The sequence below is a fragment of the Monodon monoceros genome, unplaced genomic scaffold (assembly GCF_005190385.1).
Source record: "Monodon monoceros isolate NGI ecotype Baffin Bay Population unplaced genomic scaffold, NGI_Narwhal_1 Super_Scaffold_4, whole genome shotgun sequence".
Lineage (NCBI taxonomy): Eukaryota > Metazoa > Chordata > Mammalia > Artiodactyla > Monodontidae > Monodon > Monodon monoceros.
The window spans coordinates 66271650-66343738 of record NW_021703781.1 but is presented as its reverse complement, the minus strand read 5'-3'; the positions used below and the strand labels follow the sequence as shown (position 1 = coordinate 66343738).

Here is a 72089-nt window from a genome sequence, read left to right as displayed (position 1 = left end):
ACACATGGCTTATGTCGCTGTCCCTTTCAGCAGTTACTATTTTAACCAGGTCAGTGCCTGATCTCTGCCTGCTGGGAAAGTCAGCTGTGTCCTTCCTCCAGCCTCCCTCCCACCCCAGTGGTAACAAAGGCATCTCTAGCCGTTTCAGCAGGGGGAGGGCTCTGCGCAGAATACAGCTTGGCTCCTGGGCCACCTGTTCCAGAGCTGTCTTTGGGACTGAGGGGCCTTCTCTCTGCTTCAAGAAGGCAGACCCTAGGCGTCAGGCCCACTTGGGACTTAGTGAGCGTCCCTGGGGAAGCAGAGAGGAAAAGGGGAAATGGGTTCACAATGCAAATCATTGCTCATGCCCCCAAGTTTCAGTTCTGCCTCGGAATGCAAATGAGCTCTGCCGCCTGCCGCCACCTCCCAGACAGTAAACTGGCAGGGAAAGCCTAGACTTAGAAGTAAAGTGGTGACCCCTTCGCAGCGCCTGGTCACTTTTGGCCTGAGCGGGGGAGCAGTGCACTTCAGTTTTCCCCAAAGGAGACAAGTCAGGATCCAAGGGCTGTTTTAATTGCAATTATGTCTGCCTGAAGAAGTCTAATTTTTCTCAGGATCTTTGTCATTCTCTGCGTGTTGCTCAAATAAGAAATGTGAGTATTAGACAAATAAGGGCAGATAAGAAGGGCCGTTTTAGCTTTTCTTTGGGGAAATAGGGGGTGTGGACCCTGAATTATTTTCCAGCGCTGCCCTGCCTAGGATCAAATGAACATTTTGCTCTAAGTACTAATTGAACTAAGTCACCTGAAATGAAAGGAACGTTGGAATTTGTGTTTGTGTGTGTATAGCCCTAGGGCAATTAAACAGCGAGGAAGCAGTAAGTAAATCAGAGATCCATTACAGGTTAACAGCCACAAAGCAGGGCGTTTTCGCCTAAGTCAATTGTTTTATTTGATAAAGAAGTTTCAAATTGGGGCATGTGGTCTAAAGTTCACTCTATTTCTTACAGGGTGTTAACATCTTTGAGCCTGTGCTAGGCTCTTAGGGCCGCCATAGCAAAAGACCACCACAGACTGGGTGGCTTAAACAACAGACATTTATTTTCTCACATTTCTGGAGGCTAGAAGTCAGAGATCAAGGTGTTGGTAGGGTTTTTGTTTTGTTTTGTTTTGCTTTTTTCCTGAGGCCTCTCTCCTTGGCTTGCAGAGGGCTGCCTCCTTGCTGTGTTCTCCCTTGGTCATCTCTCTGCTCCCACAGATGATGTTCTGATGTCCTCTCTGTGTCCTAATATCCTTTTCTTATAAGGACACCAATCACATTGGATTAGGGCCACCCTAATGACCCCATTTTAGCCTAATTACCTCTTTAATGACACTATCTCCAATAGAGTCACATTCTGAGGAGCTGGGGGGGTAAGGCTTCCACACATGAGTTTGGGGGGATGCAGTTCAGCCCATAACACAGCCCCAGTTTCCTCACTGGGAAAACTGGAATAAAACTTCCTGTCCTTTCTTATGTTTAGGCTCAAATGAGATAGGGGTGGGATAGGCAGCTGAGGACAATGTGTCTTATGGGCCAATGTGAAAGTTGCATCCTCAGTGTACACCCAAGGTTTGGAGGCCAAGTTTGCCATGAAAAGATGAATTTGCAAAGGTGCTACTAAATATCACGCTTTCTTAGTTATTTGAGCTTAAATGCAAATCATGTTTTCATTTATTTATTCATCACCATTGATTTCAGACCTACTCTGCTGGGCACTGGGTCAGTGTAATCCATTATCTACAGATGATGCAGAATGGCGAGTTGGCTGGATGCATTTTGTAGGAAATTTCATTAAGCAGGAGAAGACTTCTAATTTGTCTTCCTGTGCAGCTTATGGGGAGCTTCACAGAAAATATCTCTTGCCTTCAACAACTTCCCCTGACTCTTCCTTCGTCAATCACAGGAGGCTACTCAGGATCTAGAGATTCAGAAGAGCTTGGAGGTCACCCTGGGTTGGGGGCTGGAATCACACAGGTTAAATTCAGGGTGGAAAAATTCAGATTCTGTCACTCTTAGAGACTGAATATCTGATATACTGAGGCAAAGCTGGGTTCTAGGAAGAACAAGGGTCAGTTACACACACATACACACACACACACACACACACACACGGAGGAGTGTACAGAGGCCAGAAGAGTTTGCACTTGTCCTTGAGTAAAGTACGTAGCACTGGTATTTTTAACTGTTAGGGAGTCCCAAGCTGTGCTGAAGTGTGCCCCAAGTTCACAGAGGGTAAAATGACATCATCATGCACCCTCGATCTCTCTCTCAAATTTTGAAACTTCAAAGCTGAATGAGGAGCATAAAATCCAAGCTCTGATGTCAGCTATGGGAACTCCTTCTCTGTTGGGTTCTAGTCATATGACAGGGTGCGGGCAAGACGGGAAATTTAGCCACACTGTCCTTGGGAATCCAAGGGCAAAGTGGTGACACCTTGATTTCTTTCTGGTGCCCAGTCCTGAGCCTGAAGTCTCGCTCTCCAGGAGGAGTCCCAAGAAGAGATAAGAAGTCCACAGCCCCGAAATAGATTCTGTGATAAACGGAGACAGAAAGGAGCCTGCAGTAAGTACTAAGGAGGAAGGAACTAAAGAGTATTGGAAAGTCCACTTGCTACATGACAAAAGCAACCTGGAAAAAATGGGAAGAGGGACCTCAGGAATTTAACTTTTTACCTTGGGCCAACAGACCATTTTGTAGTTCTGAAACTCCTTTGGACTTCAATATTGCTTTATTTCCAAAACGGGACTGGAAATGGGAATGACAAAGCCAAAAATATCAAACAGCCTTGGATCCTTGGTAAAAAAAAACACTAGCAGCAACACATGGCAGAGCTCACCTCCCCCATGCTTCACATTTCATTGTAGGAGGAAAACCACAAGCTGAACCCTGCAAAGGCTATTGTAATTAACTCACAAGTCCTCCTGTGCTTCCTAGTGGTTTCTGAGTCTCTGAGGTGCTGAAGTAATGTGAGATGGGGTTACTTAATATGTGTTATGGGAGGAGGAAACAAAAATGCATTTTTAGTCTTGTTTGCTGAAAGAGTCCGTTATGTCCATTTAATTTACTGTTTCCAGGTTCAAGGGAATCATCTCCACGTGACATTTATCTACGTTAATTTGGGATAAGAGGAGTTAACATGTGTCAATCAAGGTTTTAATGGCAAATAACAGAGACCAAGTCTGGCCCCTTGGAGCAGAAAAAACATTTATTTAAGTGTATTAGTTGCTGTCCTAGAACCCAGGAGGGTGGAGAATAAAGCTTGGAGGCTGTATAATCAGCCACAATCCCTGACATCAATTCTGAGGCTGTCCTGAGTGACACTCCACTGCCTTTGCTTCGGGCAAGAGACCACAGCTTGTCCTGGACCACGTCTCACATTGAACAAACTTCTGTCCTCTATAAACTGGCTGTAGTGGCCACCATCCCAGCACACCCCCAAATCCTAAGCAAGGTCCTCCTGGTCCTTGCTCTCCAATGATCTTTATGAGGCTCTCCCCCTGCCTCTTTTGGGAAACCCAACCTGAGCTGATGGAAGGGGGCTCATGCTCTGGAATTATGCCTCCCCCTTGCGGTACCCCCATTGCTTTTGCTCAGGTTGGAGTTGTTCTGTCTGGAGTGACACTTGGGGCTTCAGCTTGATGGTCAGTGATGTTTGAAGAGGTGGTCCAGACCCCTTGGTAACTGAGCCCTCTAGGCTGGGTCCCCTTGTTCTGCTATGGGCATGGGAGGCACTCCTGATTCTTTGAGTGCTTGGTCTGTTAGAGCAGGCTCATGCATGTCTGAAGGAGGGACAAGTACGAAGCCTCAAGGGGCAGTGTAATCTAGACTCATATCAGGAAAGAAAATTCTCACATACACTGCAAGGCTCTTTTTCTGCAGGGACAGCGGATTTATTTTTTATGCAGAGTGGTCACCTTGGAGGCCAACCAGATAGTAAAGGACCCCCATACTACCCTCTAGTGGCTACTCCTGTTGACAACTCTCCACAAATGCTCCTGGCACTCTTCCATCCTTTCGTTTTTCTCCGTCTCCCTCTGGGGGGTGGAGGGTGGTACAGGGCCTGGTGCTACTTCTTCTCATGACTGGGTCATGTGTCACCCTCTACAGGTTGGTGGTACGAGGCCATATGTTGAACTTTTTTTTTTTTTTTTTTTTTTTTTGCGGTATGCGGGCCTCTCACTGTTGTGGCCTCTCCCGCTGCGGAGCACAGGCTCCGGACGTGCAGGCCCAGCAGCCATGGCTCACGGGCCCAGCCGCTCTGCGGCATGTGGGATCTTCCCGGACCGGGGCACGAACCCGTGTCCCCTGCATTGGCAGGCGGACTCTCAACCACTGCACCACCAGGGAAGCCCCATATGTTGAACATTTAACATGGTGAAATAACCAGCTTGAGAATTAACTATGCCTATTTTTTTCTCAGCTGTAAGCTCATCAGGAAAGAATGAGAGGTATTTTTTCCTTCTTCTTCCAAAAGATGAGCCAGGTTCCGTGTCCTGGATGTCTGGACTTCTCCTGTCTCAGGCGAGCTTTAGATGCCTGTGTTTTCAACAGTCTAGGTTCCTGCAGGAGATAGGATTTAACCCACTGCAAGGACGAGGGCTCTGTGGGTTGAAGGGGAGGGTGCAAGGGGTGGAGCCCCAAGGCTGGCCAGATGCAAGGAGTGAGGTTCTGAATGAAGACCCACCTTAGCTTGCAGGCAATACCTTGTGAAAGGGGACACCTTGGACAAGGGCTGGTTACCTGCAGGCCAGTGAAGGATCAGGTGCTGATCCCTGAGGCTCTAACAGCCAAGGCAAGTGTCCCCAGGTACCCAGCCTGGCAGGTGAAGAGTAGAGCACTCACCATTAACTGCCTGCCAGCACCTGTACCAGGCTGGCCTGGGCTCACGGAGCTAGTGAGGCTGGCATCCCATGGATCCACAGCACCGAACAGGTGGCCGTGGGCTGCACCCATAAGGGGATGTAAGGTGAACCAGCTGAGCACTGACCCCACGCTTAGAGGGGCCCTACTATGGCCCTACTAAGTTCCCAGGGCTCCTTATAGCCCAAGACTGGAGGTGGGAGCCCCAAAGAATAAAATGGGTACTGGACTTCTCCCTGACCCTTAAGAAACCTTATTTTGGAAGAATTTAAATTTACAGAAATGTTACAGAGATAGTACAGTGAGTTCATGTCTACTGCTCACTCAATTTGCCCCAAACTGAGGCAAATTGAGTGAGGGGTAGACATTGGGAACAAGTTACTTTTCCATGGTATGTTGTGAAAAGTCAGAACCATCATTGGTGCTCTATATTAACTAAACCCCAACTTTATTTTGATGTAACTAGTTTTTCCACTAATGTCCTCTTTCTGTTCTAGGGTCTAATCCAGGGTACCGTGTTGTATTTAATCACCATGTCTCCTCAGTCTCCTCTGATCTGTGACAGTTTCTCAGTCTTCTCCTGTTTTTCATGACCTTGACAGTCTTAAGGAGGGCTGGCCAGCTATCCTATAGAATGTCTCCCAGATTGGGTTTGTCAGATATTTTTATCATATTAGACTGGAGCTATGGGACCTGGGGACTTGCCCTTCTCATCACATCACGTCACATCAGAGGGTACGTGCATGACACCCACATGACATCACTGATCAGGTCAGCCCTTGTCACTCGGTGAAGGAGGTATCTGCAATTCGCTGCTGTTAAGTCACTATTTCCAATTCCCTATTCCTATTCTTTATAAGCCATCCGGCCCTGTTTTATTTGCAATAGAAAAATAAAGAAATGAGATGCTCCATGCAACTGAGTGTTGTGGAACAAGTCTTGCCTGGTATATGTATATTTGAACAAGGGTTTTCTTGAAGCCCTCTGCCTCAACCAAAAGTAGCAACTCTAATGGTAGGAATTTCAGGCTCTGTGACAGTTGGGTGTGGGCGTGTGGGCTTGGGCGATAAATGTAAGCGGCGTTCTCAATCCTACCACTCAGGCAGTACCCTGCTCCTCTGCCTATATATAGGGCCAGAGCATGGAGTATTCTGTTCATAAAATCTTAGTACAGATTTGAAAACTTAACACGCCTACATACATATCAGGGACTATCCTTCCACTTATTTTCTAACACAGGGTGTGAGTGCAGATTTCGAAGGGGTGATGATTGTTTACCCAGGACAAATGAAGCATCTTTGGTTGAGGATGTAATTAGAGAGGAACATGGCTCCCCTTCTATTTCTAGCCCAAAGTGTTCCCAATGAGACAGTCATTCCATTTCAAAAGCAAGACCTTCCCTACATCTTTGAAATTGGAAGCTACATAAGGATGAAAACAGGTATACCACCGTCACCTGTGTTCCCGTTCATCAAGTAGAAAGGTGCTGCTTTCAAAGTCTTGTTGTGGCCGCTTTCAGCTCCAGGTATCACTTTCAGCACCTCTTATTTTCCCAACTGTTCCAATGAACCTGAGAGTTATGGATTTTCAGGTTTAATGGCTTTAGACAGAAAGTACTTCTGTGCTTGGAATCAGCAGGAAGACTCTATGAATCATTCAGAATATCCGAAACGACAGTCAAGGTAGTTATTGGAACATTGCAGAAGTTGTTTATTGGGCTTCTGACTCGTAGAGAAGCAAGGAATTTAGCAACAGATTTAGAGCAATAAAGCATGGTAATGTTTATTCACACTTTGTGCTGCCAACATTAAAATTCAGCTCCATAAGTCTCTGACTTAGGTCCTGAGCCGAAATCATCTCATAATACCCCTCCGACGTGGGCTGTGTGACAGCAGTTTCACAGAAGGTTGGAGTGAGGCATAGATTGCAGAGAAGTCTTTTGAAGAGACTGGAGATCAGGAAGGGGCCTGGAGGGGGTTCTGAGATCAGGAAGACCCAGCTGAGCATCCTGAGGCCGCCTCAAGATCGAGGCTGAAGCTCACCTCACGCATTCACCTCTACCCGGGTCTTATTTCGAGCTTTCCTTTTATTTAACACCTTTTGCCGGTAGCTGGACTGCTGGGCAGAGGAAGAGCAAGATTCTGCCTCGGCTGCTAAGCGGCTCACAGTTTAGTGGGGGTGGAGACAGGGGGAGTGTGACATGAGACAGACAGATGAACAACTGGGCAGTTAAACCAGCGGCCAGAGTTACCCAGGTGACGAGGTGGGGTGGGGGATGGGGAAGGGGTTCTCGGCAAAGACAGCAAGGCTGCGAGAGCTGCGCGTAACTAACCCAGCCAACCTCAATGGAAACAACAACATGTTGCTGCTCTTTAAAAAAATGACATGGTGGGCTTCCCTGGTGGTGCAGTGGTTAAGAATCCGCCTGCCAACGCAGGGGACACGGTTCGAGCCCTGGTCCGGGAAGATCCCACATGCTGCGGAGCAACTAAGCCCATGCGCCACAACTACTGAGCCTCCGCTCTAGAGCCCGCGAGCCACAACTACTGAGCCCGAACACCACAGCTACTGAAACCCGCGTGCCTAGAGCCTGTGCTCCGCAACAAGAGAAGCCACTGCAATGAGAAGCCAGCGCACCGCAACCAAGAGTAACTCCCACTTGCTGAAACTAGAGAAAGCCTGCGTGCAGCAACGAAGACCCAACACAGCCAAAAATAAATAAATAAATAAATTTATTTAAAAAATAATCACATGGTGATTAAACTTCGTTTGGAAAAATAAACATACCAGCAGAGTTAAGAAAGTTTGGGGAAAGCATAATGAGGAGAGGAGGAGCCTTAAATATTAAAGGAGATCTGAAAGCTACTTTGAAACACTATGCTCTAGGCATAAGAATTGATAAGTGGCTAGACAGACAGAACAGTCAACCTAAGAGAGACCCCAAACATTTTAATACTTAGTAGTTCATAAAGGAACCAACGGAGGAAGATTTGGATTATTCAAAAAATGATGGAAAATTTAGTTACTTGTAAAAGATGAAAATTACAGCCTCACCCGATAGATTAAAATATATTACAGTGGATTAGCATAAAAGTAAAACATGAAGCCTTTTAAAATCAGAAGAAAATATCAAAATTGAGCACTTTCTAAGGGCCACATCAATACAATTAATTATTATGAAAAAGAATGAGATTTTCCAACAAAATAAAAGAAGTTCTTAAGTGTCTAAAGAAGCAATAAGCACCCAAAAATGCAAATGAAAAACTGGCAAAAGTATTTTAACACTGTGATAAAGGGTTAATATCCTTATTTTACAAGCAAACCTTACAAAATATTAAGAAAAAAACTGCACCAGAAAAATAGACAAAAAGGATATGAACAGAAGTGCAGACACCCAATAAACATGAAAGAATGTTGAATCTTAGAGATAAAGAAAGAATGCACAATAAAATTAAAAGATAGCATATTTTCACCTATCAAAATAGCAAAGAGTTTAAAATAAGGGACTTAGGCAATAGGTACCATGAGCCTCGAGAATATGTTTATTACCTTTGACCCTAAATTCCACCTTTAGGAATCTGTCTGAAAACTTGAAAATAACAGCCCCGTTTTTTAACTTAATTATTTTATTTTTAAAATTTATATATTTTAGTCATATTAATAATGTAAATTCACATGTATATTTTCTTTGTTTTATTAAGTCCTATTTGTCAAGATAGAAAGCTATAATATATTTTAGTTTTAGGTTAACAGTTTGATTTATAACTTTAAGTAGCTGGACATTACTAATTAGCTATGTTATTTATGAAATAGCCTTTCAATATTATCACATTAAATATTATATTTGCTATGCAAAGGAAGCACAAGGTGATCCCTTTGGAAAATTTTTAACTCATCAAGTATTGTAGAAATAACCCCATTTTTAAAAAAGCAAACTCTCCTTCCATAAATTTATGCTAACTGTGGCCAAAACCCACAAAATTATATCTGATTAGTCTCCTCTTTTACGTCATTTTACAATATTGTAAAGAGAAAGGGTTTGCAGTCAACTTGTTGAGTTGCTAGTACTGTGACAACAGGCAAGTTATTTAACCTCTGTGAACCTCAGTTTCTTAAACTTAAAAAATTTTTTAAAGTTTTAATTTCTTAATTTTAATTGAAAAATTTTTAATTTTATATTGGACTATAGTTGATTAACAATGTTGTGTTAATTTCAGGTGTATAGCAGAGTGATAAGTTATACATATACATGTATCTATTCTTTTTCAAATTCTTCTCCCATTTAGGTTATTACAGAGTATGGAGTAGAGTTTCCTGTGCTATGCAGTAGAACCTCAGTTTCTTAATCTTTAAAATGGGATTTTGCTGTTAGATTAATTCCCTAAAGTATCAGAGGGCAAATAATAATTGCTCAGTAAATGGTAGTGTCATGGTTTCCATGTTTCCATGAGATCATTCTCTTCCAACTCCTCAACATGTGTTTGCTGATTTGATTGGAATTAACAGGCAAACCACCATTCCGTGTTTAGGAATCTGGTAGAGAATAGGAATCTGGTAGAGAGAAGGAAAGCATTTTAGAAACTTCTAAGGATCTTGGCGTTTGCAGATGAAAAGCCGGTGGGCACCATACAGAATAAACTAGTCCAAGCGCTCAGATGGAAGAAGGAAGCAGGGGCTCATGGAAAATGGTGAAGTGTCGATCAGCCTAGACAAAAAATTAAAAAAAAAAAAAAAAAAGCAAGCAGTTGGCCACACCAGTTTTCAGGACATATCTATCCTGAAGGAAGTCACCAAAAATATTGCTCCACTTGAGCTTGAAAAAAACTGTCCTGAGGTTTTAGGATGTACCTGTCATAGATACATGCCTTCCTGTGAGAGACACTCATCATTTGTATCAAGATAAACTTGCCCACTGGTGCTTCTGCGTGATGCAGGAGACTTAAAACTGGTGCGGAGACTCGGTTAACAGGACAGCTTCTGGGTGAGATGACCTCTAGCTGGCTTCCAGATTCCCACTAAAGAAAGTGGAACAGCCCGTCTTAGAGCTGGAAACTAAGGGTGACTGACTGACACGTGACAGGAACAGGGAGGGATTTCTGTCATCTACAGCTTAGACCCGACCTGATTCAAGGAAGGTGTGATCTAATCTGGGACTGACTCCGTAATGCAGACATCAGGCAAACTCCCTGCCCCCAGAGACCACAGCTCGTAAAACTTCAAAGCCCGACCCACCATATCTGTGAATTCCTGGGGCTTATATTCTCATGATCCCTTCTGCCTCTGGCCTCTCTGTTCCTCATGCAGCCCCTGCTTGGCCCTCTATCAGCCTGGCCAGGAACTCAAACCCTTCAACACTTTCCACAAAGAATTCACTCAGTCCAGGCACTTCATGAGTTTAGTTGTCTTAACTCAGTTGTTCTCCACTGGGGGCAATTTTGCCCCTCTAGGTGACATTTGGTAGTGTCCAGAGACATCTCTGGCTGTCAACTCTGGAGGATGTGTGCTAGTGGCATCTACTGGGTAGAGGTCAAGGATGCTACAGGGCATAGGAACGCCCCCATGACAAAGAATTATCAAGCCTCCAATGCCAATAATGGTGACATTGAGAAACTCTACCTTAACTGAAGGTGTGAAGGTCATGGGGCTGGTGGCCTCACGCAGTGCATGGGTTTCTGCCATCTCTATGACTTCCTTTTCTCCTTTTCCTCTCTCTCCCTCCCTTTTTCTCTCTCTCTCTCTCTGTTGCTTCTCAGGAGCAAAACAAATTCCTCTCCCTGTCTCATGGTCTGCAATCATCTTTAGTAGTAAAAATATGCCTTTGGAGTCTCATCCCCTCTACCAAGTAGCTGGTCAAGTTATTTCTTCCAAATACCGCACTCTCCTTAAGAGGAATTCTGGTAAATACGATTCTACTATCTCATTAAATACACATGTAAAGGGACTACTTACCTGGGAAGTGGAAGAGGCTTAGACCCTCACCAATATCCACCAAATTTGAGGGTGAGGGCTGGAGAGTGTGTGTGGGACAGCGGGGGCAGGGAAGGGAGGGAGAGAAACACCAAGCTTCAGCCAGCCCTTTAGAATCTTTGGGGAGCAGTCAAGTCCAGCTCCAGCTCTTGGAATGGACAGCGGTCTCAGGCAGAGTCAGGGAACGCGGTGCTGCTGGCTCAGAGCACAGCTGCATCAGACAGAGCGTGTATGTCACTGTGAATGCGAGCAGGGGTCTCTGGCATGTAGGTGAAACCCACTGCCCAAGGACCTATGGAGCTGCCTTTCTTCCTTCTTCTCTCCCAGCCCCCTCCATGCTCTCTGACGAAGCTCCTGGACCTTCGACCTAGCAAGGTGAAACTAGAGTCAATCTCTTTACTTGCGTAAAAAATTCAAACAGGTGACCCAATCATTTTGAATGATTGCACCTCAGCTCCCAAGCCTCCCCTCTCTGTGGAAGGCTCAACTCAGACAGAATGCGTGAAACACAGTGGGACTCCACACTTCTAAAGAAGGGGACCCATCCCAGGAATCAAGCAAATATGCAAAATAAACTATGAAATCAACTCAGTGCAAAAAAAAAAAAAAAAAAAAAGCTAATTTGCGTTCTCAGTAAGATCCAAGAGGACATGGCTGCTGGGAAAACATTAAAAACAAATTCGAGGAGGAGATATCTGAGAGCAGAAGAGGCAGCCTGGAGATGAAAACTGTGATTTTGCCGTATTACAAACCCCAGTGGAGGCACTGGGTACCATAGAAATGTAAACCAGGACAGGAGAAGATAAGGTTAGGACAGTCTCCCAGAACCCAGAGGAAAAATAAAAAAGAGATTATGGGGCAAGTTTAAAAGCAATAAATGTTATTTCAAAAAATGATTGGGGAATAGAAGAAGGTGGAATGGAATCAAAAGGGGGGGAATGATACTCTGAAAAGAGGGGACCAGAGAGAATGAAGATCTTAGAAAGAGTGAATACAGATCTTACGAGGAAATACGACGTATCCCGAGAACAGGCAGAGGTAAGCCTTATAAAAGCAAGATTCAGTGAAGAGTGAGGCTTGTCTGGGCCCTGCCCACTCTGGCCACCAGCATCTTGACAGCAATATTTAGACAGTGTCTGCACAGCCCACACATTCTCCTCTAACCTACAAGATTTCTCTAATCTGGAGCTTTAGGTAGACAATAAAAAAGATCTGATAAGAATAACTAGAAACCACTGTTATTAAATGAGAATTGCAGTTTACTGCAATTAACTGAAGAATAATTTATATTGTGCATAAGCATTTCATGGACATATGTAACCTGCTCTTCTGATGTAGAAGATTAGTGTATTAACTCCCTGGGCGTGGGGGTTTGGTAAAAACCCTGGGAAGGGGTGGCTGAGAAAACAGTGCTTATTTTTCTCTGGTCTGGGTTCCTCTTCTGCCTGTGTCCAGGCACTGCTGGGCCTCTTCTGCAGGTTCCGTGCTGGTCTGAGAACCAGGGTTGTCATTATTAGTCTCGTTTCGCCGATGCTTTTGTTCACAATTTTTTTCTGTTTTTTAAGTGCAGTCTTCTCACCAAGGCTGGTGCTGAGTCTGCTTGCCTGTTCTTGCTGCCTCTCGCCTGTGTGTGATCTCGGTGTTCTGTCCCTTGTCTGCCTGCTATAAGGTGCAATGTTTAGCTCTTTAGAGTGTGCGTACGCTATGACAGTGGAAGGGGTTAACTGCTTTATTTGATGGGTAAAATCAATTCGTAATTGGAATGTGAGATGAAGACGTACCCACAGAGAGCTGGACTCTGTGACACACCCCATGTAACACCTTAAAACACCCTCCAGGCTGCTGCTCAGGCTTTCCCACCAGGTAACTCGTGCCTGCTCTCATCTGGGCACAGAAGCATCGCTCAGTGCTGTACCAGCATCCAAGGCTTGTCACCAGCCCCTGGAGAATAAGCTCCAGGGTAGTGGAGGTGACCCCTAGCTCAACAGCTCTGAAGTTAACAAAGGTGAACTTAACAGCCAATCGGGAGAAATTGACCAGGAGATTGCATATCCTCTGCGGAGGCTGGGAAACCCACTCAATTCCGGCCCACTTTGGCAGACCCAGAAAATTCCTGTGGCTTTGAAGTCCTGAGTGGGAAATGGGAGTCAGATAGTGCAGGAATGCCTTCAGAAGAACCATCGAGTAGAATAGATTATGGAGATAGGGTTGAAGGACTCCTACTTTTCATTTTTATTCTTATGTACTATTTAGTTTATTTTACCAGGTATGTATTTTGTTTTACTATATATTTAAGCTAGTTAAAACAAAACAAAATAAAACAAAGAGGAATTGCTGGCCAGGATGGAAGTGGTGGCAGGCTCAAAGCCTAGGAGGCGAGGTCTCTAAGTCATGTAGATTCCTGAGTCCACCAAAGCCTGACATAAATGGTACATTAACCAGGAAGTAGGAGATAGCCTGGAGCCTTGAGAAGCCCAAGAAGCCTTGACTATGGTTTTGATGTCAACGCGTACAGCCCATGTCCTTACAAGACCAAGTGTGGTAGATTATCATGGCAGTTGTCCTTAGTGAATTCCACCTCCACACCCTTGGGAGACTCCTCCCACAGTGACTCTGGCTTTGGCCAAATGACTTGCTTTGGCCAATGGGATATCTGCAAACATGGTATGGGATGCTTAAAAAGTTTGTATTGAGGTTTGCCTTATCAGAACGTTGCCTGCCTGTTAGAGACACGTGACCCAGTTGACAGCCAACACCAACCTCTAGACGTGTGTGAGGCCATATTAGACCACCCAGCCCCAGGTAAGTTGCCAGATAGATGACTTCAACTGCAGAAGGGCCTCTAGGCAAGACCAGCACAAGAACCACTAGCTAAGACCAGCCCAAACTGCTGACCCACAGAATAAATAGAACGGTTGTTGTTTTAAGCCCCTAAGTTGTGGGTGGTTTGTTATGCGTTAATATTTGACGGATATACCTGTCAAATGACTCCGTACGTTTGCACCTAGTACCTTGCTCTACACATACTATATGATCAATAAATGAATCCTCCTACAGCTTTTGTTTAAGGGGGTACAGAATGAGAGAATGAAAAATAGTATAGAATAGTGAGGGTTGGGCCTCTCATCTCCTGGTGACTCCAGTTTATCTCTAGATTAGAGATCTTGTCTTATATCACCAGGTTTAGGTAAAAATAGATGATATTGATGAGTTCTGTTTTTCCTCTAATTGTATTAAGAGGTTAGAAATGTGTTTTCACCAATCGAAGGAGAGAAGTTTACCTGTTCCCTACCTGCATTCTCCCCTCCAATAAGATAGTCTGAGGGCTTTGGGGAGAAGCCTGGGTAAAGGGTCCATGTCACAGGATCCCGCAGGCTACTGGGCTGAGTCCTTCCTTGGGAACACAGCAGGCAGTGCTGGTATGAGGCACTGAGCAGAGCACATGCCTAGATGCCACCGACAAACTCGCAGTGCTTTCCTCCCTTCCCGAGGAGAGGAAAGGAGGAAAATCATGCTTACTGCGTGGCACTGCAACTGAATTTCATGAGGAGAAACATGGCTTTGTAATTTCAAAGTAGAGTCTTTGGTACTCCCAAACAAGTAGTTTGTCTTTTGGCCCCGTGTTTGCATGGCCAATTATTTAAATAATTTGTTAATGATTACGTTCATAATGATTGATAAGTATAATTGAAAAATGAAACAAGCAGACTCTATGTTAACTAGAGCCCTTTTTATCAGAATGATTTATTTAATGAATCATATCTTTCTTATCTCTTCTCTATGGAGAGGCCAACCTGGCTGCAATTCAGCTTTCTCAAATATGGTTGCCCTATTTGCACCCAAAGAAATGCAATGCATGCACAGATCTGTCTTAACCTCTGAGGAAGGTTAACCTTTTCTTCTTTCCTGCCTTGCCCACAGCAGAAGAGGCAGCAGTCACGTGAGGAAATTTACTGTGTAGGTGCTACTTCTAAAAATCTTTCAATAGCCACTACGACATCAGGGACAAACCCCAGGACAGTTTTTGCCCAAGTTACCATTGAATGGCATCCCAGATGGAGTACTTTCCTTTGGGGCATCCTAGGGCTGCCATCTGGGTTTATGTCCTTGGTTAGCTTGAGACTTTTGGGGCACATCAGACTTTGCTGTGATGGGACATCAAAGACTTGAGCTTACAGCACCTTTGGATGTTCAGCTGAAAACCTCCTTAATAATGGGTATCTCGGATTGTTACACACAATTTCCAACCTTTTACTTATTCAGTAATGAATCAATCAAAAAACAACTGCCCATTTTGAATGATCCAGTTTACTAGGTGTAGTAAGCTACCAAAGAAAAGTAAAGTTTCTGGTCAAGCCCATGAGTGTTCTACATATTAGAAAAATAAAGTCGAATCAAGAAAGGTAAAAGGAAAAAAACCCAAACTGAATGCAAATAGAAACAAATGAGCCCCAATGTATTGCAAAGGAATAACACAACCATGCTGAATAGGCGTGGGAGAGGGGAGAACAAATCCGGGTGATTTTGAACATAGTGACTGTGTACCCTCAGTCCGGGAGGAACAAAACCTGCCAATAGATCTTGAACTCTTTTCAGAAGGTTTGTTTTGTGAAGTGACATGGGTGTGGCAACAAGTGTCATAGAATTGAGCAAATGAGTAAATGTGCCAATATTGGGGGATCTGGAGTCCTTACTGTGGAGGGAGGGGTGTGCAAATATCAAATGGAGGAAAGCAAGGAAGCACCCTATGAGACTGGTCTGGAATCAGGTGCCAGTGAAACTCATGATTTCTACTCTTCACTTCTGAGCTTGTTTTGAGTCCTTGATCTCTTGCCTCTGTATCTCGGTCGATCCCATTCCCATCACAGAGAACTTCCTTCCTATCACTGCAATGTATTCAAACCATTCCTCTTCTCCACCATGTCTTCTATCTTCTCTCTCCCTGGATGGGAGCGATTTCTTCTTCTCTGAACTTCCATGGTTCCATAACTGAAATTCCATAACTGAAATTCATGAAAAAGCACATTCATGTCTGTCTACCTTAGAATAAATTATTTGTGGGTGTATAATCTTACCTACTATAAGCACTTTTTGATGAAGGACCAATGTCTGGTTCTTTTTTGCTTCTCACAGGTGCCAAGGAATTCAATAATGACTTAATGACAGAAGAAAGGAATTATTTTAAGGAAAATAAATGTAACATTCTGCAAAAATCTGAAAATCTAATTGCATTTGGACTAGAGAGGGAAGATGTGCCCTGATGACAAATCCTGTTTTTAACGAGCTCATCGTGGGTCCACAGTGTGATACAGCATTCAGAAAGCTAGTGAGGTTGCAGGACACAATGGCAGAGCTGTAGTTTTAGAACAAGGGGGGTGATTGGGCCATTAGCAGACTATTTTCTGATGTTGGATTTTGTGGTGTTGTGTTCAAATATTTTTTAATCATAATTTAAGAGCACTGTGAACAGCATGGTCAAAGCCATGTCATGGGCAGAATAGGATGAATAAATTGTCTGGACTGGAAGTGAGACTCCTGGGGAAGGGAGGGGGCCAAGGAAAGGGAAGATGCACGAAAATTGTCTTTAAATATCTAAAAAGAAGCTATATGGCAGAGGGATTCAATTTATTTTGGGTCATCCCGGGGAACAGCTATAAGGTCAATTTTGGTGGAGATTGGTGGGAGGGAGAGTTTTGTATTGGCCAAAGGAAGGACTTTCTGACAAATAGGAATGGGCAGGTTGGGTCAGGTATTAATGTTCCCCCTCTTGGCAGTGGTTTGGGAGAGCTAGACACAATGGGGTACAGGTTGGGGTCAAACTGGATGACTTGTAGATACCTTCCACCTCTAATTTCCTATGACTCTATGATGCTAATGAAGAAGAAACCCAAGAAACACTGAATGAACAAGACAGTATGTGACTGAATGCTCAAACACGATGTATAGCCAATGAGTAGGAGAGGAACCAGGAAAGGAGCAGTAGGGTCCTCGGGCTGGGTGTCATGGAGAAATTTGGTGGAATGAGTACAGGGAAGGAGGGATGGGACCTTCTGGCTGAAGGTCTGGCAGAAACAAAGGGGAAGGGCTGTGCACAGTGGTGAGGTGGAGCTGGGGACTTGGGGCCAAGAAATGATGTTCTATTAGAATATGGGGTCGAACTGTGCTTTGAAAGTTTATCAGAGGAATTAAGGCAAAAAAAAAAAAAAAAAAGAAAAAGAAAAAATACAACCATGCCTTGGATTTGGAGCTCTAGCTTCTTATTTCTGTCAATTACTAGCTGAGCAACCATGAGTCAGTCACCTTTTCTGGACCCTCACTTCACCACTTTGCAAATAAGGCGTCCAGATGAAATGGCTGAGATTCCTTCTGCTCCACAAGGTAGTGACTCTGAGATACATTATTGGCTGCCATTGTAGATTCATGACTAAAGGAGGGAAATGAGGGGAGTATTTTAGGAAGATTAATGTAATATGCAGGGAAGATTGAAGGCGGAAGAGACTGAGGTGGAAATAACAGCTGAGAGGCAATTCCAGTCACTGTTTCTCAAAATAATATCATTCAACTTTAATATTGTTTACTCAGTTTTATGTCAAAGTGCCAGGAAGCACGAAGTTTGGTTCCTCTATACGACCTGACAACTTGGTTTCTGGGTCAAATTAATTTCCTGTCCTCCTGAGTAATTAAAAAAAAAAATGCAATGCTGGTACGATGACTCTAAACACTGCATCAGGGACCTGAAAATTCTGCGAGTGTCTCTTTTTCCTATTCTTTCAAGAGCACGGTTTCAACAATGGCTCACTTAGCAGAATGTTTCTCTGTTACCACATCCTGCAAAATATTCAGCACCATCCACAAAAGTATTGAGGCAGACAGAGGAATTTTAGCACGTCATTTTTTCTCAGCAGTTCAGCAGAGATGGCCTAATCCAAACCTGGCTGGCCATCAAGCTAAGAATACTGAATTCTTCTCCCTGTCCTTTTTCCAGCAGGCACTTTGGGGATGAAGCTTCATCCTGAGTTAGTGAAGAGTTATGGTCATGACACTTCACTCTGGTTCTTAAAATAAAATGCTTTCCACAGGGAGCTGAATGCCTGGGGCTGCTCACTGGAAACGGAGACTCCTCTCAGGGTCACTGGCTTGCAGTTGGACAGACTGAGAGGGAAGGAAAGCCACGGCCACCTTACAGTGACTGTGGCTGGCAGGGGGCGTGGGTGGGAAAGAAGGGGAGGAGAAGAGTCTTTGATTGCCGTGACTGGACGCTTCAGTGAACTAGAAACACTAATGAGAGAGCCATTAGGTTGTAGGTCAGTGGCTGGAATGTCTTCAGAGCGGGGCCTGACCATGATGTTACGTGATGGGTGCCGCCCAAGGACTAACCAGGGAGGTGTGGGAAGCCCAAGGTGACCTAATGAGCTGAAGAGGAGAGCCTGGGAGGGCCGCTGGGAGCACCCTCTGTCAACCACTCTGGATGGGGAGCAGCCACTCCAGTCTCACATCTGCCTTTCTTCCTTTTCTGTCTTGGTTTCTTCCCCCATCCAATGCTTGAACGGAGAACAGATTTGGGAGAAGGAGGATTTGGGAAACAGTCAAGTTCAGGTGGGGTTTGAGGTCTTTCTGATGGTTTCAATTTCTTACTTGCATCAAGCCCCAGACTTGGTGGGTGAAATCAGAGTGAATTGTGGGTTCATGCACTCTTATCATTTTAGGCACAAGGTATCCTCTTTTTTTTTTTTTTTTTTCGGTATGCGGGCCTCTCATTGCTGTGGCCTCTCCAGTTGCGGAGCACAGGCTCCGGACGCGCAGGCTCAGCGGCCATGGCTCACGGGCCCAGCCGCTCCGCGGCATGTGGGATCTTCCTGGACCAGGGCACGAACCCACGTCCCCTGCATCGGCAGGTGGACTCTCAACCACTGTGCCACCAGGGAAGCCTCAGTATCCTCTTTTTAATTTTTCTCTTATTGACAAAGTGTGGTCCATGGACCAGTGCTGATCTGTGGGTGTTTTTGTTTTTTGTTTGTTATGTTACTACCCTACAATGAGATAACCACAGAACTTAGGATAAAGCTTCTAGAAATGTATACAACAATTTGGCATTGTTATGACATCTACACACACTTTTATTGTGTTCTACCAATGCATTGGCCCCCAATGGATTGGAAACTTTAAAAAAGGTCCTCTACAGCAGATAATGTGAGGAGCACTGCTCGATGCTCTATGACTTCATCTATAAAATGTTTCCTTAGGGCCTATTACCTGCAAGTGTCAGTTCTAGGGGCACAAACCCCCGAGAAGTTCACAGTCCTGGCTTCGTATGGCTGGCTAATGATTTGAGGGTGATGGTCTAGTCCTTCCCTGCGTCAAGGTACATTCTGGAAGGAAATGTGCCATATCTTGATCGTCTTTGGTGTGTACCTAAGTCTCTGGCACAGTGCTGAGAACAGAGTAGACACACACATGTACTTGTTGAATGAAGTTATTGCTCTGCATTCGTGGGAAGAAAAATGAGATAAAAATTTCAGAGCAGTATTTGGCTACAGCAGGTAGGTGATCTCTTGCCTTTCTGCCTCCCTGCTCTTTCTTTTTTTTTCTTTTATTAAAAAAAATTTTTTTGGCTGCTCTGCACACCTTGCGTGGCTTGCACGATCTTCGTCCCCAGACCAGGGATCGAACCCAGGGCCCAGGCAGTGAGAGCGCTCAGTCCTAATCACTGGACCGCCAGGGAATTCTCACCTCCCTGTTCTTCCTACACACCCATTCTGAGATAAACTTCAGGGCACACAAACAAACATGGACTGGAAGTGGCTCTACTGCTGACCTGAAATAAAAACCCACATCTAAAAATGACTGGAATCTATAACGAGTTATCAAAGGAAGTTAAACTCTTGCTAGGCAAATCATATGGTCTTGTTTACCTGTTAATTATTTTAAAAAATTCTGGGGGGTGACTGGAGGCAAGGGTTCCTAAATAGATATGTACACCTTTGGTGCCAAGAAATGGTACATGAATGATTTCATTGTGCTGCTGAATGTCAAGAGCACCCAACAGTCCCGATAGGAATCAAAGCACAGGAGAGCCTTAAAGAGGCCTTGGCAGTCAGCTGCCCCTCTGATTCTCTTATTTCATAGAAGAGGAACTGAGATGCTGAGAGAGTAAGTGGCTTGCCTTTTGGCAATAAATTGTTACAATTTTCAAGGATTTATGATGCAAACGTAACTTACTCTGAGCTAAAGTTTGATAATACAGAGTCTCACCATTAAAAGGAACTCAGATGCAAAGGAAAACCTCAACGATTTGACATTTATTTAGGTCAGAAGAAGGCCAAATACGTAAGTTAGCAAGAGTGTGCGTCTAAACTTGAGAGAGAACTTATCATGGGAAGTATCAAGCTGAGAGCACGAAGCTATGAACCCTAGGGCAGACTGAAAAAAAAGGGTTTAAGATCTACTGGAAATTGTTTCCTAAGTCCATTTTTATTAGTGTAAATGTAATATAGCATGAAGAGCTCCCCTAATCTTCAGGGTGGCCCGTGTTTGAATCTTTCTGACAACACTCTAGTGCAGAGTTTCTCAACCTTGGCACCGTTGACGTTTTGGGATGGATGACTCTCTGTTGTGGGCACTGTCTTGTGCATTGAAGGATGTCTAGCAGCATCCCTGGCCTCTACCCAGTAAATGCTACTAGCGCTCCCCCGTTGGGACAACTGAAAACGTCTCCAGACGTTGCCAAATGTCCCCTGGGTGACAAAATTGCCCCCGGTTGAGAACCACTGCCTAGTGGTGTGGTTACTTATAGTTGTGGTAGAATTAAAATCTTTCCAGCTTAGCATCATTAGTCATTAGGGAAATGCAAACTAAAGCTACAGTGAGGTATCACCCCACACCTATAAGAATGGCTACGTTTAACAAAAAAGACAATACCAAGTACTGGCAGGGGTGCAGGAAAACTGGAAGTCTTATACACTGCCATTGGGAATGCAAAATAGTGCAACCACTCTGGAAACCAGTTTGGCTGTTTCTTATAAAACTAAATATACTAAAAACTAATAAAACTAAAAAAAAAAACAAACCTAGAGAAGACCTAAAGAGAAACATTGAGAAGTAAATGCTGAGCTGTTGTTATCACTTATTGTGTAACTTTACTGGCAAGAGCAAAAGAGCTCTTTAGCTATTTCCACCCCCCCAACAATGTTAAATTATATAAAAATATATGTGAAAAGGTCAAGGGAACATAAGTTTGTGAACCTGTACTTTTCAGATTTTTTTACCTACACACTCAATGTTCCTATGAGGCTTTGCTTAATGACAACAAGAAAAAAACCTAAACATACACTTATTATGTGAGCCAGAGGTCCCACTCTGAGGTATTTATGCAAGTAAAGTGAAAACTTACATTCACACAAAAACCTGTATGTAAATGTTGATAGCAGCTTTATTTGTAATTGTCAAAAAAATAGAAACAACTTGAATGTCCTTCAACTTCTGTATGGATAAGCACTTTGGAACATCTATACAGTGGAATACTACACAGCAACAAAAAATAACAAACTACTGATATATACAACAACGTGGGTGAATCACAAATACATTATGTTAAATGAAAGAAGCTACAGAATGTGTGATTCCATTTATAGACATCCTGGGAAAGGCAAAACTGTAGGGACAGAAAATAGATCGTGGTCACCGGAAGCTGGAGGTGAGGGAGAGGGTTGCCTACCAAGGGCCCAGGGAAATTTTTTTGGGTGATGGAACTCTTTGATATCTTGGTTGTCGTGGTTACCTGGCTGCATGTGTTTGTCAAAACTCGCAGGACTATCTACTAGAAATTACATGGAGGACTATCAACTTCCTCCATGTAATTCATACATTCTACTCTATGTGTTAATTTTAAAGCATGAAAAAGTGTGCCAGGGTTAAGAGAACTAAGTAAGCTAAAACAAATACAGTTCTCAATCTTTTCTAAGCTGAAAACTCATACTGTTCTTAGTAAATTAAGTAGAACACAAATAGCAAAATGTTGTTTCCATAGCAAAGGCCCAGACATTGTGCTGTCACATTCCCCAGGTACACCAAATGGCCTGGACAGTACGTGGCACACACAGGAAAGAGGCAGTCCCTGTCCTACAGGTAAAACAAACCTACCGTACCAAGCTCTGGCCCATTAACTGGCCTCAGGCAGGTCTGGCTCCTTTCTGGTTTTGTTTTATGTCTTTGTTCACACATTTCTCCTTGGAAGAAAAGAATGCCCTTCTCTCTCATAATCTCAATACTGTATTTCCCAAGTCCCACCTCTTTACTGAGATCATTTTTTAAAATATCATAGGCTGTATCTTCTCTCCCTTTCCTAAACTCCTGCAGTATTTATTGCCTGCATGGTTGAGCAGACACTTCCCGTATCATTTTCCTTAAACCTATTTATTTTTCTGTTCTGTGCAAATATATGCACGTCCTGTATTCACATGTTGTTAGAGGGGGTCCTGAGCAAGTGTCTAGTAGGTGTTTCACGATGACGATGACGACAATGATGATGGTATCAAAGCAGTGGACGGCCTGGTTCCTTTCCGGCTTAAGGATATACTTCTGCTTACATTGGGGTTTTTTAAAAGGCCAGATTTGGCTGCGAGAAGCAGTGGAAAGTGGATCTAGAGGGACAGAAGGGGAATATCCAGCACTCCTCTTAATTACCTCAGTGTGAGAAAGGTATGCACATGAGGAATCAAGTATCTTAACTGGTAAATGTACTCATCTTGAGATAAGGGTGTATGTTTCCAGCCCCGCTAAGCTAAATTTAGGGCTGGGGTTACGGTTCCCCAGACACAATATTTTCTCCTGTACCCACGCTGAGCTGCCAAGAATAATGATCTTAGGTGTAAGACTAAAAAGTTCTCCCGGCAAGCTGTCTTCAAGGTCAAGGGGACCATCTGGAGCTGAAATGAGAGATGAACTGACAGGCAGGGAAGGGCTGAGTGAGGCAGAGCTCACTGTGGGGATAATTGGCGTCTGGCCCCCCATGTTTGAAACTCTTCCCCTTATCCTTACTGTTCTCCATTTATTTTCTTAAAGATTAAAATGCAAAGAAAATATCAGTAAAACAAACTGCAATAAGAGAGGCTATAATAAAAGATAATGTACTAAAAAATAATTTCAATACAGTAAAAACTGAAAGTCCACAAAGGTCAAGACTTCTGTCGTACTGGAAAGTCTAGAAGATACAAACCAGTGACCTAGGTTGTTGAAGCAAAAAGTCCAAAAAAGGGCTTCCCTGGTGGCGCAGTGGTTGAGAGTCCGCCTGCCGATGCAGGGGACGCGGGTCCGTGCCCCGGTCCGGGAAGATCCCACATGCCGCGGAGCGGCTGGGCCCGTGAGCCATGGCCGCTGAGCCTGCGCGTCCGGAGCCTGTGCTCCGCAACGGGAGAGGCCGTAATAGTGAGAGGCCCGCGTACCGATAAAAAAAAAAAAAAAAAAAAAATCCAGAAGGATTCTTCTTGGGTGAAACTTATAGAGCGCCAGGTAAAAGGACCAGTCAAGGCCTAGCAGAGGGCTTGGTCCAAAGGGTCTCTGGCTATCCTGGTTCTTTGGTTTCAGCCACAGGTGGGCATCTGAGGCTGGAAACACACACAAGGTTGTGTTCAGGTGTGTATGGTCAGGCCACTCAAGATGGCTGTTCTCTTGCTCTCTGTCCATCCCCTGCTCCGCCAGTCCCCCTTCACTCACGTGACTATCCAATGCTCCTAATTATAGGGCTTAGTCAGTCCCTATTCCCCTATAAATGGGAGCGTCCTTCTCCCCCCCCCCCGCCCCCTCACTGTAGTAAAGACTGCTGCCGTGTCCTGCCCGTTGTCTGCTGTGCATGGTGGGGTGTCGCTCCAGGACGCTTTGTGTAAGATCCCCTGTCCGATAAATGATTGATCTCTGTCGCTTTCTGTGGGTTCTTTCTTTGGTCTCATGGCTGGGCAACGACAAGTCTTGTAGGCCTGTGCTCTATAGCCCAGCAAGGTGTTTTCCCCAGAAAGCCAAAGATCAGTAAAACTCAGCTGAAGCTGTGATCAGGCCTCTCCCTCTCTCTCTAAGCGGCTCTACCCCAAGCCAGGGTAGATTAAGCCCACGTGAAACCTCTCATACATAGGACGTAACCCTTTGGATTTCCAACAGGCAGAGTGCTGTCTTTGCTGACTTCCACTGAAACCCCCATGGCCTTGGTCAGAAGTTTGCGGGCAAAATAAAAAGTGGATCATAGAAGGAATTGCAGAATGTTACCTAGAAGGATGAGTTTAAATGCCTACAAATATTTATTCTATTTCAGTTCCCTCTGGTATAATTCCGCAGAGGTCAAGTTTATCAAAACTCAGGAGTCTTCTTCCCTCCAAAGTGGATGACACGCTGAAGATGTTTTCTTGAAGCAAGAAGGGGTAAGTCTGATCTCTGAGTTCCAACTCTCACGAAATTTAAAAATGATAAAGTGACACACTGGAATTCAAGCTTGCAGATCCCACATTTACTAGTTACTAACAGATAATAATGCTGGAAGGATTGTGGCTTCAAAGAACATGTTTTGGAAATTATGTAAGTATTTATACAATGGATTATGAAAACCTTTTAAAAACAAACTTGGGTATTTACATCACAGACCTTCAGACTCTAAAAAATTGTTAAGCTCTGTATGTCAATTGCCATTCGCTAGCATGAAGTCTTTTAAAAAATATTGCCTTGCAATGAAGTAATGAGAGAAAACCACAAGAAAAATAAGGTTCATGAGCCCTCCCTCCAGACCACTACTCTGCATAATTTAAGGGGTAGAGAAAGAATATCTATCAGTGTAGGGAAATTACAAACTGTGACAAGAAATAAGGATAGAAAATGGAAGCAAGCCCTAACATAAGTAAACTGAAACTTCATAAAAAGGGAAGAACGTATTTACTTTTTCCCACTTTAATAAACTTTGTGGGACAAGGGATGAAATGATTTAATTCTGGGAGGAAAAACATGCACTTTTCATCTTCAAAGCACTTTCATTTGAATAAAATAGCTCCACGAAATTTAAAAAGTATCTAGTTTGATTAGCACTCATTGTAATTTTAAAAAATGTTGTGCTTTTTAATTTGATAGATCAGAGACCCTCATGATACACTTGGAGGTTCAGTTAAGTGCTTTTAATGTCTTTTGTCCATAATAATCATCACTTTAATCTTTCATTATCTAATAGGAACACTTGCCTATGGGAATCATTCTTTTTTCTTTTCTTTTTTTTAAAAAAATAGTTCTCTAAACTAGAGGTCACTGGGATTCTGTAAGATGTAGAATGCTGGATCTCAAAACAGATTGGCTGGAAAATAGCAGGTTGTAGATTAATACCAATAATATAATGCCTATAACATTCAAAAAGTAAGAAGACAATATTCTATGATGTATCTATGCATGGTATCGGCACAAAATCTCGGGAAAAGGTGCTTATTAGATTCATGATAGAAGTTGCCTCTGGGGAGGGAGAGGGGGGAATGGTGCTGGGCTGGAAAGCAAGGGGCTTCAACTTTATTTTATTTATTTTTTTAAAAGCTCTTGAAACACGGTCCAGTGTTAATATTAATACATTCCAGTAGCTAGTGCCATATAGATATCTGTTGCCAATTATCTTTACTTTTCCATTTTTCTTTATCCTCCTGTTTAATAAAACGTTAAATTTTAAGGAAATGGAAAAAGCCCAGTTGAGTTCAGTTGAACTCTATTATGGATTTGCCAACCATAAATGAAGCAACTGTTTTGGGGAGGGAAGCAAACATAAACTCCAATGATGGAAAAGTCAAATCTGACCCTTTGTATAAGGTCCTTCTGTTTCATTCTTGGATGAGAATGAGTCTGACTCCCCCAAAAAGAACCCCCCAGGGCTGCTGTCAGTAACAGCACTTTCTGTTGGTTGCACCTCCATGGACCCAGTTTTCCCTTTCGTTGCTCTTGTGCCCCTTTCCCCCTCCTGGAATCCCCTATCCATGTGTTTGTTGGCATAATCAACATAACAGTTCGTAGTAAAAAAATTTTTACTGCACTACCATATAAGGTTTGGGAATATAGGCTAAACACATCAAGGTAATTAAAAATAAGATTCTACCCCATTTAGTCAACTTATCTTTATTCAGTTGAACTTGCTAATCAGGCCTTTATTCGAACATCAGCTTTCTTTCTCCTGCTCCTGTCTATAGCTGAAGCCAGGACTCTCTTAATTCTCTTGGCCACTGGGCAGGTGAGAGCTTCCTGTCTGGCAAGACCCTATACCAAACGGTTATCCCCACGATCCACTTGATTTAGCTGCCCTTGTTTTCTGAGCATGTGTCTGCTAGGACACTCTCTCAGCTACTGCCATTGGCTTTTCATCCTGTTGTACCTCTGCCAGTTCATGTATTTATTCCGTTCTGGTCGGTTTTCTAGGCCTTCAGTTTGGAAACTACTCATCCTGTTTCATGGGGGGCTGGTAGGAGGATTTTTCAAACCTGCATATATTTAGGGCAGATTTATAATAAAACAACAAACATGCTGGCATTTTCAGAAGTATAGACGTTTCTATAGAGAAAAGAAAAATAGAAATACAGAGGAATGCCTTAGCCATAGGGATGAGCAAAAAAATCTATTTCTAGTTCAACCTATTAGCAATCCATTTTAAACCTATTCCTTAGAATCTATCCACACCACCCAGGGAAATAATCACCAGTGAGATGATGTTCATATTCAACTGCCCTTATGGGACAGGGACGTGCAAAACATCTGACTCAGGGACTTCAGCTCAGCTGCTCTGGAAAACAGACTTTAGAGGTGAACAATTCCAACATGAGATTGGTGTTTAGACTGGATGACTGTTAAGGTCCTTTCAACTCTGGGATCCCACGATTCTATGAACATAAATTGTTTTCTAGAAAGAAATGAACACATCAAGTTATATTTGCACCCATTTATACAGAGTCACCAGACTCGACAGAAGTTCCAGTTAGTTTACGGACTTATTTAAAAAAAACAACAAAAAAAACAGGTCTTGCAGCAACAGGGGTTGGACTGCTTCATGGAAAAACTTATCTGCAGCACTACAAACTGAAAAAGGAATTTAGAAGGCCTCTGTGTACGGTCCTCTCCCAGCTGTGCTTGTCTTCTCTTCTTCAAAGTCTGATGTTGGCTGTAAAGTTTATCAAGTATTTTCTCTAGCAGAGCTTTGAGAATCCTTTCTGTGGCATCAGGGTTCCCAGCAGATGAATTTCAGGGGATGGAAGGGGAGGGGGTCATTGTTATTTGGATTCCAAAAGTAAAATCGTAAGAAAAGTATTGTCCTAGAGAATACATTTTCAAAAGGACATCTAAGGGGCAAGTAGGTAATGAGAAAATCATTTTGATTTGCAACAAAAAGCCCTGTTGTGGCTATAGTGACTGCGTTTCGTATTGAATAATTCAAGGATATTAAAATGAGGTTCAAATAAGAGGAAAACCTAAATGCCAGGAAGAAAATGCTGACTGATGTCTTTAGCCTGACGTCATAGCTTCCCATAGAAAATTACGGACTTTTGTCTGATTTTTAACCAAGAAAACGGTAGCTCGCTTTATATTGTAGATGTGTATCTGAAATGTGATTATACAATAGACTTTGATCAATTGAATCACCTTCTGCACACTTTAACACTTGATGACTCATCACATTTTCCTCTAATTATTCTTTTGAGTGCAATCAGAAGGTGAGTTCTTTGGAAATGTTTTTGTATGTTAGTTTTCAGCCCAGGCAGATAGATAGGCTTCAATAAACATTTAACAATGTGCATTTCCGAGATGCTTTGTATTAATTTCTAAGTGATTGTCAATTAGCCAGGACTTTATTGCCCTCCATAATCCGCCCTGCCCCCCCGCAGTGGCTGTTAATGACGTGTAATGCAATGTACTAGGGACAGCTATTTAAAGGTCTTCTGCTCAATTGAATTCAATAGTCTACTCCATCCGAGGACTCTGTGGATGTGGAAGTCTTGAATTTTCATAAATCAGGGGAAATGGTGGAAAAATACTGCGGGGGTAAGACCATGAACGTGAGTTCGGTAGGGTACGCTCGGAAAGAAAAGCACATATTCCATCGTGCACGAGAACAGAAAAAAGTCATGGCCTGAAAAAGGAAATTGGGTGAAACAAAAGAAGATACTAATATTAAAAAAACGTGATCTTTAATCAACAAATGCAGATGTGTCCTTGGATCTTGCACCTTTGGACGTCTTGAGTATCTGCGATTACCCAGGACATCGTGGTACCATGTGGAGTTAGGGAGAATGAGGCCATGGAATAAACCCCAACCTGGGCTCCCCAACTCAAGCTGGGGTTTGGAGAGTCACTCTCTTGCCTGAAACCCAAGCTGCCACCCACCAGACAAATCATGGCTTGAATCAGAGAGCCCAGTGGGAGGGGGCTGGGGAGGCGGAGTGCCCATTTCAGTATCCATAAAAGGGCATTTTGGTGTCCTAGGTAGAACAGTCATGTGAGGAAGAGAGGGCGGGCTCTGGAGAAAAGTGCTTGGGTCCCCAGAGCTCTGACAGCCACTTCCCAGCTCTGGAACCTTAAGCAGGTCATTCGCCCCACCAAGCCTCAGTTTCTCCATCAGTAAAATGTGCTGGTACAGGACTTGTCTCACAGTGTTCTCTCAGATCGAGTGATGTGATCCATAAGAGCGTTTAGTGTAGTGCTAAGTGAAATAAGAAACACTAAAAAAAAAATTAGCCATCATTTCAAAGCATTTTCCCAAGTTATGCGTTGTCCCTGAGCTATTACCCTGTTTTTCCAATTCCTACTCTAAGACAGACCCCTCTCCCCCAATGCATAGCTATAGTTATTAATATGAACGGGATGTCCACAGAGATGTAGCTTCTTGTGCGCCAGTAGAACTGCTTCTGTTAAGGGCCATAACCCTCCATTTCCTTATGATTTGCCTCTGACTGTGGCCTTCTCTTCCCCAACTGAGGTGTAGTAATGAATTCACATAATTAACGTCTCTTGCTGTCACTGGCTTTTCCTATTGTTTATGGTTTTCTGTTGTCTAATGACTACATGTCTGGGACTCCTATTTTTAACAAACATTTAAAACCTGACAGATGACAGCTCTTGGGTTATAATTGTTCAATAAAAATAAGATTCTCGGGCTTCCCTGGTGGCGCAGTGGTTGAGAGTCCGCCTGCCGATGCAGGGGACATGGGTTCGTGCCCCGGTCCGGGAAGATCCCACATGCCTCGGAGCAGCTGGGCCCGTGAGTCATGGCCGCTGAGCCTGCGCGTCCGGAGCCTGTGCTCCACAACGGGAGAGGCCACAGCAGTGAGAGGCCCGCGTACCACAAAAAAATAAAAATAAAAAAATAAGATTCTCAACAGGTAGCTGTTAAAACAGAAGGGAGACTGACTTCTTAGGGAAGGTCACCTGATAACAGCGGTTATTTTGACACAGCTGGAAAAACCGTATAAGAGGGAGGAACAGAAAATGCCCGGTCAACACCAGTGCTCTCAATCAAGGGAACTAAGAGCCGTAAATTCTGCAACCGACTGATGCAGCGGTGGCAATGCCAGGACTCTGCTTCAATCTGCCTTCACCCTGTTCTGAAGCTGGGTGACCTTCTTGGAAGTGGGTGAATTGACCCGGCTATTTCTGGCAACAGTTCCGGTTCTCAGGCTCTTTATTCTAACAGTGCCACTTCTAAAGTAAGAAATATGTTGTCTGCCTGATACCAAGTCCTCAGGGCCAAACACATTCTTTCAATGATGGAGGGGAAAGTCTTGCATACATTGGACAACAAACTAAAATATAAAGAAGCAAATATAACTTTTTCCTAGCTATTCTTGGGCAACTCACCTGGCTTGAAGCTGATGCACCATCTTTTCCCAGAATGAGGAAGGACGGACACACACACACACAAACACACACACACACACACAAATGCAAAACACACATTTGCATGCATATGTATATATATTTAAAAATTCTAGAACCTATATTTTTCTTACCTATTATTATATAATGTTGGAATTGGCTATAAAAAAGAAATGTTTATCTGTGAAGATATAAGAAATAAGTCTAAGGAAAACTGTAGACATTATTTGTCCCTTACCTACCATTATTTTCTTACTTGTTTTGTTGTATTTTTGTTAGTAGTATTAGAAAGTTTTCACTTTTAACTTCTTTCCAGTGGTGTGCCAACAATTCCTACATCTCTGCATCATGCCATACACTGAAACCCAAATCTCTTTTCTCAGCTGCTTGGTAGACTTCTCACCCTGCGTGTCCACGTCAAACTCAAGAACCTCCAACCACACATCTGACTCTGTTTCCTTGAACTTCCCCCACCCCAACCCCAACAAGACATGCTACTGGTCTTGCCTTCCTTTCTGTGATTTATGGCCTTCTCGCATCATCTTGACTCACTTAACGCATCTCCCCTTTTCCAGTTCTACTCACCTGTCCACCCTCCCTGTTCTTGTCAAGTACGTGCAATGGAACTCAAATCTGACTCGAGAATTCATTTACTTAAAACCTTCCATGACTCTCTTCGCCCTTCAGAATGAACTCCAAAATTCCTGGTAAGATCTATAAACTCCTTCCCGGTCTAGCCTTTTCCTGTTTATCGGGAGTCGTTTCCCACTGTAGTAGCCTTGGCAGGCGTACGCTCCAGCCATACAAATGTTCTTGCTGTCTTCGGAATCCAGCCTATTCTTTCTTGCCTCCCTGCCTTTGGAAAGTTCTCTCCTCTGCTTGGAATGCCCTTTTCATCTTGGCAAAAACTACAAAATCAACCAAGTTCCAGCTCACTTGATACTTTGTAGGAGATGCTCTTCCTAATTATCCAAGCCTGTTTTAGAATCTGTTCCCTTTTTGGGGGTCTCATGGTAAACCTTGCATAATTCAATTAGGGACTTGCGTTGGCTGCTTCCTCCATCAGGCTGTGAGCTCCTTGGGGGCTAGGATTGGTAACTGTGTGTTTCCATTACCCAAGATAGTACCTGGCTTCTAGTTGGACTGCAAAAAATGTTTCTGGACAGAAAAATATTAATTAACCCATAAAATTTGATCTCTTGAAAAACCCATTAGAAAGTTACTGGGTTTGCCTTCTAGGAGAGCGTGAACTTTCAGGAAAACACCCTTGGTTAAAAGTAGGTAGTTAACAGCTCATCGGAGCTAGGAAAAGATCTTAGCTGTTACCCTGTTCAACCAGCAGCCTTTTTCAAATTCAACATTTTGGTAAAGAGGTATAAAATTATTCCCCCAAACTTACTGGGAGCAGAGGGTATTAGAACCCATGCAGGTCCCTATACCTAGTTTGGGGGCCTTTTTTTCTGATGCTTCCATTGGAAGTGTCCAGAATAGGAATTATTTGCAATGCTCGCCTGTCATAGATTTAACCTGCCATATAGATGTGGGTAATTCTACAGGTCATTCAAACTGCTAGTTTATATAAATAAATACTGAAACAAAGACTGTTGTACTTGAGCCCTAGGCAGTAAATCAGGTTGAAGGGGAGTAGCTAAAACTGTCAACGGCTCTGCTCATGAAGGATGTTGGAAGTCATAGGATAGGAGAAAAAGCAAGTAGTCAGACAGAGAAGTTAGGCTTGATGAGGTTCAGATTATCAGACCTTGGGACTGCCTATTTAAATAATGTGAACCTTTTTGGCTTAAACTCCGTGGGTCCCTCAGGTCCCAGGGGATTTTATGTCCTTCCTCTGAGCAGGAAAGCTCCGGATGCCATTGGAAAGGCTGCTTTCTCAGCATCCCGAGAGCCACACCCAGGTCCTCTCTGAAGATAAGGAACAAGTGCAAAACAAAACAAAAATTCATCTTTGTCAAGCCTGAGAAAAGGAATTGAAATTAGAATTTGGGAGCATGGATTTATTAATTTAAAAGTTTAGGTGAGTATGTACTGAGTGCTAAGCATGGCCATCCTTGTTTTATAGGTGAGGAAGTGAGGCTTGAGAGGCAAATAATTGGCCTAGGGTCAGATCCAGTGACAGAAAACCTAAGACCCAGGTCTGTTGGCATCACAACGATTCTGCTCTGCTGCTTCTTCATTCAGTGTGGCAAAAAATACTTGGGGCTTTTTACCGTGGCTGAATTCATTTGCCTATGCCAGGAGAGGTGGAACCCAACCCAATCATGGAAAGGGTTCTAGAAAGCAAGGCAGAAGACTTGGTTCTAGTTCTGGCTGAGATTCACCATCTAGGAGCAAGTGTTTAGTGGGAATGCTGGTGAGATTTTGGGAGAAAATAAAGGATTTGTTGGGTGTAGGCAATGGTTATGTGCTTGACATATAACCATAGTACCTCTGAGGCCCCCTACATCACACGTGACAGAACTCTTAGGGCCTGGAGCTGAGACTACCCATGTCAACATGACTTGCTTGTTTGTTCCAGGAACCCTTCCCTCAGAAACGATAAGATTGTAAACCAATAATAACTGCACAGTTTGCCTCAGGAAATTCCTGCAGATCAGTTTATCCAGAGCAACAGGTAAACAGCCGGCTATTCAAACAACAGTTAGTTAGTCAAGACTTGCTTCAAGCCCGTTGCCCTGTTGTTTCCACTGATCCTATGATGCTACGAAATCTGCCCAATCTCAGTCAGCTCCACCTTGAAAGACCTGCTGTAAGTCACTTGAGACCAGATCCTAAAACCCTATAAATATCCATTTTGACTTTCTCTTCTGAGAAATTAAGACTTTGTCAAGATGGCATTCTCCCTTACTGCACCAAGTTCTGATAAATTTAGCTTTGCTGTTATCAGCAAGTGGTCTGGTGACCTTTTGCGGACTTCCAGGCCCATTTTATTGATGTGGAAACTGAGGTTCAGAGAGACTGAGTAAATGCATTCAAGTCACACAGGCAGTAATGTTGACTAGTGGTAGGCCAGAATCTGGCAGAACCAGATTCAAATCTGGTTGTCTCCTCTCAAGACCAGGTTACCCCGAAAGCCTTCACTTCTTAGCTGTAAGATGAGAGAATTGCGTTGGCTCATGAAGACTGAGATGCTCCCTTGCTTGCTTTCAACTTTGATAAAAACAAATTGAACTATTTTCAAAGCTAGAATAAATTTTCTCCTCTTCTGTCTTTTGTTGAAATATTTTCTCCAATTTTTGTCTTATATGTTTTTGTCTACAGAAATAAAAATGCAAGCCTAGTAGAAAAGGACCCTATCACATTTCTTTTTATTGTGGTAAAAAACAAATACCGTAAAATTCACCATTTTAACCATTTGAAAGCTCACAATTCAGTGGCATTTAGTACATGTAAAAAGGGGCAATCATGATTCCTCTCCAATTCCAGAACATTTTCATCACCCAAAGGGAATGGTGCACCCAACATCCTCCATGACCCCCTACCCCGGCCTCTGGTGACCATTTATCCACATGCTGTCTTTATAGATTGGCCTATTCTGGACATTTCATGTAAATGGAATAATGTAACATATGGCTTTTGTGTCTGATTCGCACTTAGCATAAAGCTTTCAAGATCCCATCGGATTTTGTCTTTTGTAATATTCATGGTATATCTTTGACACTGAATGGTAGCAAAGGAACAAGCCAAACACATGAATTATTGTGATTGAGAGGTTTTCTCCTACAGGGAGAGGCAAAGAAGTGGTCCTCAAGGGCAACAATGGGAAGGGAAACCGTTCACACCCCTTGGCCACTTGACCTAAGGATTGCTCTCCATCACTTTCCCTGGGACCTGGGCTGAGTCTGATGGTGAGACTACATGCAGGAAGGGCAAGGAGCCCATCATCGGACTTGGCCGTGATTTTGTTGACCTGCCTGGTCTTTTCCTTGCATAGTCCTTGTATGGACATGAGGACAGTGCAGCAAGCTATTGGAAGATGCCTAGTAACAGGGTGAGGTTTCAGCTGGGCTCCAGCTTGCCCTTAGGACAGTTTATGTTCAATTTCACCAGACTAACTGGAAAGAGGCTGCAGGACACTTTTTCTGTCCATGCCTAGCAGGAACCATTGCTCTCAATTTCTTACACAAAGAGAAATCAGTCTTTTTGATGTGATTGTGGAGTTCAGGTACTCCTTCTTCGGGTGTGCCAAGGGGCTGGTGTTGGTGAGTCAGTCTCTTTGAGATGCTTAGATCGAGAAGGATGCTCTTGATGAACCGTTCGGATAAGTGCATAGAAGGAAGTTTCTACTGCAGCACACGCAGAATCCTCTCCTATCAGACGCCTAAAAATGTCAAAGAAAGGAAATGGTGTTCCTAATACTGACAAATCTAAATCATGATTTGATGCCAGAGGCTAATATAAGTCTTTTCTCCCATGACAGCTCCACACTTAGAAAAGTTACTCCATCATTTCCTATTCCAGTTAATGTCAAATTGAAAATTGTTGCTTGATAAATTATTAGCAGGAAATTTTATGTTTTTTCCTTAGAGGATTTTTTTTTTGTCTTTTGCTTTTCCTATTTATTTTTTTAAAAATCCAGAATGGATCAAAAAGAACAGTCATCAGGGATACAGGTGCCAGACACAGGCCAAAGGGTAGCTAGGAAAGTATGCCTTCAGAAAGTTTGGGAGACTCGTGTTTTAGAAGCTGGACCTCACATAAATAGCTAGCTTAGTTTTCCATTGATTTAGCTTCCCCTGCCCTTCCTCCCAACATGGCACAGCTGGCTTGCCTTGCAAGGCCTCAGCTGAAGAACTCCATATACACACAGGCTGGTACAGCAGTACTTAGGTAACTAGAAGGATCTCATCCCCCTATGGTCTCATTCCAGACCTGTCTTCAGTGTGTGAGATGGTTTCACCCCTTTGAAAATACAGCCACTTCAGCACAAAACAACGTTAAATCTTTAGAATGATCAGTAAATCATCTTTCCCCCCATTTTACATGCAGCTGAAAAGGAATGACAGGCTAGGGACAGAATACTGTGAACTTTGTACTGTTGGGAATTACCACTTGTTAAATGATCATTAGCTAATGGTCACGAAATTTACATATTCAGGAAATTATATAGAGAGTACTGCAAAAACACAGTAGAAGACTGAAGTTTTGCCCATTTCAGCTCAGGAGATCCCTTCACTCCCAAGCATCATAATATGTTGTCCTTTCGACTCCAAAGTTTACTGCCTTCCCGCTCAGATGCCATCTTTTTGTATGCCATTTCGAAGAGCTTCAGTGATGCTTGCTGAAGGGAAGATGCTGCCTGCCTTATGTTTTCTCCTGTTTCACTGTCTTTTCGAGCGGGGAGCGCCCTCATTTTGGAAATCTCTTCTTTTAGCTTGTGGCACTCGTCAGCAGGCAATTGGTCCTTGAATTCTTCCACCTTGGTTTCTGTGTCATGAATGATTCCTTCAGCCATATTAACTGCTTCAACTCGTTCCTTCTTTCGCCGGTCTTCCTCAACATACTTCTCTGCATTTTTAACCATATTTTCAATATCATCTTTGCTTAACCCACCGGAAGACTGGATCGCACTCTGCTGCTCGCGTCCTGTACCCTTATCTTTGGCAGAAACATGTACAATCCCATTGGCATCAATGTCAAATGTAACTTCAATCGGAGGGACTCCACGAGGGGCTGGGGGAATCCCAATCAAAGTAAACTGTCCAAGAAGTTTGTTGTCTCCAGCCATCTCTCTCTCACCCTGACACACTTTAATCTCCACTTGCGTCTGTCCATCAGCAGCTGTAGAAAACACCTGGCTCTTCTTGGTTGGAATAGTGGTGTTCCTGTTAATAAGCTTGGTGAAGACACCTCCCAGAGTCTCAATACCCAGAGACAGGGGAGTGACATCCAAGAGTAGCACATCTGTGACATCACCAGCCAGCACACCTCCCTGAATGGCAGCTCCAATGGCCGCAGCCTCATCAGGATTGACAGCTTTACTTGGGGCTTGGCCAAAGAGAGCCTGCACAGTCTGCTGAACCTTGGGCATCCTAGTCATGCCACCAACCAGAATCACTTCTCCTATGTCACTTTTGCTGGCTTCTGCATCTTGCGTGGCTTTCTGGCCTGGAGCTGTGGTCCTTCTGATTAGATCAGTAACAATCCCCTCAAACTGAGCCCGGGTCAGCTTCATATTCAAATGCTCGGGTCCAGAAGCATCCATCATAAGGTATGGCAAATTGATGTCAGTCTGCACAGACAAAGAGAGTTCACACTTGGCCTTCTCAGCGGCTTCCTGAACCCTTTGAAGCGCCATGTTGTCTTTGGTCAAATCAACCCCTGTCTCTCTTTTGAACTCCTTCACAATGTGACACAGCAAGGCCTGGTCAAAGTCTTCACCACCTAAAAAAGTGTCTCCATTGGTGGATTTCACCTCAAATACTCCTTTCTGAATTTCCAGTATGGAAATATCAAAAGTTCCACCACCTAAATCATATACGGCAATGATTTTGTCTTCTGATTTGTCTAGACCATAGGCCAGAGCGGCCGCTGTGGGTTCATTAATTACCCGAAGCACATTTAGTCCAGATATCTGGCCAGCATCCTTAGTGGCCTGTCTCTGAGAGTCACTGAAATACGCTGGGATGGTAATCACAGCATTTTTTGCTGTGTGCCCCAAGTAATTTTCTGCAGTCTCTTTCATCTTCATCAACACAAATGCTCCAATCTGACTTGGGGAATAGAGTTTTCCATGAGCTTCAACCCAGGCATCGCCATTAGAGGCGCAGACAATTTTAAAAGGAACATTTTTAATGTCTTTTTGAACTTCTGGGTCATCATATCGCCGGCCAATGAGACGCTTGGTAGCATAGAATGTGTTGTTTGGGTTGGTGACAGCCTGTCGCTTGGCCGGCACGCCAACAAGTCGCTCACCATCTGCTGTAACGGCTACAACTGAAGGGGTGGTTCTGGCACCTTCAGCATTCTCTAGCACCTTTGCTTGTTTACCTTCCGTAACTGCCACACAGGAGTTGGTGGTACCCAAATCAATACCAACAACTGCTCCCTTGATTGCTTCTGACGCATAGTCCCGCCTTGAAACAATTCTAAAAGCTTCATGACTAAAGCCATTCCAGCCATCCTGGTGGCGGGCGGCTGGGGGGCCCCGGGAGGCTGCGGCGCCGACAAGACGGGCTACTGCGGCTCGGCTGGCGCTTATCATGGCTGGTTAATGGTGGAAATACGAGGCAGCAAACACGCGCTCGGAATTGAGAATTGCGCGGCGCGGTGATGCTAGCGCTTCTGGAAACCTCCAACTACGTGAGGTGGGGAGCGGGGTTTGATCGCTGCGGCCTGGAAGCCCGCTCTTCCGCTGAGGCGCCACCGCGCTGCCTGATAAGAAAATACCAGAACGCTGCTTCCGGAGTCAGGGCCTATGGCTAATACGCTTCGGGGCATGATGGTAGGGAAAAGCGTGTCCTCCCGTGCCAGCTGCGGCAGGTCTGGGCTCCGTGACAGACCAGGAGGCTAAAAGCGGTATATCGAGAATTTCTTTTTCTTTCTTTGCCCCGTCTGAGTTATGTGTGATATGGGATGTAAAAATAGAAAAAGAAAAGCCAAAAAATGTCATTATGTTTCCTCTTTTCAACCTTTATGGTAAAGACAAAGGGTCACAGTGAGTTCAAAAATATTTATCTTGGGCTTCCCTGGTGCCGCAGTGGTTGAGAGTCCGCCTGCCGATGCAGGGGACACGGGTTCGTGCCCCGGTCCGGGAGAATCCCACGTGCCGCGGAGCGGCTGGGCCCGTGAGCCATGGCCGCTGAGCCTGCGCGTCCAGAGCCTGTGCTCCGAAACGGGAGAGGCCACAGCAGTGAGAGGCCCGCGTACCGCAAAAAAAAAAAAAAAAAAATTCTTGTAAATATTGCATAGAACATCATAAGTTGAGATAAATGTCACAGAAGCCATTGAAACATATGACCACAGTCAATTTATGAGCAACTTAAAATATAGAAGCTTTCCAGGGTAGTAAGATTGCTGTGAAATTATAAAACATTAGCTTTCTTTTCAAATATGGCAAGCATCTAGGCAGGAATTCTGAACTCGGGGTCAGTAGATCCCTTGGAAATGATTGTGACACTTATCATGTATGTGCATCTTTCTGGGGTGAAGATCATAACCTTTTTCCCTTTTCTTTTTTTCTTTTGTAACTTTAAGGGGTTGGGGACCTAAGGATAAGAAGATTCTTTGCTCTAAGAGGTGGTTGGACTACAGTGATTTTAAAGTGATTCCAATCCTGAGATTCTTTGAAATCAGCCTTGAATTAATCAAGGATATTTTCATAGCTGATATGTTGCCACTCACAAGCAGTGGGTTGGCTGTATAACATATTGGCTCTTGTTGATTGTTTGCAAATAAGTTGCCCACCAATCACTATCGAGCCTTTGGACATTCTTTTATTTTTCTTAAATATGCATTTATTTATTTATTTGGCTATGCTGGGTCTTAGTTTCGCCATGCATGTGGGATCTAGTTCCCTGACTGGGGATCAAACCCAAGCCCCCAGCATTGGGAGTGCGGAGTCTTAACCGCTGGACCACCAGGGAAGTCCCCAAGCCTTCGGCCATTCTTAATGTCCGCTAACAGGATGTAGCCTATTATATCAAATCTCCCTGTAATTGTCACTGTTTAAATAACTGTGTTTATTCCTCATTGGACAAGTATCTATTGAATAATATTATTTGAAAATTAATTGATTTAACATATTTGGTAGGTTTAAATATGTTTCATTGCCTTCCCTAAAGAGTAGATGACATTCTATGAAGGAATATTTCATAATACGGGTCCACAATTTCTCACTCTCAATTCCCAAATCTAGAAAGCTCTGAAGATAGAGTTTTTTTTCCATAACTCACTTGAGAGTAAATGCGACCTGAATTGAACTCATTTGGCAGTAAGATCTGACCTGAACTGGCGTGAGGCTTTTTATAGTCATTATTTATCTACTCAGTATGAACAATCATACATTTCGCTGCAGAGACATTAATGTTTGATTATGGAATGCTGACCTGGGACCCTGCTTAAGATGTTCTGTAATATGTAATCTATGTACCATATTATCTTCCTAGAATCCCCTAAATCCTGAATTCTAAAACATAACTGCCCCCCAGGCTCTCAGGTAAGAGTTTGTGGACCTAGACCATATATTTTTGCCTGAGAAGCTTTTGTAATTCTGTGTGTATGTGTCTATGCGGTCACGTTTAAAAGAAGAACAAAGCACCTTTCTCATCTCTCCAAACCGGACTGACACACAATAAATTATTTCTGACCTTTGAGAAATGAACTTTGAAAAGCACTCATACACAGTTACGCCAGCAGGCAGAGCACGGGCTCTGCCCTGCAAGGCGCTGCCTATCAGGGCGTGAACCAAACATGAAATGCTGCACACGGATCAGAGAGCCAACCATGAAGGCCCATGGCCTTCCCATGGCACACGCCAGCCCCCATATGGTCCTTCTGCCCCCGTGTCCCCCATGACGAAGCCCCCTCCATCCAACTACCAGCCCCCACCAAGCATGCAGAATCACACTCCTCACGTATCCAGACCTGCTCCCCTGCTCCGGCCAATGGAGAACCGCACCTCTCCTAACAAGTCTCCATTCCTGCACTCTGGGATGAAGATGCAGAAGCCAGGTCCACCAGTACCTGCCTCACGCATAGCACCTGCCCCTGTGCAGCCCCCTATGATTCGGCGGGACATCACCTTCCCACCTGGCTCTGTTGAAGCCACACAGCCTGTGTTGAAGCAGAGGAGGCGGCTCACGACGAAAGACATCGGAACCCTGGAGGCGTGGCTGGTAATGATGTCCCTCAAGTCCGGGCTGCTGGCAGAGAGCACGTGGGCATTAGACACCATTAACATCCTGCTGTATGATAACAACAGCATCATGACTTTCAACCTCAGTCAGCTCCCAGGGTTGCTAGAGCTCCTTGTGGAATATTTCCCACGTTGCCTGATTGAGATCTTTGGCATTTTAAAGGAGTATGAGGTGGGTGACCCAGGACAGAGAATACTACTGGACCCTGGGAGATTCAGCAAAGCGTCTAGTCCAGCTCCTGTGCAGGGGGAGAAGGAGGAAGACCTTCTAGGTCCTAAACTAGAGGAGGAAGAAGAGGAGGATGTAATTGAAAATGATGAGGAGATGGCCTTTGCGGGCAAGGACAAAGCCGCCTCAGAGAATCGTGAGGAGAAGCTGATTAGTGAGTTTGACAGGCTTCCAGTAAAGCTCGTGCAAAAGCCGTCTGTGGTGGGCTGCTCAGATAAGCTTGGGCGCGTGCAGGAGTTTGACAGTGGCTTGCTGCACTGGCGGATTGGTGGGGGGTCACCACCGAGCATATCCAGACCCGCTTTGAGAGCAAAACAGAGCTGCTGCCTTCCCGGCCTCATGTACCCTGCCCACCAGTCACTCGGAAGTATGTCACAGCAGTAGAGGGTACCCCAGGGACAACAGAGCAGGAGGGCCCCCCGACTGATGGCCCTCCAGAAAAACGGATCACAGCCACTATGGATGACATGTTGTCCACCCGGTCTAGCACACTGACCGAGGAGGGAGCTAAGGGTGTAGAGGCCACCAAGGAAAGCAGCAAGTTTCCATTTGGCATCAGCCCAGCACAGAGCCATCGGAACATCAAGATCCTAGAGGATGAACCCCACAGTAAAGATGACACCCCACTGTGTACCCTTCTGGGCTGGCAGGATTCCCTAGCCAAACGCTGTGTCTGTATCTCCAGTACCATCCGAAGTCTGTCATTTGTGCCAGGCAACGACTTTGAGATGTCCAAGCACCCGGGGCTGCTGCTGATCCTGGGCAAGCTGATCTTTCTGCACCACAAGCACCCGGAATGGAAGCAGGCGCCACTGACTTACGAGAAGGAGGGGAAGCAGGCCCAAGGGGTGAGCTGCAACAAAGTGGAGTGGTGGTGGGACTGCTTGGAGATGCTTTGGGAAAACACCTTGGTCACGTTCGCCAACAGGTCGGGGCAGCTGGACCTCTCCCCATACCCCGAGGGCATTTGCCTGCCTGTCCTGGATGGACTCCTACACTGGGCAGTCTGCCCTTCAGCTGAAGCCCAGGACCCCTTCCCCACCCTGGGCCCCAACGCCGTCCTCTCCCCACAGAGATTGGTCTTGGAAACCCTCAGCAAACTCAGCATCCAGGACAGCAATGTGGACCTGATCCTGGCCACAGCCCCCTTCAGCCGCCTGGAGAAGTTGTACAGCACCATGGTGCGCTTCCTCAGTGACCCAGAGAACCCGGTGTGCCGGGAGATGGCTGTGGTACTGCTAGCCAACCTGGCACAGGGTGACAGCCTGGCAGCCTGTGCCACTGCAGTGCAGAAAGGCAGCATCGGCAACTTCCTGGGCTTCCTGGAGGACAGCCTTGCTGCCACACGGTTCCAGCAGAGCCAGGCCAGCCTGCTCCACACGCAGAACCCGCCCTTTGAGCCAGCTAGTGTGGACGTGATGCGGCAGGCTGCCCGTGCGCTGCTGGCCCTGGCCAAGGTGGACGAGAAACACTCGGAGTTCACGCTGTATGAGTCACGGCTGTTGGACATCTCGGTATCACCGTCGATGAACTCACTGGTTTCACAAGTCATTTGCGATGTTCTGTTTTTGACTGGTCAGTCATGACAGCCGTGGGACGCCTCCCTCCCTGTGTGCACGTGCGCACGCGTGGAGAACTTAGAAACTGTTGCCCTTTACTGATGCAAAACCACCTCAGAATCCAGTTTACCCTGTGCTGTCCAGCTTCTCCCTTGGAAAAAAAGTCTCTCCTAGTTCTCTTTCCTCCTCCTTCTCGCCCCTTCTTCCTCCCGATCTTTCTATTCCCTGTCCTCACTTTACTCCCCTCAGGACCCTGCCCTATTTGAAAAGACAAAGCTCTGCCTACATAGAAGACTTCTTTTATTTTAACCAAAGTTACTGTCGTTTACAGTGAGTTTGGGGGGAAAAAAATACAAATAAAAATGGCTTTCCCAGTCCTGGCATCAAGGGGATGCCACATTTCATAATGTTTTTTTGTTTGTTTGTTTTGTTTTTTTGCGGTACGCGGGCCTCTCACTGCTGTGGCCTCTCCCGTTGCGGAGCCGAGGCTCCGGACGCGCAGGCTCAGCGGCCATGGCTCATGGGCCCAGCCGCTTCACGGCATGTGGGATCTTCCTGGACTGGGGCACGAACCCGTGTGCCCTGCATCGGCAGGCGGACTCTCAACCACTGCCCCACCAGGGAAGCCCCATAATGTTTTTAATGGTTAAAAAAAACAAACCAAAAAAACCCCTGAAGGACAAAAATGGTGACTGCTGAACTGTGTATGGTTTATTGTTGTACATTCACAATCTTGCAGGAACTGAGAAGTTCGCAGTTGTGGACAAACCCTGTTCACTGGAGAGGCGTGTGCAGTAGAGTGTAGACCGTTTCATGTACTGTACTGTACACCTGATACTGTGAACATACTGTAATAATGATGTCTCACATGGAAACAAGAGAAAACGCTGGGTCAGCAGCAAGCTGTAGTTTTAAACAATGTTTTTAGTTAAATGTTGAGGGGGCAAAAAAAAGAAAAGGCTTTTCCCCCAAAGTATCATGTGTGAACCTACAACACCCTGACCTCTTTGTCTCCTCCTTGATTGTATGAATAACCCTGAGATGACCCCTTAGAACTGGTTTTAAGCTTTAGCTGCAGCGCTTGCGCTGCCACGTGTGTATATATATGATGTTGTACACTGCACATACCCTTGGATCCCCACAGTTTGGTCCCCCTCCCAGCTACCCCTTTATAGTATGACGAGTTAACAAGTTGGTGACCTGCACAAAGTGAGACACAGCTATTTAATCTCTTGCCAGACATCTCTAAGTTAGTGAAACAGAATCTGATTCTCTTAGCTATGTTAACTGTTGGGGGGGGTCTAGGGAGAAAACTTGGGGGTGGGGAAAGGGACTTTTTCCCTTGTAAAGTCCAGTAAGAAAAATGGCTACAAATCTTCCAGTTACAAAAGAGAGAACCCCATTGAAAATAGAATACAATAAGTGACAAATAAATCAAGTATTTTACACATTGATAACTGAACCTGGAGCCTAGAACATGTAGTTCTGACTTAACAATTTTAGAGAAATGCCTATTTTTAAAGAATAATGATGTACATTTTCATACAGTGTATGCTCATTGAATATATGTTGCTAAAATACATTCCAGCAATCTAGGTGCCATTTCTAGAAATAAATCCATTTCTTAGAAATTTTTGGGAAAGAATCTCATTGTTTCCTGTGACACTAGCAAAGAATGCCCCATATACGTTGCAATTTGAGGCTTAGCACCTTTCTTAGAGAAACTATTATTTATGTCTGCTAGTGAAAATCTGAATTTCAAAGGAAATAGAGGGTTACATCACATCTTCTTGCAGTGCACTGCTCTAGTGAGGCCTGTTATCACCCTGTGCTTGGATTGTTGCAGAAGCCAGAGAACTTGGTTTTCTGGCTCCAGTGGAATTCAGCCAATGAAAATTTAGAGTTCATACCTTGTGCCAGGCAGTGTGTTGGAGCTTCCAGTCTTGTGGGGAACAGACAAGCAGTTTGGTGACAGGAGTAAGAGATGGACTTAGGAGTCAGGCACCTAGACTTGATCCAGACTGCTTACCTGTTGCCTTGAACAAATCACCTGAGCTCATATGCCTTACCTCCAAGGGGGCAGAACCTTCCGTCATTGGCCAGGCTGTCAGCATTATGCACTCAGAAACCTGGGTCGGCTTCTCTGGGCTGCATTTCTCTGGGTCGGCTCCTGGGGTTGATATATGAGAACCAGAAAGCCAGTTTAATAATGAACTCATATTTATTATATGAGATTATATAAATATTAGTCTTTTGATTTATAAAATATGATTATTGAATTTACTTAACTCAATTATTTGGAAGATTAAGATGTGATATCCACCTGTCATGCCTCTGATGCCAGGTTAATCTTTCTAAAACACTGCTTTTCTCATAACACTCTTGATCGTCAATCTCCAGGCTTCCGGGAAGGTTAGAGTTCAACACTTTTGCATTAACCTTCTGATCTGTTCCCGAACTACTTGTCCAGTTTCATCTTCTAATTACTCCATCAACATGAACCGTCTGTAAGTGGCTACTCATTGTCTAAAAATTCATCTCAACTACCTATATCCCTATGCTTTTGTTCATGCGGTTTTCTTCCCCCAGCAACTTCTCATGGAATGGCCTTTCACACAGGTTTATCGCCTTATCCAAGATCTACTACATCACCAAGCCTCTAGACTATGCCACCCTATCGATCCACTCCTATCCATCCATGTCCTCTGAACTCTAGAGCTGAAGTGTCAGGACAGTAGCCACCAGTCATATGTGTCTGTTGAACACTTGAAATGTGGTCTCAATTGAGATGGCTGTAAGTGTAAGATGTACATCAGATTTCAAAGATTTAGTATAAAAAAAGCATCTCCTTCATAGAGTTTTACACCAATTCTATGTTGAAATGATAACACTAGCTTCACCTGTTTTTTACTTTAAAAAAACGTAGCTACTAGAACATGTAAAATTAAATATACAGCTTGCATTGTATTTCTATTAGAGCCGGTCTAGAGCCCTTACTTTTGGCCACGTGTCTGGCATGCAGCCACACCTGTCTCATTCTTTGTCACTTTTCACTTGTGGATGTCTGATCTCCCCAGCCAGAGTGTGGGTGCCTTGGGGACAGGCCCAGTGTTTTCAGCTGGTTGTATCCCATACAGCACACTCATTCAGGACACAGTACCCTCGATCTTTCAGGAACAGGTAAACATATGAATCACAACTCAAAAACTAATCACAGAAAGCCTCCAAATAGTTAAGCTCCCCAGGTGTCTTCTGAGCATCTCTAATGTATTTATCTGTATAGGTATATTAACACTCAAAAGGTTTGAAGAGACTTGTAAACATTTGCCGCTTGAAGAGGGAGTTCTATGGGTTGCCTGTTTTGAGTAAAATTTATATTGTCCTGTGCTTGCAAGAATGCTTTTTGCAGTACTGTAAGGACTTACAATTTTCATGTTACCTTTGTCACTTGGTACCATATTTTTTCAGATCCTCGGAATTTTGTGACTCGGAGATGTTTAAAAACATTAGCAACACAGTTACAGGAAGGATGGCATGTTGATGCCACCAGGCCTGGTGCCACGCTGAACACTGCACAGTGCCGTGTTTCATTCCAGTCTCCAGCTAGGAAAAATCCCTGTAACTGGGATGTAATGGGACCCCCATTTGAACAACAGAAAGAATGAAAGGATTTGAAATGAAATGAAATGAAAGTTGTTTATAAGAGGAAATGGATTTAGCACATAGAAAGCTGAGGGGGAGGGCACTGTTTTTCATATGTATCACTGGAAGGATTTTAATACAGAAAATAGTGGCTCAGTCATTAGTTTTCAGATTCCATTGAGATTAATCATGAGTCAAAACAGTAAGAGGGATTTGGGTTAGCTACAAAGGAAACATTTGCTGATAAGACTGGTAATTAAATGATGGGTCAGGTCTTTACATCTCAGATTATGTCTCGTCAGTCTTGGCGGTCTGTACTGATCTAGTTATACCGTTGCTTGAGTATAGTGGTGTTTTTGTTTTTGTCCATTTCCTTTATTTATTTTTTAAATTTAATTTAATTTTTATTTTATATTGGAGTAGAGTTGATTTACAATGCTGTGTTAGTTTCAGGTGTACAGCAAAGTGATTCAGTCATACATGTATATACAAACCATTCTTTTTCAGATTCTTTTCTCATATAGGTTATTACAGAATATTGAGTAGAGTTCCCTGTGTTATACAGTAGGTCCTTGTTGATTATCTGTTTTATATAGAGTAGGGGTGTTGTTTACTAGACATATCTAGGTCCTTCCCATGCCGAAAATTCTGGAGTTTTTCTGGGTGACTCAGTTTTATTAAGATATGCCTATTTTAAGGGAAAAAAACCCACACATTATTTCAGGACTGATCACTGAATCATTTAAACACAAGGAATTCTTTAAAAAGAGCATCTTACTAAACTGTTAACTTTAATGGCTTCAGAAAAAACTCACTGCAGAAAATGTCATTGGAACATCTATTAATGTTTACTCTTTAAAAGCATTTTTAACTAAGACCTCAAGATCACAGGTGAGTTTCTTTAGTTAACATAATAGATATTTTCAGTCAGTGAAGTTCCTGTAGATTTGCCTCTGTTCATTAAGTTGGGAACAAAGAAACCCAATGCCCTGCAAGCCACAAAAGTGAGGTAAGCAAAAATACGAACTGCCATTGCTCTCAGCACTTTTCATCTCTGAATTGCTATTCCAGGAAAAGGAGAACAATCTAGAGAGTTGCTTTTAGTGTTTACAACTCAATGCAAAATCGTAGAGTTGAGTTACCTTCCAAATTGACTTACTTTTCTCAAAGTGGCCGTGGGTTCAGAATCATTAAACAACCACTTTTGCTTAGCACAGAGCAAACAGGTTTTTTAATCTGATGTTTGGGAAGGAGACCATTTTATTCAGTTGTGGTTTTTGTGGAATTTTTTGTGTGTATGGAATTTTAAGTATAATAATAAGTGAAGGACTGTTTCTTGGGATGCATGGGGTATTTTATATATATATATATATATATATATATATATATATATATTTGCTATTCTTAGTTGTTCTTTTCACTTTAAAAAAAAACAGGGATTTTGTGGGTGGAGTTGCAAGGAAAGGGAAAAGAAGGTCAGGAGGAAGTATTCGAAATGATAGACTGTGTAAAGCTATAAACTCCTTCTATCAGAGCATCTCAGAGGGATTTACAAACAAAGGCTACTGATCAGGATTTGTGGGAAGTGAACCTGAGTAGCAGGGAAACCAACTGACTTCTCCAAGCTCACTGGGCACAGCAGCAAATACAGAGGAGCCAGAGCAGCCAGTCTTTGGACTGTCTTCTTGAACAAGTTTTCTGCTCTCCTAGAGTAAAAATTTACCCACAATTCCCACAAATCAGCTAGCCTAATGATTAGGAAAACTAATTTACAAATAGTTGAAGGTGTAACAGCTCATGTTATTCTTTGCAATCAGGATGCTGAAAAACGGAAAAGGTCATACAGTTAAGAACTGAAAAATAAAGAAAAACAGGAAAATAAAGCCTGTTAAGAAAGCCCCACACCACAAATATTAAACTCAACATGAAGACTTTTTATAGGAAAAGTACAGAGTTTAAAATGTTTTTCTCCTCATAATTATGAGCAATACTGAAATTCTCAGGAAGAAATCCAAACTTAAGACATTTAAAATGCATCATAGGTAAGTTCTGTCATAAATAGGAAGAAAACAATGTGATCTTGCTAATATTAATTAATAGCTATGAGCCAGGGGACATGGAGAGAGAAGAAAACAAGAATCTTAAGTATTGAGAGATGTTGAAAATCAGAGCTTTAGGAAACTGTTCATGAGAAGTTAATGCTGCCAGGAAGACAATTTATAGAGATGTTCTAGATGGTTCTAGTTCATTCAAGAGGAAATGAAGATGTGCTCAAGAGAAGGGCTGGTGAGTATAGGGTATGTCCAAGGCAAGAACTGGCTTCAGGTACCAGGAAGGTAGAGATGTGCTCAAAGTGAAGGCAACATGTAAGTGAAGACAAAGGTTTAAAGGGTGTAGACAGTTACTTTCCATGCTTTCTTGGGTGCTGCTAAGATGACTGCCAAGATCATGCTCTAATGTTGTCAGCATAGTGTCAGCTTCTCCTTTGGGCTGCTGTTTTCCAGTCTGTCGTTAGAGCGATTGGATCTGGAAGCCTATTAACTGCTCCATCAAATGACCAAGTCTTATTGACTCAGAAACTATCTCCCACAAAAGGTAAAGAGACTATCAGGAGGTAAATTAATCCACAAAGTATCTATTTATAGTATTGATACTTCTTTGATGACATTATATGGACTATTTAGTAGAGACTCTTTAAATGAGAGCAGAGTAAAAGTTGGAACTTTAGGAGAGGTGTATTTCTCAGAAAGTAGTTTGATAGAATTTGCTTTTTTTTCTTTTTTTAACATCTTTATTGGAGTATAATTGCTTTACAATGGTGTATTAGTTTCTGCTGTATAACAAAGTGAATCAGCTATACATATACATATATCACCATATCTCCTCCCTCTTCCGTCTCCCTCCCACCCTCCCTATCCCACCCCTAGAATTTGCTTTAAAATAATTGCAATGTAGCAGTGCACTCTGGGACACACTGAATCACAAATTATGAGATTCACAAGCAATATTCTAGATGGAAATTTAAATAATGTGGAGGGTGTGTGTGAAGGAGAAGAAAGACAAATTAATTCCATTTGCTGATGTGACTGTAGTACAACTATTTTTAGGTATAATCCAAACAGTGCATATCTTCTCCATTTTGATTAGTAGCAAATTGGCAGGGAGTCAAAAGAATTAGTATTTCTCGGCACATAATGCCAGAAATGTACACATAAAACTAAATTATCTGTGCCAATGTGTTTAATTTGAATTACGGCTAAGGTTTTAAATTGTTTTCCTTCCAAAGAACTGATGGGTCCTGCTTTGTTAAAAAATTTTTTTAAGCCTTTCACAAATGGCAGTAAAACTTAATAATTTTCCTTTTGACCCTTGCTTAGAAGCTCTTGCTAAAAACTTGAATGCTAATATCATCCTGAGACTTCGAGTGCAGAATTTCCGTCTGGCAATTTTACATATTGCCAGAGGAAGTCAGCACGCTCAACAAAATGCGAAATTAGGAAAATGTGCTTAACAAGGAAAGGTTTCACAATAGCCACTTAGAGGTTATTAATAATTCCAGTTCCAAAGAAAGCCTGGATAGAAAAAATGAGCTCTATTTACAAAGTTTTACATTGCCAAGTTCACCAAGGGATGAAGCTATCTTCTATACCAATTATAGATTCCTACACTGGAGGGAGAATTATGGATGCTGGAATATCTTGTTACACATAGAGAACTTTACAGCGTGCAACCGAAACATAATTTCAAATGTAGCAAATAAGTGACTCTTGGTCATATGTTCACTGTTTTCATTTTAAGGTTTATGCCTTTGGTACTGTTACACACAAACCGGCGGGGTAAGGTTGATTTTCTGCATACTCACTGCCCTCCTCCTGTCACTTCTACTGTGCATTATCTCACCAGATTAAACAGGATTGGCAGTTTTCTCCTCCCACTGATGTAGCTATTGGGATTGGCAGCTCAGATTCCTACATTTCTATTATAGATCAATATCTTCTTCAAAACAACGAAAAGCAGTTTTCCTGGGTAGTAGGAATCACTGACAAGGTCTGTTTCTGAATCCCCATAACCCTCAGTTAGAGAACTCAAGAGATCACAGAAAACTCTTTTTTTCTATTTCCTACAAATACATATAAACTGGCCCCAAGATTATAGTGGTTTCCTCTAATTCACTAAAGAGTTCAGACCTAAGCAGTTAAATTATATATATTTGTTATTAAAGTTTATAGGACTTTCATGATTTTGAGACCTAAGGTTTGATGGGTCTATATGTAAGTTTGGGTCTGGGAAAATTTCTTTTTATTTAAATGTAAAGACTTATCTAGACAAAATAGGAAAGTGAAGCATTACCTGATACCTGAGTGCTCTTCAGATGAAACTGTAGACATTAAGTGTATTAATTTTCTAGTATGATTTAAAAACGAAGAGGAACAAAACCCCTAACAAAATGCAACTTACATATTCAGGTGGGGGAAGGGAGGATAGAAATGGACTCTATTTGTTCCTAGGGGAAAGGATAGTGAGATTTCATCCTGGAATTTTTACATTCTCCAAAATGAGTTTCTTTAGGTATGTATCTGTATTTTTAAATAACTTTTGCTATCTCCTGCCTCTCCGCTTTTTTCTTTGCTGGACAAAGGGGTTAAACTTCACAGCAGCTTTTGTTGAAACTGCTACTGTTCATGCAACCTTCTGCTGGTCTCTAAAACATCGGCAACATTAATCTTTCTCAGAAGACTCTCGTCTTTCCTGGTTTTTAGAATATCGCATTGCAAAAAAAAAAAAAAAAAAAAAAAAGGATAATCGGTCTTGACTTTCCTTGGTAGCGAAGAGTTTGTTCATGTTCAATCTCGGTATAAGCCAAAACTTTATACTCTTCACTTTGGTTTCTTTACTGTACCATCATGAAATGAAAAGCTTGTTTAAAAATACAAAGAAAGAGAAATACTTAAACTTATTTTGGAGAATGTAGAATTAATCCCAAGATAGAATTTCACAATATTTTCCTTAGGAACTAACTTTAGGAAAACTATCCTATCCATTGGGGGGTGTGTCATAATCTTGTTAGGAAATTTGAAAACTTCACATTTACTTTTACCTGTTACCTGTCCACCCAGAACTTCTGCTGAAATGGTCTACTTAATTACACAAGAGAAAAAAAAAATTACTTAAGTGCTCTTTTATAAATTTTTGCTTAACCATGAAAGCATTTTGCTTTCTAAACAGCCCCTGGAGAAATCTGCACACACTGTGATTTTGATTTTCTGTTGGAAAACAAAAACCAGCCGTGGATGCCACTTACCGAATTCCAAGTAGGCAATGCCGGTTCCACGACTTAGTCTTCTTTCCTGCATTTCTGTGCAAAGTTGCAGCTGAGTTACCTGACTCAATCATTTTTTCTTAGAAGATGCACAATCCCAAATATTACTTCTTAAGGCAAGTACGGCAGATGGGATCTTGAAAACACCTACAAAGAGTCTAGGATACTCTGAATCTGGCTGTGAAAATTTAGGGCAAGCATGCAGCTCTCAGTAGGTGCACGCCTTATTTGGTCTAGAGGCATTCTGCTATACTATTGAGTCATGAAAAGCTATTAAAAGAGCTCTATGGGAAATCCAGCCTATATTTTGAACAAAACAAACTGTCTTTTCCATTATCACTGAGCCCTTACAGACACACAGTACATCATCTTTTTTGTGCTTTATTGGTATTTATTGCACATGGATCAATTCCTCACATAGTAGTTAGTTGTACCAGAGTATAAATACTTGGTAAAACACAGAGAGGAAATAGTATTTACACACAAGTGCTAAATTTTACCAGCAGATTCACGTGGGCCCTTGGACATAAAAAAATAATAATAAAAATCCTTAAGATAATTATATTTATAATATGGATACAGTTACAGTACCATGATAAAAGAGTATAAAAAGGTATTTTTCCAATAAATCATTAGCTCAGTAACATAATAGACAACAGAAGCAGAGTTTGAGTTTTATTTTAGTTTTTAAGATCTGCCCCTACCTCACCCCACCCCCGTTAAAAAATATTTAATTTCTTTTTGTGCAAGTAACATCTTCAGCGGACTTTACAGTTCCTAATACTGTGCAAAAATGCCACTTTGAATCACGCCTTTTTATTTTGTTCTGTTTTTCGTTTTTACCCACATGTGCAGTAATCTGAACTGTTTTCTCTTCTTTTCTTTTTCTGTCCTGTCTTCAATGGACAGAGTCACACGTCACAGAGGCTCAGCGCCCGGTCCTTCCAACTAATATTGATACATAAATAAGCTGTTTAATATAAACAAGTCTTTCTATCTTGCTGTGCAATGTGCACAGTGTGAGGTAGGAACCCCTCGGCCTGACCACCGAGGCTCTCAGGGACAGCCGGCTTGCCCTACAAAAGGAAAGCAAGGTGAGGCTTGTTCCAAGAATAGCTTAAAATTTCCTGAAACGCGATTTTTGCATCCATCCTTTCCCTCTGCTTTAAGAACAGGAGAAATCATTACTCAGCAATTCAAATGAAATTTCAACGGAAGGCAAAGGAAACACGTCCTCATCAACTGTCATCCTCTCCTCTTTCTCCGGTTGACCGCTCCTGTTCCCGAGAACGGGCTAGAAGCCAAGTCAGAGACTTATCTCCTAACGCTTCTCCCTTCCCTTCCCGGTCATCGCAGAGAGTGTTAAAAAACCACCTGGGAGAAAAAGAAAAATCTAAAGACGTATCACACGCACCCACAAAAGAAGGCCGGACCACAAAGAGAAAAAAGAACCCAACAAAAATCAGCAAGCCGCTCTCCCACCCCTCCCCAAACCTTCCTTTCTGTGCAACACTGTCTGTGGCTTTTCTGTTTGCCTTGGATGATGCAGACGAGGTTTGCGGGCTTCGAGTTCACCTGCTTTCGGTCTTGAGTAAACACAGATCTCCTCTTCCCCCAGGAAGCCGTTCAGGGACGCCCGGGTTCTCTTCCTCCCGGGGCGCAGAGCCCGCGCCCGGGCTGGGGAGGCGGGGAGGCGGGGAGGGCGCCCGGCCCTACACCTTGGATTCCGAGGCACAGCCCGGGCGGCTCGGCTCGTCCGGGCTCGAGTCGCTGTCGGCCGCCGCCCCACCGTTGTAGTCGGCCCAGGGCTCCAGCAGGCGCGCGGGCGGCGAGGCCCCAACGTCGTCGTCGTCGTCGTCGTCGTCTGAGGCGGCCCCGGGCGACGGCGGCGGCCCGGCCACCGCCAGGCAGCCCGAGGCGCGCGGCGGGTCCCCGGCGGCCGCGTGGCTCCCGCGGGCGGCCCGGCGCGCGCAGCAGAGCAGGCGCTGGAAGGCCTTGCGGAAGTCGGGGCTGCGGCAGTAGATGACGGGGTTGAAGGCCGAGTTGGCGTAGCCCAGCCAGTTGAAGAAGACGAAGAGGCTGTCGGGCACCAGGTCGCGGTGGAAGGCCTTCACCACGTTGGCCAGGAAGAAGGGCAGCCAGCAGAGCGTGAACACACCCATGATGATGCCCAGCGTCTTGAGCGCCTTCTGCTCGCGAAGGGCCACGAGGCGCGAGGGGCGCCGCTTGCTGGCGCGCCCATTGGCCACCGGGGAGGCGGCGGCGGCCGGGAGCGGGGGCGCGGGCGAGGACGCGGGCGAGGGCGAGGGCGGCCGCGTGGGGCCGCTGAGGAAGCGGCGCTCGCAGCTGTCGATCTTCTTCACCTGCTTCTGGGCCTCGCGGAACACCCGCAAGTACACGAAGGCCATGATGCACAGGGGCACGTAGAAGGAGACGACGGACGAGGCTATGGCGTAGGCCCGGTTGGTGACGAAATCGCAGCACTTGGGGTCGTTGTAGCAGCGGCGCGCCTCGTCGCCCTCAGCCCGCCACCAGTGCATGAGGATGGGCAGGAAGGACACCAGGGCCGAGATGGCCCACACGGTGCACACGAGGGCCCGTGCCCGCGCGCGGGTCAGCAGGCTCTGGTAGCGGAAGGGCGATGTGATGGCGAGATAGCGGTCCAGGGCGATGACACACAGGGTCTCGATGCTGGCCGTCACGCACAGCACGTCCACCGAGGTCCAGAGCTCGCAGAAGAAGGAGCCGTACTCCCAGCGGCCCCACACCACGATGGTGGCCCCGAACGGCACCACCAGCAGCCCCATGACCAGGTCAGCGCTGGCCAGGGACATGATGAAGAGGTTGGTGAGCGTCTGCAGCCGCGGCGTCTTGGCGATGGACACGATCACGAGCACGTTGCCCGCCACGATGAGCAGCACGATGAGCGCCATCAGCAGGCCCATGCCGGCCGTCCACTGCTGCGACAGCGGCGCGGATCCCTCGCTGGCGGGGGTCAGCAGCGAGGCGGGCGGCGACGCGGGCACTAGCAGCCGCGCCGCCGTGGCCGCGCCGTCGGGGAGCGGCGCGGCGGTTGACAGGTTGCAGGGCTCGGAGGCGCCCAGGGCGAGCGCCCCCGCCCCCATGCCGAGCTGCGGAGGCCGGGGGAGGGGGTGTGGCGGAGTTGGGCCGCGGTTGGGGAACCCCCCAGAGGCCCGGTTGGCGGGGCGCACGGAGGGAGGTCGCGGCCAGGTCAGGACAGCCGAGGCGCTGGGCCGGAGGCATGGGCGCCGGGCGCCTTCCCAGCCGGAGCCGTGCGCTGTCGCCGCCGCCGCCGCCGCCGCTGCTGCTGGAGCCGCTGTCGCTGCTGGAACAGCTGCCGGGACCTCAGCATGTTTCTGAGCGCGCGGAGCCCGCAGCCCCGGCACCCAGCACCCAACCCACCCCAGTCCCACTCCCCCGCGCCAACCCCCGGGGCCTCGCGTCAGGCTCCTGCAGCCAATCCGGGCGAAGGCACGCCCCTGTCTGGTTCCCCCCAGCAACTCCCCGCAGCCCCCCCCTCCTACCGGCGGTTCCGCGGCTCTGAGGAGTGAGGCAGAGGGCCAAGCGAGCGTCTCCTCGGCGCCCGCGGGTTCCTGCGCGCGCGCGCCTTCCTGAGTCCGCTGGTTCCAGCGCCCAGTTCCCCTTGGCTCCCTACGGCGCCCGGCTCCCACCCTGCCCCCTCCCGCGGACCCCAGTCTCTCCTCTCCTGCGTCCCGTTTGCCTCCGGCGTTTGGCTCCTTCCTGCGCTTGGGCTCAACTCGCTACCCGTCTACCTCCGGTGCCCAGGATTCCTGCGGAGCAGAGCGCGCGCTTCCTTTAGCGGGGAGGGGACCTCGGTGTTCTCGAAGCACCAGAGCGCCTTGGACGGTCTGTTCACTGGGGTTGGAGGAGTCTGGCTGCAAGATTGTTTCTCGTGTTGGGCAGCCTAGGAGAGTGCGTGTAAAAGCCTTCCTCCGTCAAGAGGGGACCCAGCCAGCCTGCGTCCTGCCAGCTCAGGGGATCGGAGGCGGGTGTTAGCGGTTAGAGGAAACTTTCCAGCAAGCGCCTTGCTCGAGCAAACCGCGCATCTGTCAGCAACGCTCTCTGGGAGCTATTCTTGCACGAAGCTTCTGTTGTTCCAGGACAGCAGATGCAGAAAGGAAGGGAAGGTTTGTGCATCTGACAGCTAATGCTGAGGACCAGTTGGAAAAACACACACTCCCCAGTCCCAGCTGATGGATGTGTGAGTATGATGCAACAGTGTGTGTCGATACTATGAAGAGAGAGGCTTAAGGAAACACAAATGTTAACGTGGAGTAAGTGACACCGCCACGAAGACAGAGCACGTTTAATTACATTTCAGACTTTTCACATTCAGTTATAACACCAGGATTTTGTGTTTTATTACTCACGTGATTTTACAGTTTGAGCTGGGTCAGTGCAAACAGAAAGGTACATTAGTTTTGGATGACATAGTGAATTGAGATTTCAGATTTCTTGGTCTGCCCAAGTTGTTTTCTCCTTTGCCCAAGTTCCCAGATTCTCAAAACTCTAGGATTAGTTTTAGAGGGATGAGAGAAGAAAATATGTAAATACTCCAGAAGATTAAAATCCGATAGCATTTAAAGTTATATCAGAGACCCCTGAGTTGGCAGCTGAATGGGTTTAAAATTAGTGAGTCAGCCCTGCAGGTGTGCTTATATGTGGGGACCCACCTACAGGATGGGCAGCAGAAGGTGTTCAGGCCCCCTGTCTGATTCCACCACAGTAAGGTCCTCAGCTCAGCCTTGAAAATAAAAAGACTTTAATCGAATCTTTGAGAACAAGGACGGGTAAACAGCTTCTAATTACCCATGTAAGGGTGCATGAAAGTGTTATATAATGCTCACACATCTTTCTAGCATTGGAATAAAAAGCATAGCATCTGCGGGGGCTTGCCTGGTGGCGCAGTGGTTGAGAGTCCGCCTGCCGATGCAGGGGACACGGGTTCGTGCCTCGGTCCGGGAAGATCCCACGTGCCGCGGAGCGGCTGGGCCCGTGAGGCATGGCCGCTGAGCCTGCGCGTCCGGAGCCTGTGCTCCGCAACCGGAGAGGCCACAACAGTGAGAAGCCCGTACACCACAAAAAAAAAAAAAAAAAATAGCATAGCATCTGAAAGGAACAAACTCATATTCTTACCCTGAAGAGAAAGACTGACTTCCACAGCTACCCAAGTCAAGAGCTAAAAGCAATGTTTATTCAGTTTATAAAGCCCAGCAGTTTAAACCACTTTCTCTATATCCAAACATATAAATTTGCTTTAGGCCCGAACTTGATAATCAGCGCTACAAGGTGGGTGGGTGTGGATGTGGGTGATTTATTTGTTTATTCACCCCTGCCCTAGGACTTGTCAGCCTAGTTCTGCCCTAGTTCTGCCAACTTGGGAAGCTTGAGAAGGGGGAGCAAGGAAAGGAGAGGGCTAGGAAGAGGGGGGTTGGAGGCCTGCGCCCTGAGTTCAGTGTAGGCTCCCAGAGAGCCCTAGGTACCCAAGTCACTGCAAACCTGTCTCCGCTTCCGACTTTTTTCTGTTCCCACCCTCAAGGGACAGTCTCAAAATAGCCAAGGGGTTGGAAAGAGCTGGATTTGACGCTGCAGGATTCTGAGTGCTGGGCTGTGCAGTGAGGTGTAGGGAATGTGGGAAGGAGGCTTTCTGTTGGGCGCCATCTTTCTGTCAAGTGGTGTTACTGGGAATATTGTGTGCCAAGCTTAAGGGCCCCTGAAGGGCAAAGGGATTGCATTTCTGTGAGCGATAAGGCCTGAACTTGGTTGTACAGATTCAGTGCAGAAGCCTGGATGCCAATAGCATTACCATATGTGCAAATATGTATGTATTTGTATACATTTTGTATACATCCATGTATTGGTATACGTATGTATATGTACAAACACACCAAAAATACCAGGGTGCGAGATTTGAATTGTTGAAAAACTCTCCTGAAACTTTTTTCCCCTGCTCATTCAAAGATAAATCAAGTTTCCCTGAATTTCTGGGTAATAAATACATTAAATCACAAATATCCAAAACCAGAAGGTTATTCTGATAGGAGTTCCAACGTAGGGCTGCAGGCATAAAGGGATTCCTGGAATTCTTGGGGCCGTCCTTCAGTTGTACTGATGGAAAAGTTTGGAGTATTCAACTAGAGTTCACTTTCTTTTAAAATAAAATGTTCTCGGATTTCCTTTAATCCTTACACTTCATGACACTTTTTTAAAAAAACATTTTTGAGCTAACATTTTTTTGTTCTAAGGATACAAGATTAAGAAGAAAACATATCCACTTACACAGGTATGAGATGTTGCAAGTTCAAAATTAGTAACTCCTCCATTTCCCCGTTCCCCACCCCCAACTGTTAAAATGAATCAGTTCTTGGGAACCCACTGACTTGACAGTCCTTTAGAAAGGAACAGAAAGCTCCAACAATACACGCTAATCAGCACATTGAAAACGAGTGGGCTTCCTCCTCAGTATTTCCTGCTCCCACCTCTACCTTTCCCGTCCCACTACCTTTATCCCACACCTGAACACGCTATGGGTTCTTTTTGAGCTCCTGGCCTCTAGTCCTTCCTGATCCATTTAATCTGGCATACCATAGCCAAATTAATATTTCTAAAATGCTGCATTGACCGAAATGCTTTTCTGTTCAGAAACCTCAACTCCTCAACATGGCCTTCAAAGCCCTCCACAGTCCAGTTCCAAATAGCCTTTCCAGCACTATCCCGTACTAGAACGAACTCTCCATGTCACCCTGACTTGCAGTTGTGTAAGTTAGTTTTTGGATCTATACCCTTTTTCCTTTTTTTTTTTTTTTTTTTTTTGCTGTACGTGGGCCTCTCACTGTTGTGGCCTCTCCCGTTGCGGAGCACAGGCTCTGGACACGCAGGCTCAGTGGCCATGGCTCAGGACCCTAGCTGCTCCGCGGCATGTGGGATCTTCCCGGACCGGGGCACGAACCCATGTCCCCTGGATCGGCAGGCGGACTCCCAACCACTGCGCCACCAGGGAAGCCCCCTTTTTCCTTTTTTTGCATCTGTACTCTTTCTCATTGTGATCCTTCCACCAAGAGTTCCCTCCTGCATCTCTGTCTCATTGAGTTCAAATTCAAGATCTGGTTGATATACTTTTTACTTTACGGTCATCCCTACCCACTGTTTCTGGAAATGATCTCTCCTTCCCCTACCTAGAGTAGTTACTTTGCTCATTGCATTTCATGTGTCAAGGAACAATATGTTGCCTTTCGACGTCTCTTATATTGTGATATGATTTTTATAATTTATAATTTTTCTCTTTTCTTCTCATATGGATTATAAGGCCATCGAGAGCCAGGACCATCCTATACATTTTTATATTTCCCATGTTTACTAAAATTACCTAACATTAATTAACATTAAGCTTTGATTCATAAATATTTAATATATTAAAATATTCTCATATTTACTAGTATGAGAAATAATCGAGTGTTTTTGGAGTTATGATCTTTCCTCATGCTTCAAGTTTAGAGTAATAATTCATGTCCCTATAGCCTAGTCAATACTTTCATATAAGCATTTCAAAATATAAGCTTTACAAATACAAGGTAGGCTCATGAGATAAATAAATTTATATCATACCTACTCAGTAATAAATAACGTGGGGCAGACTTAGGTAAGAGTTTTTCCAAAGGTACAATGAAAGTCCACATAATAAAAAATACTACCTAATCTTCATAAATATTCAGGGTGAATTACCTTTTTCCTTCCTTTATGATACTATATATCCAGGCATTTCTGCCCTGGGAGAATGGCTGATGACTTGAACCTGGCTTCAAATTCTAGATCAAATTAAAAGTCTGTACGGCAGTGACTAATGGGCATCCAACCCACCCATAGTTGTAAGCCATGAACTTGATGAAGACCTTTCCATTCTTCAGTTGACTTCGTTGGGAAATGAGATTAAAATAATAGTGAGTAGCCTAACTGGACAGCTGCTGGAAGTTTGGCCAGAGGAAGTCCGGGGGAAATTTCTAAGTAAAGCGTCAAGAAAAGTATCAAATCAGTAAGTTAGCATAATTTGCCTTGAGGCTGATAATAGGTGGCAGAATTCATTGATCAGAGCTCTAGTGGCTGTTTCTGAGGAAAGATATACAACTTTTCACATAAAGTAGTGTAACTGCTAAAACAGTCACTCAGCGCTAAACTAAGCAAAGAACAGTTTGCACCTGTGGCTGGCTTAAGGTCATATACTGGTTTTGAAGACACAGTTTACACAGGGACAAGCAATTGCATCCACTGTGATAAGAAGAAGCACAGAAGACAGTGGCGTAATCACAGCAAAGCATGGACTATTTGGGCAATTCAGAAGCTCTCCTCTCTCCCACTTCCTCCCTCTTTGCCTTCTCCTCCTCTCCCTGGTATGTCTAAAGAGTACTTTGAACAATGCAAGAGCCAGTAATAATATTTTTCAAAATTTGGATATATTGAAAGGTGTTCAGACCTGGTAGGCAGAAGATCCAGGTTTGTGTCCTGGTGTCACTTTTGAGTTTGACCTTCAGCAGTGGCTTCATCCTTAAAATGGACTCACCGTTCGCTCCCTCGCAGGGTTTAAACTCATATGATTGAATGAGATGATGTATGTGACAGCTTCTTGAAATCTCATATAGCACCGTATGCTTGAAACGCATCAAATGCGGTCTCATCCAATCATTATGACATTTCAAACCATGAAATGTGTCAGGGTTTGCTTGTACGAGAGGAGTCAGTTCACTTACATAAGCTTCACTTTATCAGGTGACTCTTTCTCACGCTGGATATTAGTACGACTCAGAGGCTGGATAACAGTGAACAATTTTTCAATACCTTTACCTTTGGCCAATCACATTTTAAAAAAGATTTTCCCCCATCTTTGTGCCCTTCCTTAGTAGGTACCCTACTCTTTTTTTTTTAAGTGTTCATTTATTTGACTCTCTGACATAAGTTCCTTTAAAGTATTTCAGTGGTGAAATATTAGCAGCAGAGAAAGGATTTTTTTTCTCAACTATTTAGTGCCATAACTAGTAACTTAAAAAAAATGGAAGGTAGTGCAACATAAAACTTAGCCAACTTTCATAAGTTCTGTTCCTATTCAGGCGTATGATGAATCAAAATTGAGTGCTCATCAGCTGAGATCTTACCTTAAAGTGCCGGCGGTAATGGGAGTATTATCAGCACACATGAAAAGTACTTGGCTAAGAGCTGTCCTTCAATCTGCCCAAGTCTAGAGCTTGTAATGACAACAAGCTGCACTAATTATTGAAAACTCTAGGTTTTATTTTAACAGAGTCTTATTGTGCTCCTGATAAAACGATTATGTTGTAAAACGCTGAGAAGTTTGTAGCAACAAGAATCCCCCAAGCCCTTATTTTTAAGTTTCTAACGGGTAGAAATGATACCTTTTAAACGTTTTAGCTCCCATTTATTTTGGTCATGTAGTTGGTACTTTGCAAATTCCTGTGGAATACAGGAACCACTTAAAAGCTTATGTGCACTCTCTAAAATAAAAGAAGACACTGTGTTTTCCATTCACCTACGGAAGATGGGTCTGGCCCATCCAACTGAATGGAATTGCCAAAGGGAACCGGTGGAAGAAGCAAGTTGTCTTGCCTCTGGGTGGCAGACCAAATCATTTACATTGCTTCTTTTCACTCACTACTCTGAGTAGACCAAACAGGTATCTTCTTTCATATGTTTTTCCACTTCTTTGTTTTGGATATATATTTTCGTAGGTAACTTACGTACTGTATAAATGCTCATCCAGACCCACTCAATAAATACAGGCATGGCGAGTCCTTTGCCTTGGAAGGGCAGAGTCCCACACTAGTGGGACACTATTGCTGCTACTTTGGTTTTGATAACCACTGTGGTTAGGCTTCTTGCGTTGAAAATAAATATCAAACCTTTGACATGACATATATTTTCCACAATGTCTCAGCTTTGCAGCTCCTTGAATAAAACCTCTTAGAAATCTTTATCCTACGATAGCTTTCTGTTTCCAGAGCATCATCACTTAATTAAATGTTAAGGGGGCAGTGACCTTCTTTGCAGACCTCTTCTAAATATAAGTGACTTTTCACACTGGTGGAGAAATGGTTGGGTTTTTTCCTTCCTGTTTTCGTATGGAGACACTGAAGCATAAGGAGAGAGACGTGCTTAAGGTTTCAAGGAAAGGGAAAGGGAGTTCTTCACTTTCCTGCCTATTGAGCTAATCTTTAATTACCAGAGCCTGCATCCTTAACAGATTTGGACCCACCTCTTAACCGCTTGTCAGCATAATTCAATTGCATGATATATTTTGGGGCCTGGAGCGAGTCATGGAGTCATTTTTTTAAATAAATAGCTCTGAATGAGTGAAGAGATTCTATCATGCAATGTTTATTTGTATTTTTCAATTGGTTTAAATATAATAGATCTAGAAGAATAATCATATTTATCCACACAAATAAAAGTCTCTTTGTTAGTACATTTCAATGTGAATTTCCAGAAGTGTCACATGAATACTAACTCTGAAGACAAAAACAAAAAACCCAAAAAGCAAAGCAATTAAGTAATTTGGTTTTTTGTTTTGCTTTTAAATCTGTAACTAGAAAAAAATTTCACAAAAGACTCTTACTGAGAATCAAAGGCCCCAAAGCTGTGACAACCTTGGGGTTTTATTTAAAAGTCAAAATGAAGCTGTTTGGGAGTTTGGAACAGAAAATTAAAAAGCAAGCTCTACTTGCTTGGTCATTTCCTCACCCTAATAACTTTTCTAAACCAGGTAGCTCTGTCATGGGCATGTTGAACTTTGAGGCTCTCTGAAAAGCCTGGAAAATGCACTGAAATGGTATTGACACGGTCCTGAAAATATTGTTTTTTCTTATTCTGAAAATATCTAAAGTGATGATTTTACTCCAGCTTGTCACCATTTCCATCCCACTCCTTACCTTTCCTTGCTTCTGCTGCCAGTTACTCTGCATTTTGACATCTCCCCCATTATTAATTAATAGAGATTATTTGCATTTTCATAGCTGTCTCTTGAGGATAATAATCTTGGTTTAAAAAATTCCCACGCGTACACATTCATGTGTATAGTTTTCATAAGTTCTTATCTGAGGGTTGACTTAGACTAAAAGTAATTTATTAAGCAAGTTAAAAACCCATACTTGGGCTTCCCAGGTGGCGCAGTGGTTGAGAGTCCGCCTGCCGATGCAGGGGACACGGGTTCGTGCCCTGGTCCGGGAAGATCCCACATGCCGCGGAGCGGCTGGGCCCGTGAGCCATGGCCGCTGAGCCTGCGCGTCCGGAGCCTGTGCTCCGCAACGGGAGAGGCCACAGCAGTGAGAGGCCCGCGTACCACAAAAAAACAAACAAAAAAAACCCCATACTTAACCTCTCAAAAAATAATCAGTGTTTTATAGCATAACCAGTCTTGATGGGAGATTTTGAGAATATCCCTGGCTTATGCATTTTTGTTTTGGTTGCTTTTTAGTACATAATTTCAAATTATGCCATTTTAGTAAGATGACACTAATTTTAGTAATTAGTTTTGACATTTACCTCTCTCTGTATACCATCATGATTAAGGATGCAGATTCTGGAGTCACACTGCCTGGGTTACAATCCAGGTTTTGCCAGTTAGTAGCTGGATGACTCAACAACAAGTTATTTGAACATCTCAGGGCTCGGCTGCATCACCTGTTAAGTGGGAATAATAATCACCGTACCTACCTCTGAGGCGTTTGGAGGATTCGATAAGACACACAAAGCATTTGGCATAGTGCCTGGCTCATCGTTAAGTACTTAATAAACATTATCTTCTCTTTTTTCCATTTTCCCCCCCAACTGCCACCACCACAAAAAGCTCATGGCAGAAAAATCCTCATTCTGCACAAAATCACGGGTGGCAGAGAAGGCAACCTCTAGTCAGTGGAAATTGAATAATTGCATTTTCTTTTCAAGTGAGAGGATGTAGTAAAGAATCTAATTTGGTAAGTACTCTTTTACTTTCAAAGGCCAGTTTATTCCTTTGTGGTCATTTAATCTGATTATCATTCTGTTTGGGGAATTAGAATTTCTCAAACTAATTTTACATCATGGAAAGGTCATTGTAGAGAGTTCCACCCTATGGTATAAGCCACATTCAAAATATATGAAACAACAACAATTACCAAACAAAGCCCCACTGGGCTCTTAATAGAGAGGCTTATTTCCCAAGCTCTAATTGATCCAAGCTGCTTCTTTTTACGGTGTATATTCATAAGATCTCGAGGAGACCAGAAGGTTCCCTTGTGACTTGTTTTGTGTCAACGGAGGACACTTCAGTTGTCCTGAGTACGAGGGGTCTGACCACCCCACCTCCTGAGAACAGAGAGTAAAGAAGCAGGCGACAAAAGAAGTTTTCCCAAGTCCATGCGGTGTAAACCCTAGGAGAGTCTTTCAGACTCTAACTTGGAACAATTTTATTTCCAAAACAGTTTCAATATCTTGTTCGGTCTCTGTTCTTTCATAACAGATTAGGAGAAACAAGTTGGAGGGAAGGCACGAGGATGGTGCAGGGAGGCGAGGGGCGCTTCTGAGAACTTCATATTAGAGAAGAAAACAGGGAAACCGGTGATGCCATTTACTGCAGAGACCAATAGTCTTCTGTGTTCTGCACTCCGCAGTCACCGATAGTCCTGGCTCACTAAGAAAGTTTTAGATTAGGTTCAACCATCCTCAGTTTAATGTGTGTTTCATAAACATTTTTATTGAAAAACGGCGGTATGAAAATTTGGGAACTTCTTATTTTCTAGAACGCATGGGTTATCTAGAAAGTGAATTGATGTGGGCTGTTTTTATCCTCCAGTGGTGCCAGATCAGTGAGGTGGGAATTAGTTTGCTACGAGTCCAAAATCAAGGTGTTGGCAGAGTTGGCTCCTTCTGAGGGCTATGAGCAAGGGATCTGTTCCAAGCCTCTCTCCTTGGCTTGGAGATGGCTGTCTGGCCCTCCATACCTGTCTGTCTCTGTGTCCAAATTTCTCCTTTTTATAAAGACACCATCATATTAGATTAGGATCCACCTTAATGACCTCATTTTATCTTGATTACTTCTATCACCTGTATCTCATGCATGCTATATTAGTTAAGTCTTCTAGGACAGAGGGCAAGTATAATGTCTTCTCAAATCTCATGCTAAAGATGGCTCTGCAAATAAATAGTACCCAGACCCTGATGAGAGCAGTCAAGTTTGCTGCCGAGCCACAGGCTGTCACAAAGTCGTGAATGCCACAGGCTGACGGTGATCAGATCAAATTCCCAAGTTTGCTGAGTAAGTAGCCTGGGTCTTAGATGGAGGGGTGTGGGGAGAGGGCCGGGCAAGGGTAAGGCACATACCCTGTTAGGTATGTGCTTAAGGTAGGAAGGGGTAGATGCACTGCTCATTTATAGCTTTCATTACAAACCAAGAAACTCTACTGTTTTCTCGCAAATGGAGTAGAATAATTCAAGTTCACTTTAGTAATTCAAATTCAAGGATTAAAACCAGCCAATTCACTTGGTTGTTGTATAGACCACTTTCAGCAGGTTGTTTTGACATTGTGTATACACACTCAGAGTTTCTCTCCATAGCTGCAACATGCCTGTTACTTTTCCTGAGCTAGAATTAGTGTAACAGACAGCAAATAACTGGGTAGGAGAGATATAACAAAACTTTATAAGTGAAGAACAAAGCTGGCCTTTGAGGCAAGATAAATCAGGTACTTGCTCATATGGAATCCATTGAGAAACAGGATTTTTATCACCTTGAAGTAATGATTTTGATTGAGAGAATGATTCAGATCTTACAATATTGGCTAGCAGAGGTTTGACTAAGAAATAACTTCCTTAAGTATGTCGATTTAGATTGATTATGGAATCTGAAGTTCACAAACAGCCTGATTTTTTGTGGCCCTAAGTTGTACATCTAATTGGCCTTTGTTGATACTGATGATCAAGCTAATAATAGCTTAACCTGTGCATGGCCACGGACCAAATCAGCTTGACCTTAATGCCAAAAAAACAAAAACAAAAACCCCAGCTGATTAAGATCCAAGAACTCAATCTGATAACTTGTCTTGCCATTTGATATTAAGAATGGCTCCCAGCTGTCCCGAATGCCTCTGCTACCAGAGCCGAATGAGAACTGGGTGCCCAAGGCGGAAGTTCTGAGGATCTTTGTAACATAGTACTGCATTCTATGGGCAGTGATGCCAACTCCTCCTTACAGGTGTATCTGTTACGTGTGTGCTGTGTAAACAGCGTGGATTTGGATGTATATGAAACTATATTTTTTTAAATGTCACATCTAAGTTTGTTTACTGGCGAGGTTAGTTCAGTAGAACAGGCTTATATAAGATAGTACTTAAAGAAAAGCTCAGTCCTGTGGGTCTATTATTTAGTCATGTGTTTGGGCAACTGTATTTCTACTTGATTTATGATGAGCAGATAATTTTTCTGAACTCCCAAGCTGCGTTTCCATACTTCAGTTTGGTTTATTTTCCTCTCAATTTCCTTCAGAACACATTACAGAGACCTTTCTTTGGAAACTTCATAGTGCTTCCATGAAAGTAAGCCGCATCCATCAGAAAGCACGAGACCGAATGATGAAAATTAAAGACTTGAAATAGAATCATAGGATATATGCATTCTTTCCAACGCAGTGTAATAGAAACGTAGATGTATGTCATATTCTCTTTCTTTTGTCCTTTTTCCTGTCTCTTTTTATTTTTCTTGAAAACATTATCTGTGACCGTGTAAAACTTCTGCAAACACTTCTGACTGACAAAGAATCTTGAAAATTTTGTTAATTGAAGTACCATTATTGTCATAGTATTAAGAGTAATATCCAGCTGTAAAAATCCACTTGCTATGGAATATAGAATAGTAAGTCTATATGAAAGATTTGGACCCAGTCCTCAAGAAGTTTACCTTTGGAGAGTTTCTTTCTTTCTTTTCTTTCTTTTTTTAACTTAATTGAGGAATAACTGACAAATATAATTGTATATATTTAAAGTGTACAATGTGATGATTTGATAGAATGATCACCAAGGTCAAGATAATTAACATATCCATCACCTCCAGTAGTTAGCATAGCTAACTCTGTGTGTGGGGGGGGTGGTAAGGATGCTAGATCTACTCTCAGCAACTTTCAAGTCTGCAGTACCGCATCATTAACTATAATCACCATGCTGTACATTAGATCCTCAGAACTTATTCTTCTCACAAGTGAAAATTTGTACCCTCTCACCTGTATCACCCCATTTCTGTCTCCCCCCCAGTCCCTGGCAACCACTGTTCTATTCTCTGTTTCTGTGAAATCAGTTTTGTTTATCTGTTTTGATTCCACATGTAAGTGACACCATACAGTATTTGTCTTTCTCTGTCTGGCTTATTTCACTTAGCATAATGGCCTCCAGATTTATTCATGTTGCTGCAAACGACAGGGTTTCCTTTTTTTAATGGCTGAATAATGTTCCACTGTACATATATATATATATATATATATATAGAGAGAGAGAGAGAGAGAGAGAGAGAGAGAGAGCGCGCGACATATATGTCTGTGTATGTACATAATTTTCTTATTCATTCGTTTGGACATTTAGGTTATTTCCGTATCTTGGCTAATGTGAATAATGCTGCAGAGAACATGGGTGTGCAGGTATCTCTTTGAGATACAGATTTCAATTCCTTCAGATATGTACCCAGGAGTGGGATTGTTAGATCGTATGGTAGTTCAATTTTTAATTTTTTGAGGTACCACCATACTGTTTTCCATAGTGGCTGCACCATTTTACATTCCCATCAACAGTGCACAAGGCTTCCCTTGTCTCCACATCCTCGCGGACCCTTATTATCTCTTGTCTTTTTTATAATAGCCATCTAACCGTTGTGAGGTGATAGCTCACTGTGGGTTTGATTTGCATTTCCCTGATTAGTGATGGATGTCACATTCTCTCTCAAAACCAATGACTAAACACCAGATACTTTGTTAAGGGTATCATTTATAATATCTCATTTACTTCTTGTAATAGTCTTGTCAGGTATTACTTTTCCCTCTAAAGGAGTAAATTGAGGCTTGGAGAAGTTGAGTGACTTGCACAAAGTTTCACAACTACTTAATAGCAGAGCAGGACTTCCAACCCAGGTCTGTGTGACTCCAAAGGCAGCCCTCTTTACATCTCTGAAATAAGCCACATTTTATTTTTCTCCTATTTTGAAACAGCTTATTATTTTGAAACTAAGATCCAAATTCAATTGATATCAGAAATCTTAAGTGAATGCTACATGATGTCATATGAATTTTTTTCTGCGCTTATCTTTTGTAAAAACTTCGTTTGTAAGGATGTTTTCCATGAATGCTCAGGGCTGCTCCTCCATGACTTATTGAATTCTGCCTGTTAGGACTTGCTTCTCTTCTGCTGTTACCATGTCAAGTCTGCCTCCCAACATCCCACACAAATCAACAATTACATCCTTTTAATGCCTTCAAGATCTTGTTCCAACTTTCTGTGACCAATAGGGAGAGAATGGCCGCTAACTGGGGGGGGGGGGGGGCGGGTCACACCATCAGGAACAGCATTGGTGAGAGTTGACCTTGGTTCCCGGGAACCTCCCTTTCCTCACTTGGGGCCCAGGCAGGAAGCCAACCTCTCACCTTTAGAGTTTTTCAAGCATGAGTCAGGTATGAATCCTGTGTCTCCCCAGTTCCATAAGGCACAGGCCTGAGTCTCTGAAAGTTTCTCCGAAATTCCCCTGCTTGGTTTGAGGGGGTTGGGAAGGAGCCACAGTACCCCCTCGACTCTGCAGAAAACCCAGGAGCAACACTCAAGCCTCCACTGAAACCCTCACCATGAGGCGTGGTCCCTGTGTGGTGTTTTGGGTCACCCTCCCAGGGTCTGCGTGGATGGTCTAGCCCTTCTCTTTAGAAGGCATGGGTGCCTTACAATCCTTACTCTCAGCTTTGGGGTCTCAGCCCAGATGGGGGCACCAGAAAAGTCCTATTTTAATATCTGGTTCCATGTATATTTGGGAGTTGTCAGCATACAGTTGTAATTAGAATTCTGATGGAGGAAGCGATAGAAGGGAAGGGTTGCCTTAGAAGGATATGCAGAGGAGGGAGGCTGCCGAATATGGGGGGCACTACCGTTTTTAAAAAGGTACCAAGGGGAAAAGTAACCCACGCACAGAAGGAAAAAGTCCCAAAACGCTGAGACGAGATCCTGGGAGGCGAGAGAGGACCTAGGAGAGAGTACTGTTGTGGAAACGAAGAGAAGAGAGTTTCAAGAAAGGGGATACTATAAAGGACCAAACTCTGTGTTATTTAAAGAGCTCCTAGAAATCAAGAATAAAAGACTCACAGCTCAACAGAAAAATGGGCAGAGACCTTGAACAGATAGCTCTCCAGAAAGAAAGACAAATGGCCCTTGAACATTTGGCAAAATGCTCAACCTCACTCTCAATAAGGGAATCACAAGTGAAAACTACCCCGAGATCCAATTCTCACCTTCCAGATTGGCAAACATTTTGACAACACGCTGTGTTGGCAAGGCTGGGGAAAAGAGCACATCGATGCCGTGCTGATCACGGTGCAAAATGGCTCCACTCCGGTGTAGGCGAATCTGGCAACCTCTACCCAAAGCGCATTCCTTGATACAGATGGCCACTATGCTCGCTGGAAACATTTTTTTTGCGTTCTAGACAGCAACTCCCGTAGTTTTCCTCCTGTATCACAGTTTGCTCCTTTTGAATCTTCGTTATTGGCTATCCTCCTCTGCTTGGCTTCTAAATACTGGTGTGCTCCAGGGCTCACTCGGGAATCCTCGTCTCTATCGAAACCCTCTCCTTAGATTGTCTCGTCCAATCCCGTTGCCTGTTTTTTGTTTTTGTTTTTTTGAGTGTGGTAAAATACAGTTAATATACATTCTACCATTTCAAAGTATACAATTTGGTGGCATTTAGTACATTCACATTGTTGTTCAACCACCACCTCTCTCTAGTTCCAGAACATTTCCATCACCCCAAAAGAAAACTCCATTTCCCCCCTCCCTCCAGCTCCTGGCAACCACGGATCTGCTTTATCTCCCTCCCCCCATCCCCTGGCAACCACGGATCTGCTTTATGTCCCTCCCCCCAGCCCCTGGCAACCGCGGATCTGCTTTATGTCCCTCCCCCCAGCCCCTGGCAACCACGGATCTGCTTTACGTCTCTGTGTATCTGCTTATTCTGGATGTTCCAAAGAAATGGAATCTTTCACTTAGCACAATATTGTCAAGGTTCATCCATGTAGCACATATCAGTACTTCATTCCTTTTTATGGCTGAATAATATTCCACGGTGTGGTAATTCCACAGTTAGTTTATCTTTTCATCTGTTGATGGACATTTGAGTCCATCATTTTCTACCATTTGGCTATTTTAAATAGTGCTACTATGAATATTTGTGTACAAGGTTTTGTTTGAACACCTGTTTTCAATTCTTTGGGGTGTATACCCCGAGTGGAATTGCTGGGTCATATGGTAATTTTATGTTTAACTAATCTGACCTTTTTTTTTTTTCTTAAATCAGTATGCTGATAACTCCAATCTGTATTGCTGGCCTGACTTCTCCCAGCTGTCTACTTCAGATCTCATCTGGCATCTCAAAGTTAACTTGTCCAGTACTCTCAACTCCCCCCAAACCCCTCCCCCAGTCTTCCCATCTCAGGAAATAGCGCCACCATTCAGCTAGGGTTCTCGGGCCAAGGTCCTAGGACTCACCCTCAGTTCCTCTCTGTCCAGCTCTCCCCACAGCCAGTCCGTCAGCAAATGCTATCAGCTCTGCACACACCAGATTCTCACCTTCTCCACTGCTGCCACCTTGGTGGCAGCATCTCCCATCTGGACCCCTGCACAGATGCCAGTGACTTCCACTCCTCCCCCTAGAGTTCATTTTCCACTCTGTAGCCAAGGTCATCTTTTAAAAATACATACATGATCACTTAGCCTTCCTGCTTCAACCCTCCCAGTGGTTTCACACTGCAATTAGAATTAAACCCAAATTCACTTCTGTGGCCTCAAATGTACGGTGATCTGTTTGCTGCCTCCCCTCTTTCCCCCTCCCCTGCTTCCTGTGTTTTACCACACTGGCCCTTTTGTCCCTTAAACTTGTACCTGCCACAGGGCCTCTGAACTCTCTGTCCCCTGAGCTGCATGGCCAGTTCCTTCTCACTACTGAGGTGTTCACTCAAATGTCACCTCCTTAGGGAAGACCTGTCTGACTACCCCTTCCCCCAAACTCAGCCAACCTCTATCTTATTACACCCATCTCTTTTGTCATTGCTATATCATTGACATTTTCACATCGTTATATAAAATTACCTTATTTATATTTATTGTGTTTATTTTTATGCTTGGTGAGTGTATCTACCCTGCCCCCTTCCTATTCCCTCCCCCAAACATAAGTTGCTGAGGACAGGAATTTTGTTGGTTGTAATCATGGCTGTATCTCTGGGGTCTAGGACAGTGCCTGGCACAATACAAGGCACAGAAACATGTTTGAATGCTGTTGAAAAAGAAACGTTCATGTCTCATCTGGCCTTAAACAAATCCTTCCCATCCCACCACCACTTCTCATCTCTCTCCTCCTCTTGTCAACATATTTCTAGAAGGAGTAGATCATACCTAACGTATTTATTTCGTTATTGTTCCCTCCCTCTGTAATTCTGAGCAATCCAGTTTTGCTGCCACTACCATTCAAAAGTGCTTCCTCAGAGATTCCCAGTAACTCCATGAAAGTTAGAACCAGTTGCCCTGTGCACTGTGCCCCTTCTGTAGCATCTGACACTATTAACTCTATTCACACTCATGAATCTTCCTTTGAAATGTTGTCCTTTCTTGACATGAGGCCTGGATCTACCAGGGGCATGGGAATCCTGGGAATACATCCTAGAGTCTCAGGAATGTGCTGGGGGTTCCTTCCACTCACACCAGGTGAGCAGGTTGGCTCCTAGGTGGATGGTCCAGACCACCTGTAGGAATGGGTCAGTGGCACAGACTCCTAATGAAAAGTGCGAAGGCAGATGCTCAAAGCCCCTGAAGTGATCCTGAACTCATTCGGGTGGTACCTTGGCAGTATCGTGCCATGCTGCATTCCCTAGGGCAAGGGAAGCTATACCTGCTCTGTGTGGCCGTCTCTGGGCTGCAGGTTGGTCTTTTATCAATAAAGTGAGTTGGATCATTGTCCTGAGCCTATAGAATCTTTTGATCCACTCCGTTGGGTCAAAGTCACACCTGCTGCAGCTAGACTCTCTCTCTTTTTTTTTTTTAATTTTTTAAAAATTTATTTTTGGCTGCGTTGGGTCTTCATTGCTGCGCGCGGGCTTTCTCTAGTGGCGGCGAGTGGGGGCTACTCTTCATTGCGGTGCGTGGGCTTCTCATTGCGGTGGCTTCTCTTGTTGTGGTACATGGGCTCTAGGTGCGCAGGCTTCCATAGTTGTGGCATGTGGGCTCAGTAGCTGTGGCACACGGGCTTAGTTGCTCCGTGGGATCTTCCCAGAGAAGGGCTCGAACCCGTGTCCCCTGCATTGACAGGTAGATTCTTAACCACTGCGCCACCAGGGAAGTCCCGAAGCTACACTCTTGATGTTCTTTTTTTTTTAATTGAAGTATAGTGGATTTACAGTGTTGTGTTAATTTCCGCTGTGTCTATATATATACACTCTTTTTCATATTCTTTCCATTACGGTTTATCATAGAATATTGAATATAGTCCCTGTGCTGCGCAGTAGGACCTTGTTGTTGTCCATTCTGTGTATAACAGCTTTACACCAGCTAACCCAACCTCCCACTCCAGCCCTCCTCCAACCCCCTCCCCCTTAGCAACCACCAGTCTGTTCCCTATGTCCATGTAGACTCTTTTTAAAAAAAAAAAATTATTTATCGATTTTTGGCTGCTTTGGGTATTTGTTACTGCACACGGGCTCAGTAGCTGTGGCTCGCAGGCTCTAGAGCGCAGGCTCAGTAGTTGTGGCGCAAGGGCTTAGTTGCCCTGCAGCATGTGGGATCTTCCTGGCCCAGGGCTCGAACCCATGTCCCCTGCATTGGCAGGCGGATTCTTTTTTTTTTTTTTTTTTAAAGAAGATGTTGGGGGTAGGAGTTTATTAATTAATTAATTTATTTAGGCTGTGTTGGGTCTTCGTTTCTGCGTGAGGGCTTTCTCTACCTGCGGCAAGCGGGGGCCGCTCTTCATGGCGGTACGCGGGCCTCTCACTGTCGCGGCCTCTCTTGTTGCGGAGCACAGGCTCCAGACGCACAGGCTCAGTAGTTGTGGCTCACGGGCCTAGTTGCTCCGCGGCATGTGGGATCCTCCCAGACCAGGGCTGGAACCCGTGTCCCCTGCATCGGCAGGCGGACTCTCAACCACTGCGCCACCATGAAAGCCCTCCACACAGACTCTTGATGTTCTAAATCACAGTCCTGTCTTGTCCCACTCAATTCCCCCTGGGTATGAGGAGCGTGGGGTTTTGGGGTGCCCACCTCAGCCACGTACTAGCTGCGTGAACTTGTGCAAGTTAACTGCACAACTTAAATCCCCCTGCTCTGGATCTGAAAATTGAGCAGAGCCACTGCCATCCCACAGGATTGTTGTGAGGATGGAAGGAGGCCATGCCCAGAACATTCCACCATCAATGGCTCCCCATTACCCTCCTAATTAGGTCTGGCATTCAGGCCTCCACCC

General features: G+C 44.1%; 2 protein-coding genes and 1 pseudogene across 2 annotated transcripts; 1 reads left to right on the top strand and 2 right to left on the bottom strand.

The window, feature by feature from the left end:
* The first annotated feature begins 33972 nt into the window (after nt 1-33972).
* LOC114908891 (AT-rich interactive domain-containing protein 1A-like) lies at nt 33973-41395 on the top strand. Its single transcript, XM_029245626.1, is given in 3 exon segments — nt 33973-33985; nt 39136-40083; nt 40086-41395. Coding segments are annotated over 3 exon segments (2271 nt in total).
* Nucleotides 34910-36928, bottom strand: LOC114909029 (annotated as a pseudogene).
* A 10647-nt stretch (nt 41396-52042) lies between the features above and the next one.
* Nucleotides 52043-53455, bottom strand: ADRB1 (adrenoceptor beta 1). Its single transcript, XM_029245872.1, has one exon. It carries the CDS (start codon nt 53453-53455, stop codon nt 52043-52045), a length of 1413 nt encoding a protein of 470 aa, XP_029101705.1.
* Between the last annotated feature and the right edge of the window lie 18634 nt (nt 53456-72089).

What these genes read in the sequence shown, in the direction of transcription:
- ADRB1 (XM_029245872.1), bottom strand. Translation starts at nt 53,455, where the DNA reads ATGGGGGCGGGGGCGCTCGCCCTGGGCGCCTCCGAGCCCTGCAACCTG.